At 41.7% G+C, this 71,635-nt stretch overlaps 3 protein-coding genes across 4 annotated transcripts; 2 read left to right on the top strand and 1 right to left on the bottom strand.

The window, feature by feature from the left end:
* Nucleotides 1-6,951: 6,951 nt before the first annotated feature.
* Nucleotides 6,952-23,239, bottom strand: LOC146547948 (uncharacterized). Its single transcript, XM_085265009.1, has 2 exons — nucleotides 20,826-23,239; nucleotides 6,952-9,818 (listed from the first exon to the last, which is right to left on the bottom strand). Exons 1-2 carry the CDS (start codon nucleotides 23,138-23,140, stop codon nucleotides 7,418-7,420), a joined length of 4,716 nt encoding a protein of 1,571 aa, XP_085121135.1. The 5' UTR covers nucleotides 23,141-23,239; the 3' UTR covers nucleotides 6,952-7,417.
* Nucleotides 23,240-48,444: 25,205 nt separating this feature from the next.
* LOC146547947 (uncharacterized) lies at nucleotides 48,445-57,199 on the top strand. Of its 2 annotated transcripts, XM_085264898.1 has the most exons (5): nucleotides 48,445-48,568; nucleotides 51,103-51,492; nucleotides 52,985-53,104; nucleotides 53,613-54,647; nucleotides 56,829-57,199. In XM_085264898.1, the coding sequence occupies exons 1-5, from the start codon at nucleotides 48,491-48,493 to the stop codon at nucleotides 56,874-56,876; spliced, it is 1,671 nt and encodes a 556-aa protein (XP_085121024.1). In that variant the 5' UTR covers nucleotides 48,445-48,490; the 3' UTR covers nucleotides 56,877-57,199. The 2 variants fall into 2 exon arrangements, with proteins under 2 accessions (XP_085121024.1, XP_085121025.1); XM_085264899.1 differs by lacking the exons at nucleotides 48,445-48,568; nucleotides 52,985-53,104 and having other exon boundaries at nucleotides 51,193-51,491; nucleotides 53,609-54,647.
* A 5,275-nt stretch (nucleotides 57,200-62,474) lies between these two features.
* Nucleotides 62,475-66,160, top strand: LOC146547946 (uncharacterized). Its single transcript, XM_085264315.1, has 6 exons — nucleotides 62,475-62,651; nucleotides 63,364-64,643; nucleotides 64,906-65,022; nucleotides 65,100-65,246; nucleotides 65,546-65,656; nucleotides 65,745-66,160. Exons 2-6 carry the CDS (start codon nucleotides 64,598-64,600, stop codon nucleotides 65,984-65,986), a joined length of 663 nt encoding a protein of 220 aa, XP_085120441.1. The 5' UTR covers nucleotides 62,475-62,651; nucleotides 63,364-64,597; the 3' UTR covers nucleotides 65,987-66,160.
* Nucleotides 66,161-71,635: the final 5,475 nt, after the last annotated feature.

The following is a 71,635-nucleotide window of genomic DNA, read 5'->3' as shown; positions in this document are numbered from 1 at the left end:
GAGGCCGAGACTCAAGCAGAAGAAAATTAAAAGTTGTTGTTTTTGTGGCTCGAAAAATTAAAGAAAGTATGTTTAATAATTCAACAAGACCCGCACCTTCAACACATGTACATTCAAATTTTGGAACAGGCTCAACATTGCTGCTGTTCAATAGTTTTTATCCGTTTGAAAAAGTCATTTTACGGCTTTAATGTTTCCAGCTGATAAGGAGAATGAGTGCGTTTCAAATGTGCGTCCAAAGGCTTTAAACATCTGCTTTGTCTGTAACGACAGTATCAAACTACAGAGCATTGTTTTTACTAAAATTCAACATTTTCCGATGAAAATTTGGCTACTTTTTTTTTCTTTACTGTAACACGCACCTCAATGCCATTTTTAGGATATTCTTGGTGATCACATTTTTTTCATATTTAGGCTTTTGGCACTGAGGGTATCTAATACGCATGTTGTCACTGTGTTTGTACTACCAGCTGTGAGGGCTCTGCTTTTGCTTTGAGCAGTCTGTTTTTATTTTGTCTCGTGAGTGTGTGTGTTTTTCAAACGAGATCCTCGTCAGTTTGATTTTGTTACCACAAACTTTGTGTGAAGTTCACAACAGAGGTAAAGAGATTTAAACACCCCAGTTTAAGGAGGCAGGCAGGGGTTGGACCACCTGCACAGGGCTGGTGAAGCAGAGAGTGTCGGGGGGAGATGTGCAACAGAAGCAGAGGGAACATTTTACTAGATGATAAATGGCAGATTTAGATGATTAAGGATTTGTTGACAAGATTAAAAGACACGTCCGTCAGAGTTCAACAACATTACAGTTTGATTAAATAAAAAAGTTTTTAGACTACACAAGGTTCATTTTCTCCTCTGATAGTAATCATATTAAACATGTCAAGAAAGAAAGAGTATAAAGAAAAATAGTAAATGTGTGTGTCTAATTAAACTCTTCCTGTGAGCCTTACATCATCCTTTAATATGTTTGGTGTTACAAACTTGAAGAAGCACGGAAAAGATCATCAGACATTAATCTAATCAGTTTTCAGCCTTCATTCGTATTGAAAAGTTGAAATCTTCCCTGCTAGACCCAAGTGCAGCGTTTAACACCGTCGGCCAGAACATTTTATTATAGCTATTATTAAATGGAGAGTCCTCTTCACACACTGAGGTTAATTATGAAGCTCCACAGGCTTCTGTGCAAAGACCAGTTCTGTTTACATTATACGTGCTTTAGAAGACATAGCATACCACAGGTCAGCTCAGCAACATTTTGACTTTGGCTTGTTTTTTCTGGTTAATGTTAATTATGTAATTTAGAATTAAAGTTTAGTGTTTTTAGCATTTAGGATGGCCGTGGCGAGTAACTCAAGTGCTGTAAACATTTCATGAAACCTCATCAAAAGTTATCTGAGTTGGAAGGGTGGCTGTTAATAAGCCATTCTTAAGGAAGGGGAACAGAGAAAAATAAGGCTGAGGTGTGCCAAATTACACAAGAAATTGGCTGGAAAAAGAAATCAGCTGTAATATGTCTTATGGAGTAATGAATCCAAATTTGAAATATGCATGGAAGAGGTCCGAAGAGAGATACAACAGTGAATGTCTATAGCCGTCTTTAACACAGCATGGATACTCTACCGTGCTTTGAGGCTGGATTTCAGCCAGTGTTGTTGGAGCTCTTATCCAAATTAATCAAATTATGAATGTAGAAAAGTTCCACCAGATTTTGATCGACCATGTAATACCACGTAGTGTCTGATTGGCTTCAACTTCATTTTTCAGTACGACAATGATCGCAAACATACTGCCAATGTAGTCAAAGTATGCCTGGATGAAACAACGCATCAGTCATGGATTGATCTCTCCAGGGTTCGAACCTCAAGATAATCGAAGCAGTGTGGGATCATCTTGACAGAAAACAAAACAAAAGGCAGCCAGCATCCAAAGAAGAGTCTCGGATGTCTTTCAAGAAGCCTGCAGAACTAAGAAATTACAAGAAAGCTTACCTATTAGAGTTTAAGCTGTGTTGAAGAATGAAAGGCAGCTTTAACTGGACAAAAGGGGGAAAAAAATCCCACATTGACAGCTAACTCAAGAGACAAAAAGCATTAGAACTCAAGTCATTACCTTACTTAAGGATAAATAAGTTAATTAATTACATTAATGCATAAGCAGAAAATAACCTACAGTAACTGCTTTGCGATATGGAAGTGCAAAAGACAACTGAAAGGGAGGATAGTTTCTATATATGTGGTTTCTATTAAGGGACAGAGGAACGATAAGAAATCAAGGACAAGGAGTGTGGTGTAGATAAGTGAGGAAATCCGATCATTACTACAAATTTAGTTGAAATTTAAATATTTTAACTATGGTGCCTCCTGTGAGGGCTGTCTGTTTTCCACATTCTGCAACGGTAAAATACGACTTAGAGGCGGATATTTGTTTTACTTTATGGGCAACAGTTGTTGACAAAACTCGCCTCATGGTTGACTCTGAGAAAAAAACTCTTTCCCACAGAGGGGAATAAACTTATTCGAATATGAGCTTTTTTCCACTAAGACTTGTTTTATGGGGAGATGTACGAAATTATTTACCGGGTTACAAGCAATGATAATATCGGATGTTGACTCCTCAGCGTCATTTTCTATCTATTGAGAAATCCCATTGTAAAAGTAATGAAGAAAAAAACTATTCTGCCGTCTCACTCCTCCTTGACCCGCAGTGTGTGTGTGTGTGTGTGTGTGTGTGTGTGATCGGCGGCGTTGTTTGAACGGAATGCTGACATAATATTCACGGATTCTTCCTCGCGATTGGTAGAACTGTCACAGATATCGACTCCCCTCCCGTTTCTTCTCTCATTTTATCCTAGTCTAGCGAAGCATCTGTTTTTCGCATCTTTCTCTTGACAATACCAATAGTTAGAGAGGTTTTTTTTTTTTTTTTTTTTTATTGCCTTCTTGCGAACGCCGTCTGTTTTCCACATTCTGCAACGGTAAAATATGACTTTGAGACGGATATTTGTTTTACCAAATGGACAATTGCTGTTGACAAAACTCGCCTCATGGTTGACTCTTTCCCACAGAGGGGGGGTGCTTTAATAAACTTATTCGAATATGAGCTTTTTTCCCCGCTAAGACTTGTTTTATGGGGAGATGTAAGAAACCGGGTTACAAGCAAAGATAATATCGGATGTTGACTCCTCAGCGTCATCATTTTCTATCTATTGAGAAAACGTATTGTTAAAGTATTGAAGAAAAAAACTCCTCCTTGGCCCGCGGGGTGTGTGTGTGTGTGTGTGTGTGTGTGTGTGTGTGTGTGTGTGTGTGTGTGTGTGTGTGTGTGCGTGTGGGTGTGTGTGTGTGAAACAAGATCGCCTGTCGCTGGTTTGTTTTTCAGTCTCTCAAAAGGAAAAGTAGTTTTTTACACATAGGCAGCCTGTAGGTTACAAGCGGATAGAAAGTTCTTCTTTTCATCACAAGCTATGGTGTATCTTAAAGGTTTTTTTACAGCGTCTGTATTATAGGAAAATAAAATACTATTGAAATCTCTACAGGAAGTCACTCTTTATTCCCATTACAAACGCCGGTGCAGCTTAAGAAAGTAAAATTACATCCGCTCTGTCCCTCTATACATCACAGAATCATCTGCTGCATCACCGCTGTGCTTAGGGAACATGACGCAACAGGTCTGAAAATGACTAGACACTTCCGGAGTATTTCCGGTAGGGTTATAAGGTCCGGATCGAGATTGAATATGTCATATTCAAAGCCTTCTTCTTTGGGAGAGCAGATCTCATCGGACACAGGAACGCTGCAGAAGGAAAGAATCCATCTTGTGTGTGTGACTTAGGAATTGTGACGGACTCCTCCTCTCTGGTTTTTATTCTCCTCCCTCGCTGCAGTCCCTCCCACTAAAAACTTTTTTTCCCAACAACAGATGGCGCTCTTCCGGGGGTTCACCCCTCCTTTTTCAGGATGCGATTCGACACGGTTAGCAACAGATGGCGCGCTTCCGGGGTTCACCCCCCTTTCTCAGGATATAATTCGTCACGCGGGGGGTTTCCCACCCCCCCTTCTCCGGATACGATTCGTCACGCTCATTACACGCTTCCGGGGGGGAGGGGCGGGAGGTCAAAAGGTCGTGATTAGGGCCATCAATCACTTCGGATCAAATTTTGTCATAAGCTGTATGGGATTATCTCTCTTTGAATTTTAGCAGCAGTCATAAAAAATTATTTGCTAAAAGCATTTTTGCAGCTGAATATTTTAAATTACAGTTAACTTTACTTTTTGGCTGTTTTACCTGTAAGACATTAAAATAACATGCTAAGGTTTAATAGTCTATATGGAATACACTCTGAGGCCTGGGCAGTGTTGTGCTAATAAGAGAAGGTTTGTGTGTGCAGTGAAACAGTAATTTTTTGTATTTCACAATTTATTGATATGTTTGATCCTTTCTGACCTGCGTTAATGAAGCAGTCATTAGAGCACCATGTCCGCTACAATAGTTCTGTAGTTTGATGCTTGAGTCGTTGCAGACTTGTTGAAACTCCCTCACCCGTCAAAGCAGCGTCTTTGTTATTCGAGTCCAGCAGATGGCAGTGTTTCACTGTCATATGACGGCTGTCTGAAGCTTCAATATGATTGTTCGTTTAAATTAGATCGTTTTATACAATAGTTTGTGTTTGCTAGGTTTGCTATGCAACAGTGGGGAGGAAAAACTCCGTTTTAACAGGAATATCTAGACATGAGTGATTACTGCAGTGGGGCACTATCTGTGCTATCTATAAGAAATGTTAGCAACAATAAAACTCTGAGGATCAGGGCTCCATTTCACTCCAGTGTTCAGTGGCATTTTAAAAGAGTGAATACCGACGCTGAATGTCTTTGTAAAGCAAAAGCACTTTGTTAGCCTTTACAGAGCAAAGCTATGGATCAATGTGCAGTGAAGAAAAATCCAGGTGGCCAGTCTGTCCTTTCCTAACCAATCACAGAGCTCCTTACATTGTTGCGCTGGAGAATAACTAAATATAATATAAAGATGATATTGAAAATAATCTTTTGTAGAGTCACTACTTAGTGGGCAGAGGACAGTTATCACTTTGCTGGATGCTTTAAAGTCGCATGTTCTGTATTTGCAGATTAACAGGATATTAACAGATTAACAGCTTTCATTAGACTTCATATGATAATCAACAGTGAAGTGTTTCTCTTTCAGTGTTTATTCTTGCTCATTGAATGGTCTCTGTTCAGATAATATGCTGCACTCATCTCATGTTTCTTTAAATACGGCATCACTTGTCCAGCTGTCAAACTCTGAAAGAGTTACAGTTTCACCACTGAGCACTTTGAATGGTTATTCTTTTATTTAAAAGCACTTATTCTAGCTGCATCATCAATACGACAAAAACTGTGACTTTAGCAAAAGTTTATCTAAAAATATTTAGGGGGAAATGTTCCTACACCCCTCATGTAAACGTTACACCTCCAAAAGGGAGAAATAATCAGAATAAGGCGTAATCATTGTCTTGATAATAATGACCATGAAAATGAAACTAGGCCTACCTTTAGTTCAGCACACTCAGTGTTGCATAAAGACATGCGAACATGCCATCATCCATTCTGGAGCCTACTTTTAAAAAGAGCGAGCTGTTTATTCTGGCTGAGTAGCAAACAGAACCAACCATGACAACCTAAACTGGGAAAACACTTGGAAACCTTGAACACTGGGAATATGGAGACACAGGGGGTAGGTGAACAGGCACTCTGACAAAGGACAGAGGAAAACAGAGACAATATATATAAGACAAGAAGTAACACAGACACCCTTTTCGGTGACAAAAAAGAGAAAATATCCAGTGAAAGGCAGTTCTCTTGGAAAAACTGCCTTATTGATGTCAACGGTCAGAGAAAAATGTCTGATAGGAAGGCAACCGTAGCTCATACAACCATTTGTTGCAACCAAAGAATGCAGAAGAGCGTTTTGGTCAGCTAAGAACAGGAAATTGAAGCTACAGTTCTCAAAATTTGACATGAGAAGATTGGATAAATGTTGCCTGGTCTGATGAGTCTTGATTTCTGCTCTGACATGCAGATGGTCGGGTCAGAATTTGGCATAAATAGCATGAAAGGATGGATCCATGCTGCCTTATGTCAGCTGTGCAGACTAGTGGTGGTGGTGTCACTGTGGGGGGGAGGGGCGGTATTTTTTTGCTGAAACGTTACATAGTGAGTGTGTGTGTGTGTGTGTGTGTGTGTGTGTGTGTGTGTGTGTGTGAGTGAGAGAGAGAGAGAGAGAGAGAGAGAGAACAACTTGAAACAAACTGCAGCAATAAGGGCAAACTAGTGCACAGTTATGTTTACGTGAGCGTTATTTTGTATGCATTTGTACAGTTCCATAACTGTGAGAATACATTGATAGCATTTAACTCTAGTAACAGGCATTTGTACCAGTAAGCATGAAAAAGTAGGGAAAAGAACTAGTATGTAAGCACTGACTAGTACTGTAAAGTATATGTGTATATAGGTCAATCGTGGCTCAAGAGTTCGCAGTTCATCCTGTAATTGGAAGGTTGCCAGATTGAGCCCCGCCTCCGACAGTCTCGGTCGTTGTGTCCCGGGGCAAGACACTTCACCCGTTGCCTACTGGTGGTGGTCAGAGGGCCCGGTGGCGCCAGTGTCCGGCAGCCTCGCCTCTGTCAGTGCGCCCCAGGGCAGCTGTGGCTACAATGTAGCTGCCATCACCAGTGTGTGAATGTGTGAATGACTGAATGTAGTGTAAAGCTCTTTGGGGTCCTTGGGCACTAAGTAAAGCGCTGTACAAGTACAGGCCATTTACTGTGCATGTGTTTATGCTCAAGTGTATGAATAAATTAGTCAGTTTTAAACAGTTGCAATTTAAACAGTAGAAGAGTGGCACTATATTTATATATTTATAAAGAATTTCAAACAACAATTAATTGATGCTCAAAGCAGGTTTATTTAATTAATATCCAGATTTCCAATTAGTTCCGAATTGATTCAGCAGCAAATCACATCACCAGTCACTTCAAGGCTGTATGTATTATTGTAAGGTAGACCCTACAATAATACATACAGAGAACCCAACAATCATATGACCCCCTATGAGCAAGCACTTTGGCGACAGTGGGAAGGAAAAACTCCCTTTTTACAGGAAGAAACCTCCGGCAGAACCAGGCTCAGGTCGGGGCGGCCATCTGCTGCGACCGGTTGGGGTGAGAGACTGAAGACGTTTGTTGTAGGTCTGATTGAAGGACTGATGTGATGGTAAGTTGTCTGCTGCTCCGCTTTGAATATTGAGAGATTAGTTGATGGATTTCAAGCCAAATTGTGCCCAAGTTTAAGACCACATTCATTGCTTTTTTTTGTTGATGTTATTGTTTTGGGCTTTTTTTCCACAAGAATTTCTAGCTCCCCTAGAATTCTGGCCACCCAAACGATGATTGCTGCTGAGAGAACACAAGGTTTTGTCCCCCTGTACTATTCATGTCAGTGCAGGGGGTTCTCCTTGAGAGGCCAGGGTGGAAAAAGGGATGCTTCAGAACCTCCGAGGGTGTTATGCGCTGATTTGCATCCAAGGCCAACATTTCTTTGATTAGCCTTACAAATAATGTTTGGCCATTTTCCGGTCCTCGCCTAACTTTCAGCAGTTTTTCGAGGTCATCGAGACACTTAAGTTTTATATATCGAGTTTCCTTTGATCGATAATGTGTCTCGTATTGAAATTGTTCTTGGGTCTTAAATGTCCAGCGCTGTTTGTTGTAGTTATCCTCGATGAAGTAGCAGTCAGTGTACAAGCCAGACTCTAGGAGATGATCTGGTAGCTGACCCTGGGTTTCAATTATGAATTTTAAAACATCATAATCGTCTTCCCCAGGATAGAGAGGCACCCCTGTAGCAAGCTCCACAGCTACCAGCCCCAGAGACCACATGTCGATTGCTTCGTCGTATGGAATGCCAAGCATAACCTCAGGTGCACAATAACCAATTGTCCCCACACGGTCACCAGGAATCACTGCAGAAGCAGGACATGCGAGGCCAAAGTCTATGAGTTTGACTTTGACGGGAGACTCACTGTGGTTCAGCACCATGATGTTTCCAGGTTTGAGGTCAGCATGCACTATTCCCACAGAACCCAGGTGGAACAGAGCATTTGCGAGCTGATGCAAAATTGGCCTGAGTTCTCTCATTGGGAGACCTCGGTTATTCCGGTCCCCAATGTAGTCCCACAGGCTTTGGTCAAGCAATTCGAAATTCAGGCAAATGCGCTGTCCATCGAGGAAATAGTCGTTCCATTCCACAATGTTGCACCTGTCTGGATCCAAGCGTCGTAGCTGCTCCAGGATGAAAATTTCCAGTTTTGCCTGGAGCAGAATTTCAGGGTCGCTCTTGTTGACTTTAATAGCAACGGTTTTGTTGTTTTTTGTATCGCGACATCTGGTTACCAAACCAAAGCCTCCTTCTCCAAGGAAAGCCTCTACCACGTGGTGATCTCCTAAAATGGTCCCTTCCGTTATTTGAAGATCATCTTCAGAGGCAGATGGGTTGGCTGAGGTGTTGATGTCTCCTTTTTGAGGAAATTCAACTGAGTTTTGGAAACTGCAGCTGAATTTTTGCAATCCATGACTTTTCCAGCTTGAAGGCTGCTGAGAGAGCACAAGGAGTTCTCCCCCTGTACTATTCATGTCAGTGCAGGGGGTTCTCCTTGAGAGGCCAGGGTTGAAAAAGGGATGCTTCAGAACCTCCGAGGGTGTTATGCGCTGATTTGCATCCAAGGCCAACATTTCTTTGATTAGCCTTACAAATAATGTTTGGCCATTTTCCGGTCCTCGCCTAACTTTCAGCAGTTGTTCGAGATCATCGAGACACTTAAGTTTTATCGATCGAGTTTCCTTGGATCGATAATGTGTCTCGTATTGAAATTGTTCTGGGGTCTTAAATGTCCAGCGCTGTTCCTTGTGGTTATCCTCGATGAAATAGCTGTCAGTGTACAAGCCAGACTCTAGGAGATGATCTGGTAGCTGACCCTGGGTTTCAATTATGAATTTCAAAACGTCATAATCGTCTTCCCCAGGATAGAGAGGCACCCCTGTAGCAAGCTCCACAGCTACCAGCCCTAGAGACCACATGTCAATTGCTTCATCATATGGAGTGCCAAGCATAATCTCAGGTGCACAATAACCAATTGTCCCCACACAGTCACCAGGAATCACTGCAGAGGTGTTACATGCGATGCCAAAGTCTATAAGTTTGACTCTGACTTGAGACTCACTGCGGTTCACAACCATGATGTTGACAGGTTTGAGGTCAGCATGCACTATTCCCACAGAACCCAGGTGGAATAGAGCATTTGCGAGCTGATTCAAAATTGGCCTGATTTCTCTCATTGGGAGACCTCGGTTATTCCGGTCCCCTATGTAGTCTGACAGGCTTTGGTCGAGGAGTTCAAAATTCAGGCAAATGCGCTCTCCATCGAGGAAATAGCCGTTCCATTCGACGATGTTGCACCTGTCTGGATCCAAGCGTCGTAGCTGCTCCAGGATGAAAATTTCCAGTTTTGCCTGGAGCAGAATTTCAGGGTCGCTCTTGTTGACTTTAACAGCAACAGTTTTGTTGTTTTTTGTATCGCGACATCTGGTTACAACACCAAAGCTTCCTTCTCCAAGAAAAGCCTCCACCATGTGGTGATCTCCCAAAATGGTCCCTTTAGATATTCCAAGCTCATCTGAGCCGAAGGATGGGTTGGCTGACATGGTGTAATGTGTCTGTTTGCGCTGTGAATTGGTGAGAAACAAAACTGAACTTGTTTTGGTTTCTCTCGTAAATTGCTCTCAAAGCTTCTCAAAAGGGTTTTAGTTGCTGCAGGTCAACGTCCGTTAAGCATAAAGTAACAGGTGAGCGCTTCTATTTATAGGTTTTGGATCAAAGCAAAGTTATGACGTCAGAAAGGATCAAAGCAAAGTTATCACGTCACAAGCGATCGAAGCGATTCTAATATGTGCGCATGCGCACATATGAGAAGCGATCGAAGCGATTCTAATATGTGCGCATGCGCACATATGAGAAGCGATCGAAGGGATTCTAATATGTGCGCATGCGCACACACGTGCTTGTTTGTGTAATATTGTTCACACTAAACTTGACCCTAATCAATTTAATATCAGTCAATCAAAGAAAATGTTAGTTTTGGAAAATTTTAAAATGACATAACTGACAGTTAAAACATTTTTTGTTCATGTATTTGTATTTGTATTGTCTTCGGAATTTTTTTTTGCATACCATGTCAAGCTTTTCTGTATATAGTCATGTCGTAGATTTCGGAGCAAACAAGAAATTGAATTGGATTTTAATATTGCAGTGCTTGGATTTCGGATTTGGTGCTTAAAACTTCTTGAAACTGTAACCGTATTTCATTCACCACAAAGAACTATCTGATTGAATAGTTTTCTTATCAGATAGAGAAATAAAACGAGTCGCAAAGTCTAAAAGCAACATTTGTCTGCCTGGGCTGTACCTCTGCACGTTAGTCTGTTTCAATGTGTGACCCCCCACCCCCTCCCTGATCAGTCGGGGGTGAGTGCGCTAATGTGCCTGGAGGCCGTTTTAATGAGTGTTTGCTGGAAAACGAAAAATACAAGAAGGATTTGTACGTTTTCACAACGGGGGAGTTTGCGTAAGTACTAGTAAATAATTTTCTCGAGTGTGTACGTTACACATGTTATTTGTTTAAAATTGGTATTATTATTTTGCTAGCTAGCAAACTCGCGGGATAAAGGATTGAAGTGCACTCAGTGCGATACAATACGGTGGCGCTATTCTAACAGTTAGTTATTGCAGGGTAACTTGTAGAATATGCTGTGAATTGAACCAAGATTACACAGCAGTAGCAGTAATACGAGTTACTTCCCTCAAGTGAAAGCGTTAAACGTTAGCCCGATGCTTAACTAGCCAACGTCAGGCTTTCTGATTGAAGGCTAAAAGCGACGTTGTCACCAAGTAAACAGAATATTGATGATATTTTTGTGTATCGCTGCAGCCTTTTCAAGTATTAACCTGGTGTCTTTGGGAACAGCTTAGGGGGAAATGACGGTAATATGACTGAACCATATGGGAAGAAAGAATAGGCACTTTTTTGTGCTAGCGAAGTTTCCTCGCTTTCATTCAAAATCTGTTTATCATTAAACAATTGAAACATAATGGCTTCGAGCTGACATTGAGGCCTGTGGGGCACTATCAGCCACTGAGACAGTAGACAAGTGACTATTTCACACTTTAAGGCTGCCTGTTTATTTAAGGGAGATGAACAGTACATTCTAACTGTACATAATAATATCAATGATGATAGATTAAATAAATGGGTTTTTGAAAGACGCTTGTGCATTTTTAAAGTCTAAAGTGTTGAATTGATCTGAGTATGTCATGTGTTCAAAGCCTCTCCCAGTCAGTGCTGTTCTCTATGCCTGTCTTACTCTACATGATGTTATTAGCACAAACACTTTAAAGGTGATAATTAGGTCTACAACAATAACACAGACTGCAATGTAGTTAAGCGTCTTACAGTTAGTTTTGAATGAATGAACTTAAAAAACAACACAAGCAAAGATCTGTCTCCTCCTGTTTTTTGTGTCACATAAGAAAGAAGCATCAATATCTGATGAGAAGACTTATTCATTTGGCCTTTCACGTGGTCTTACTCAGGTGATGCGAAGTGAAATATGCATCCTTTTTATGGTAATGTGCTGGAAAATGTTGAAAATGGACATTAAACGTGCTTACAAAGTGCTTGAATTTGACCCTGAAAGGTGTATGAAGCCAGAAAAAGTCACACTTGGAGTAAAAACCTCTCATAGCAAGTTAATCATATTCAATTGATTTGATGCTTTCAGCACAAAATTTAGCCACACAGTCAGGACAGCGTCTGCTTTACCTTCATCGGTAAACGTGTTTATGCAGTACATAGTAACAGTGTGGCTGAGTCCTCTGGTTCAAATCAGTTCCAGTACATTTGGAGATGTAAGTCTTAACCTTTCACATGCATCGGGAAGGAAAAAACATTTAATCTTCACAGTACTGCCGAAGTGCAGCGATACATTGTGAAGTGCACATTTGCATTTGTCATACAGTACCGAGCAAAAGTCTTGAACCACCCCCTTATTTTTTCGTGTTTTGCCAGGTCAGTCTGTGTTAACGGTGTTATTAACTGCATTCTTCAACTAAAGAAGTGAGAACAAATGATGTGGGCTTTTGTTTTTTTGCAATAGGCTGCAAGTAAATGTGTACAGATACAATTTAAAATTGGTTCTTTGTTAAGTTTTCTGGTCCTTTCCGTGACTTAGGTGTCTGACAAAAAGTGGTCAAATACAAGCCCTGGATTAAAAATCAGAAACACTTTAAAAAGCCTGGAGAGCTATTCCTTAATACCACTTTAAAGATTACAGGGAAGTCCGGATCCCTGGAAGCAAATGAGGGATGGCTCAAGACTTTTGCACAGTGCTGTACATGTCATGTTCCCTGTTTTATAGCTCAGCTCAAACTGACACGTTCTCACTAACTGCTTCTCATTTTCTCCACAGTAAACTTTGACCACTTCCAGATACTGCGGGCCATCGGGAAAGGAAGCTTTGGAAAGGTAATGCAGCCTCCATTTTTCACGCCACTTGTATATTGTTTGCCCTTAATTACCCACCACGGTCGTCATCTCTAAAGAATCAGTGCAAGCGAAGCGAAATGTGCTGGGATTACACTTTAGTTCTCGTGTGCTGCTGTTATTTAATAACAGTTATAAATGCAGCTGATGTAATTATTTCTATAAAGTCAGTTAGAGGAGAGCCGATTTCTATTTCATCTCACTCAATCTAGGTGGGAATTTTGACCCCACGTCTCAATTTAATTACACAGCAGCAAAATTCTGCGGCTCTATTTGTCATCGTGCTCAACGGTTGGGCTGAAGGCAGGAGGAGAACTTAGTGTGTGTGTGATACACAATTGGGGCTGCAGAGATTGGAATAGTTTACCTTCATTTTAAATATCACTGCCCTGTGCACATTGTTGGCTTTAAAATTCAAACTTAAAGAGTTTGTAAGTAAACTGGCTGAGATGAGACAGACGATGCACCGGGTCCTCGTCTGAGTGCTGGCTTTCAGTTGTGCTGTTTCTCTTGCCCAGCCATGCACACAGACACTGTGCTACACTTACACAGTGAGACAGATGCTCACAGAGACGTCCAGATACATTTTGTCCTTGCTGGAGGTCATCTTGTGTTTTTTGGCCCACTGTGGCGTCACACCGAGCACCTGCTGTTTTTTGAACACTTTAACAGCACCAGTCTTTAGCTTCCTGTTGAACACACTTAAGTGGGGGAGGTGTTATTATTAGTGGTAAATGATTTGTGTATTTGTTGGACGCACCTCAGAGCAACAGGAAACATGACACGACACACTCCAGTAACCTGCAGTCTTTACAGTGAGGACACACAAACATTAACCCTCTGCTCCTTACAGAAACTCTCTAAATCCTGTAAGTTTCTTGACTGCCACTTGGAAAGTTGAAACTTCAGCTCCCTCCACAGATTTTCTACAGTACTGATGTCTGGAGACTGACTAGACCACTCCGTGATCTTATAGCACTTCTCCATTAGTACATACTCAGATCAGCTTGCTGTGACTCATTTTCCATTACAATCAAGTACCACCTAATGTGCGTGGGGTCATTACAGCAAAGCGGCCCGATGTCCATGTTGTCATTTATGAGCAACACGAATGCCACAACAAAGGAAGACGTCGCAGCGATGATGTATCTGTGGCTTTTTGTCACACTTGGAAACCACGGTGTTGTGCAGCTATTTGCCTTGTTGCAGGGTTTTAAAAAAACTGCAGTTTTGATTTTAGTGAAAGACACCGTCTCATGACTCATTGAGTGCCGCGACTGACAAGCCAATCCGTGGCCTGCAGTCTGACGATGTCACATTTCCTGACTGCTTGGAACCCCGACTAAGTCGTCCTGTAGCCCACATCATAATGTTTCCATCTCTCTGCTTGACTGCAGGGATGCTATGTTTTGCATCACACTCCTATTTCAAAAGGTCAGTTAAAGCCACATAATTTCGTTTCATCTCCCCACAGCACTTTCTCCAAAGTCTTCCCTGAATCATTTAGATGTTCACTGGCACTTGAGATGGGCCTATACATGTTTCTCCTTGAACAGGTAGCTACCCTATGTTAGCCTAGCTTTCTATCACTGATGCTCTGTGTGTATGCTGCTGCCTCTCGTCTCGTGTTACTTAAAAAATTAATCCCACAGCTTCAATAACCGTATCTAAAAATCTCTCATTGAAAGTTACGGTTGAAGGTTTGGAAACATTTTGGGGTAGCCAGTGTTAAATAGAGACAGTGCCACATTCTTTATCTAGTCATTGTAATGAAAGAAGCACATTAAAAACTATATGAGAGTTTGCTTTTAACAAGCATGTAATGACTCTACTTAAAAACTGAAAGTAGCATTTTGTGGATGTTTTCCCTGCTGCCCGATCCCATCAGTCTCTTAAAGCATCATTTTTTATGCGCCCTGGTGTGACAGAGGTTTCATGGCGCTACAGGTTACCTGAGCACATCAGGTATATTACGGTTGAAAACAAGTGCCCGGCCTTCCAGTGGGTGGTCGACCCCTCGTGCACAGCTCAGGAGTCTAAACGACCCAGCAGTTATGGACATGTGTGTTTTTGGTGTGCTGTCCCTCGTTCTCCCTGCTTGCAGGTATATCTGTGTGTGTGTGTGTGTGTGTGTGTGTGTGTGTGTGTGTGTGTGTGTGTGTGTGTGTGTGTGTGTGTGTGTGTGTGTGTGTGTGTGTGTGTGGATGCCGGCGTTTCTGAGAGCACCTGTTTACAGGCACCTTCAGGCCTGGTGGGTGTGGCCCTGCCAGGTGGTTGGCCACACCTGAAGACCATCACACAGCTGATCAAGCCTTGTCGGAGGAGCTACTTAAGAATGCGGTGGCGCTCTCTCTGACGCTGGATCATTGCGTGACTTCACGTTAGTCTCTCGGCCAGTCAGTACGGATAGTCTGCCGCATTGTATGTGTCTTACGGCTGCCTGTTTGTTATCTCCCCAGGAGAAGCGTGGAGACGAGAGGGCAGCGAGCACGGGGTGCTCAGACACTGAGGAGCGGAAACAAGGAACACTAGCACTGGGAAGAGGACATTTCACGGGAGTCGGGAACGCACTGCGGATTTATTGTTATTTTCCATTCACTGTAAATAAACGCACTGCTTGCATTCAGAGCTCCGTGCCTGGCTCCTCCTTCCTCACATCCCCACGGTTGACGCTGGACAACCGTGACAAATAGCTGTTCTTAGATTCATTATTAGTTCAACATTGACAAATAGTAGTTGACTAATATCAGGAGCCAAAAAGAAAACAAAAAACAAACTAAATAAATATTTCAGACGCTGAAAATAAATTATTACGGTCGTTTAAATTTGCTGTCAGCAAGTTAGGTCTAATACATGTAGTCAATCTAATGAATCAATATTACATGTAAAAAGTACAGAACTGAAAATGAAACTAAAATATAACGGTAAATGAACTGGTTCTTGTATAAAACCTTTCTACTCTCTACAACTTGCCTCATTCATGCACTCACTTTTTTCTATGCTTTTTCTCTGTAAGTGCTTTCTATCTAACATTAATACGCATTCATCCTCCCGATGGATGCATCGGAGAGCAACTTGGGGTTAGCATCTTGCCCAAGGATATTTGGCATGCAGGCTGGAGCAGAGGGGCATTGAACCAGCAACTTTCTGATTAGTAGGTTTCCTGCTCTACCTGAGCTACAGACACCCCAATTTGTGGTGCTCTGGAAACAACACGTTCTCATCCCAACAGGTAACGATGCTATGTGACAAATCATCGGTATGTGTAAATGTGTTTTTTATTCTGATCATGAATCGCTTTGTAAAACAAGACCTGATAGGGTTAAGGTTAAAGTTATGGTTAGAGTTAATGTTAGGGATAGGGCTGGAATGGACGGCTGGAGCCTCTCCTCCAAGTGTGTGTTACTGCCGCCATCAGCATTCTGTTGTATGCTTTTCTCTGTAAGCGCTTCGAGCCTGTACTTTTTTGCTTTAGCTGAGTAATGAAGTTGAATCAGTACTTTAACTTTCACTGGAACAATAGTATTTTTACTTCTACTTAAGAATGTCTGATCTTTTGCCAACTCTGGCTGTCTCTCAGTCTTGGAATACCCACTTGTTGTCCAGCGGTGTCCTGGGAATATGGGAACTAGACAGACTGGGGAAACAATGGGAGGAGACACAAAGATGGAATCACTTTTACCATCTTTGATGTATTTGCTGGTCGTCTTATTTCTTCTATTTTGCAAGCACAGTGTTGCAATCATTGTCTTTGTGGTACAATGACACAGGTAGAATGCAGGTGTTTTCATGTAACACGATGCCAGAAAGATGAGTAATGTGTTTTGAAGAGAAGATAAAACATCATGTTTGAACAAAGATAAGCAGCAGACACGTCTGTGTGTGAGTTATTCAGGTTCAGTAAGAAGGTAATATGTCTGCAGAATTTGTAATTCTTATGAAGATATTGCTTGTACAATGAATAAAATCCCTTTAACTTCTTCTGGAGAGTGTCTTTATATATTTAGTCATTTTGGGGCGATCCTTTATTTAGTACTAACTCTAGTCGGGGATATATATCAGAGTTTACTTTCAGATATGAGCATTGTGTTTCCTGTGGATGAATGAATGAATTATTTATTTATGTATTTTTTGAAAGACTGGCTCATGTAAAATCTCTGAAAGTATGACACAGCTCTCCTGTTACACTTTATGGACTCCTGAGCTTCACCATGAGGGCCTGTCTTTATTCACTGAAATCCACTTTTATAATGAATTCACAGTAATCGCTGACACCTTCAGAGCATTACATTCATTAAAGACGTCTTCTACACCTACTCTTCCAGACGACCGACACATACTTCAACCACTGCAGGTTAACCAGCCACTCATCAGTAAAGCAAAAACTAAATGTAAATGTCCTCATGTGGAAAAGACTGAAACACAACTCCCACATATCACTAATGTAACAGATCCATTTAGGGAGAGTGAGAACACTAGGCTGGATGTGTTTTAATGCAGGAACATTCATCATGTCTTGAGTTCAACAAATCATTTACATTGAATATGTGAGCTGGATGGTTACACGATACAATGTGATTGTCAACAATAACTGCAATGAACGCTGGTTTGAGGGCGGAGTCAAGGAGGCCATTTACGTGAAAAGGGAAAGACCCTCTCTGAATCAAGGAGGGGGCCTAAGGGTACATCTGTCACCATCTTACAATGCTGTGATTGCAGCCGTTCTCCAACTCTCTGTGAATGGTACTCAAGACCATTGATCAGTGGTTGTTGATCAATGGTCATGAGAATTTGCATAATCATGATTAAGGAACTGACCTCCCAGCCCATTGTTCCTTCAGTCGGCTGGTTTCTCTGACTGAAAACGCTACGTCCAGAAGAACAGGATCAACTTTTGGAGATTTACTTCCCTGGATGATTGAGCACGCATCAAGACCTTTAATCAGGCCAACAAATATCTTGTACTCAATTTTAGCAGCAGCCATTGTGACACTGATGATAAAACTTGTGTAAAAGTGCGAAGCTGTAAAAAAGTAATTATAAAAAAGCATTTTTGTAGCTGAATGTTACTGGATAGCTGTTTCATCTGTAACACATCAAAATAACCTGCTAAGGTTTAATAGGCTATAAGGAACACACTCACTTCCTGAGCCCTGGGCAATAAGAGACGTTTTGTGTTTTATAATTTATTGATATGTTTGATCCTTTCTGACCTGCGTTAATGAAGCAGTCATTAGAGCACCATGTCCGCTATAATAGTTCTGTAGTTTGATGCTTGAGTCGTTGCAGACTTGTTGAAACTCCCTCACCCGTCAAAGCAGCGTCTTTGTTATTGGAGTCCAGCAGATGGCAGTGTTTCACTGTCTGACGGCTGTCTGAAGCTTCAGCTGGTTTATCCGTTTGCTATGTTTGCCATGTTACAGTGGGGAGGAAAAACTCCGTTTTAACAGGAATATCTAGACATGAGTGATTACTGCAGTGGGGCACTATCTGTGCTATCTATAAGAAATGTTAGCAACAATAAAACTCTGAGGATCAGGGCTCCATTTCACTCCAGTGTTCAGTGGCATTTTAAAAGAGTGAATACCGACGCTGAATGTCTTTGTAAAGCAAAAGCACTTTGTTAGCCTTTACAGAGCAAAGCTATGGATCAATGTGCAGTGAAGAAAAATCCAGGTGGCCAGTCTGTCCTTTCCTAACCAATCACAGAGCTCCTTACATTGTTGCGCTGGAGAATAACTAAATATAATATAAAGATGATATTGAAAATAATCTTTTGTAGAGTCACTACTTAGTGGGCAGAGGACAGTTATCACTTTGCTGGATGCTTTAAAGTCGCATGTTCTGTATTTGCAGATTAACAGGATATTAACAGATTAACAGCTTTCATTAGACTTCATATGATAATCAACAGTGAAGTGTTTCTCTTTCAGTGTTTATTCTTGCTCATTGAATGATCTCTGTTCAGATAATATGCTGCACTCATCTCATGTTTCTTTAAATACGGCATCACTTGTCCAGCTGTCAAACTCTGAAAGAGTTACAGTTTCACCACTGAGCACTTTGAATGGTTATTCTTTTATTTAAAAGCACTTATTCTAGCTGCATCATCAATACGACAAAAACTGTGACTTTAGCAAAAGTTTATCTAAAAATATTTAGGGGGAAATGTTCCTACACCCCTCATGTAAACGTTACACCTCCAAAAGGGAGAAATAATCAGAATAAGGCGTAATCATTGTCTTGATAATAATGACCATGAAAATGAAACTAGGCCTACCTTTAGTTCAGCACACTCAGTGTTGCATAAAGACATGCGAACATGCCATCATCCATTCTGGAGCCTACTTTTAAAAAGAGCGAGCTGTTTATTCTGGCTGAGTAGCAAACAGAACCAACCATGACAACCTAAACTGGGAAAACACTTGGAAACCTTGAACACTGGGAATATGGAGACACAGGGGGTAGGTGAACAGGCACTCTGACAAAGGACAGAGGAAAACAGAGACAATATATATAAGACAAGAAGTAACACAGACACCCTTTTCGGTGACAAAAAAGAGAAAATATCCAGTGAAAGGCAGTTCTCTTGGAAAAACTGCCTTATTGATGTCAACGGTCAGAGAAAAATGTCTGATAGGAAGGCAACCGTAGCTCATACAACCATTTGTTGCAACCAAAGAATGCAGAAGAGCGTTTTGGTCAGCTAAGAACAGGAAATTGAAGCTACAGTTCTCAAAATTTGACATGAGAAGATTGGATAAATGTTGCCTGGTCTGATGAGTCTTGATTTCTGCTCTGACATGCAGATGGTCGGGTCAGAATTTGGCATAAATAGCATGAAAGGATGGATCCATGCTGCCTTATGTCAGCTGTGCAGACTAGTGGTGGTGGTGTCACTGTGGGGGGAAGGGGCGGTATTTTCTTGCTGAAACGTTACATAGTGAGTGTGTGTGTGTGTGTGTGTGTGTGTGAGTGTGTGTGTGTGTGTGTGTGAGTGAGAGAGAGAGAGAGAGAGAGAGAGAGAACAACTTGAAACAAACTGCAGCAATAAGGGCAAACTAGTGCACAGTTATGTTTACGTGAGCGTTATTTTGTATGCATTTGTACAGTTCCATAACTGTGAGAATACATTGATAGCATTTAACTCTAGTAACAGGCATTTGTACCAGTAAGCATGAAAAAGTAGGGAAAAGAACTAGTATGTAAGCACTGACTAGTACTGTAAAGTATATGTGTATATAGGTCAATCGTGGCTCAAGAGTTCGCAGTTCATCCTGTAATTGGAAGGTTGCCAGATTGAGCCCCGCCTCCGACAGTCTCGGTCGTTGTGTCCCGGGGCAAGACACTTCACCCGTTGCCTACTGGTGGTGGTCAGAGGGCCCGGTGGCGCCAGTGTCCGGCAGCCTCGCCTCTGTCAGTGCGCCCCAGGGCAGCTGTGGCTACAATGTAGCTGCCATCACCAGTGTGTGAATGTGTGAATGACTGAATGTAGTGTAAAGCTCTTTGGGGTCCTTGGGGACTAAGTAAAGCGCTGTACAAGTACAGGCCATTTACTGTGCATGTGTTTATGCTCAAGTGTATGAATAAATTAGTCAGTTTGAAACAGTTGCAATTTAAACAGTAGAAGAGTGGCACTATATTTATATATTTATAAAGAATTTCAAACAACAATTAATTGATGCTCAAAGCAGGTTTATTTAATTAATATCCAGATTTCCAATTAGTTCCGAATTCATTCAGCAGCAAATTACATCACCAGTCACTTCAAGGCTGTATGTATTATTGTAAGGTAGACCCTACAATAATACATACAGAGAACCCAACAATTATATGACCCCCTATGAGCAAGCACTTTGGCGACAGTGGGAAGGAAAAACTCCCTTTTTACAGGAAGAAACCTCCGGCAGAACCAGGCTCAGGTCGGGGCGGCCATCTGCTGCGACCGGTTGGGGTGAGAGACTGAAGACGTTTGTTGTAGGTCTGATTGAAGGACTGATGTGATGGTAAGTTGTCTGCTGCTCCGCTTTGAATATTGAGAGATTAGTTGATGGATTTCAAGCCAAATTGTGCCCAAGTTTAAGACCACATTCATTGCTTTTTTTTGTTGATGTTATTGTTTTGGGCTTTTTTTCCACAAGAATTTCTAGCTCCCCTAGAATTCTGGCCACCCAAACGATGATTGCTGCTGAGAGAACACAAGGTTTTGTCCCCCTGTACTATTCATGTCAGTGCAGGGGGTTCTCCTTGAGAGGCCAGGGTGGAAAAAGGGATACTTCAGAACCTCCGAGGGTGTTATGCGCAGATTTGCATCCAAGGCCAACATTTCTTTGATTAGCCTTACAAATAATGTTTGGCCATTTTCCGGTCCTCGCCTAACTTTCAGCAGTTTTTCGAGGTCATCGAGACACTTAAGTTTTATATATCGAGTTTCCTTTGATCGATAATGTGTCTCATATTGAAATTGTTCTTGGGTCTTAAATGTCCAGCGCTGTTTGTTGTAGTTATCCTCGATGAAGTAGCAGTCAGTGTACAAGCCAGACTCTAGGAGATGATCTGGTAGCTGACCCTGGGTTTCAATTATGAATTTTAAAACATCATAATCGTCTTCCCCAGGATAGAGAGGCACCCCTGTAGCAAGCTCCACAGCTACCAGCCCCAGAGACCACATGTCGATTGCTTCGTCGTATGGAATGCCAAGCATAACCTCAGGTGCACAATAACCAATTGTCCCCACACGGTCACCAGGAATCACTGCAGAAGCAGGACATGAGAGGCCAAAGTCTATGAGTTTGACTTTGACGGGAGACTCACTGTGGTTCAGCACCATGATGTTTCCAGGTTTGAGGTCAGCATGCACTATTCCCACAGAACCCAGGTGGAACAGAGCATTTGCGAGCTGATGCAAAATTGGCCTGAGTTCTCTCATTGGGAGACCTCGGTTATTCCGGTCCCCAATGTAGTCCCACAGGCTTTGGTCGAGCAATTCGAAATTCAAGCAAATGCGCTGTCCATCGAGGAAATAGTCGTTCCATTCCACAATGTTGCACCTGTCTGGATCCAAGCGTCGTAGCTGCTCCAGGATGAAAATTTCCAGTTTTGCCTGGAGCAGAATTTCAGGGTCGCTCTTGTTGACTTTAATAGCAACGGTTTTGTTGTTTTTTGTATCGCGACATCTGGTTACTAAACCAAAGCCTCCTTCTCCAAGGAAGGCCTCTACCACGTGGTGATCTCCTAAAATGGTCCCTTCCGTTATTTGAAGATCATCTTCAGAGGCAGATGGGTTGGCTGAGGTGTTGATGTCTCCTTTTTGAGGAAATTCAACTGAGTTTTGGAAACTGCAGCTGAATTTTTGCAATCCATGACTTTTCCAGCTTGAAGGCTGCTGAGAGAGCACAAGGAGTTCTCCCCCTGTACTATTCATGTCAGTGCAGGGGGTTCTCCTTGAGAGGCCAGGGTGGAAAAAGGGATGCTTCAGAACCTCTGAGGGTGTTATGCGCTGATTTGCATCCAAGGCCAACATTTCTTTGATTAGCCTTACAAATAATGTTTGGCCATTTTCCGGTCCTCGCCTAACTTTCAGCAGTTTTTCGAGGTCATCGAGACACTTAAGTTTTATCGATCGAGTTTCCTTGGATCGATAATCTGTCTCGTATTGAAATTGTTCTGGGGTCTTAAATGTCCAGCGCTGTTCCTTGTGGTTATCCTCGATGAAATAGCTGTCAGTGTACAAGCCAGACTCTAGGAGATGATCTGGTAGCTGACCCTGGGTTTCAATTATGAATTTCAAAACATCATAATCGTCTTCCCCAGGATAGAGAGGCACCCCTGTAGCAAGCTCCACAGCTACCAGCCCCAGAGACCACATGTCAATTGCTTCATCATATGGAGTGCCAAGCATAATCTCAGGTGCACAATAACCAATTGTCCCCACACAGTCACCAGGAATCACTGCAGAGGTGTTACATGCGATGCCAAAGTCTATAAGTTTGACTCTGACTTGAGACTCACTGCGGTTCACAACCATGATGTTGACAGGTTTGAGGTCAGCATGCACTATTCCCACAGAACCCAGGTGGAATAGAGCATTTGCGAGCTGATGCAAAATTGGCCTGATTTCTCTCATTGGGAGACCTTGGTTATTCCGGTCCCCTATGTAGTCTGACAGGCTTTGGTCGAGGAGTTCAAAATTCAAGCAAATGCGCTCTCCATCGAGGAAATAGCCGTTCCATTCCACAATGTTGCACCTGTCTGGATCCAAGCGTCGTAGCTGCTCCAGGATGAAAATTTCCAGTTTTGCCTGGAGCAGAATTTCAGGGTCGCTTTTGTTGACTTTAACAGCAACAGTTTTGTTGTTTTTTGTATCGCGACATTTCGTTACGACACCAAAGCTTCCTTCTCCAAGGAAAGCCTCCACCATGTGGTGATCTCCCAAAATGGTCCCTTTAGATATTCCAAGCTCATCTGAGCCGAAGGATGGGTTGGCTGACATGGTGTAATGTGTCTGTTTGCGCTGTGAATTGGTGAGAAACAAAACTGAACTTGTTTTGGTTTCTCTTGTAAATTGCTCTCAAATCTTCTCAAAAGGGTTTTAGTTGCTGCAGGTCAACGTCCGTTAAGCATAAAGTAACAGGTGAGCGCTCCTATTTATAGGTTTTGGAATCAAAGCAAAGTTATGACATCAGAAAGGATCACAGCAAAGTTATCACGTCACAAGCGATCGAAGCGATTCTAATATGTGCGCATGCGCACATATGAGAAGCGATGGAAGGGTTCTAATATGTGCGCATGCGCACATATTAGAAGCGATGGAATGGATTCTAATATGTGCGCATGCGCATACACGTGCTTGTTTGTGTAATATTGTTCACACTAAACTTGACCCTAATCAATTTAATATCAGTCAATCAAAGAAAATGTTAGTTTTGGAAAATTTTAAAATTACATAACTGACAGTTAAAACATTTTTTGTTCATGTATTTGTATTGTCTTCGGGGTTTTTTTTTGCATACCACGTCAAGCTTTTCTGTATATAGTCATGTCGTAGATTTCGGAGCAAACAAGAAATTGAATTGGATTTTAATATTGCAGTGCTTGGATTTCGGATTTGGTGCTTAAAACTTCTTGAAACTGTAACCGTATTTCATTCACCACAAAGAACTATCTGATTGAATAGTTTTCTTATCAGATAGAGAAATAAAACGAGTCGCAAAGTCTAAAAGCAACATTTGTCTGCCTGGGCTGTACCTCTGCACGTTAGTCTGTTTCAGTGTGTGACCCCCCACCCCCTCCCTGATCAGTCGGGGGTGAGTGCGCTAATGTGCCTGGAGGCCGTTTTAATGAGTGTTTGCTGGAAAACGAAAAATACAAGAAGGATTTGTACGTTTTCACAACGGGGGAGTTGCGTAAGTACTAGTAAATAATTTTCTCGAGTGTGTACGTTACACATGTTATTTGTTTAAAATTGGTATTATTATTTTGCTAGCTAGCAAACTCGCGGGATAAAGGATTGAAGTGCACTCAGTGCGATACAATACGGTGGCGCTATTCTAACAGTTAGTTATTGCAGGGTAACTTGTAGAATATGCTGTGAATTGAACCAAGATTACACAGCAGTAGCAGTAATACGAGTTACTTCCCTCAAGTGAAAGCGTTAAACGTTAGCCCGATGCTTAACTAGCCAACGTCAGGCTTTCTGATTGAAGGCTAAAAGCGACGTTGTCACCAAGTAAACAGAATATTGATGATATTTTTGTGTATTGCTGCAGCCTTTTCAAGTATTAACCTGGTGTCTTTGGGAACAGCTTAGGGGGAAATGACGGTAATATGACTGAACCATATGGGAAGAAAGAATAGGCACTTTTTGTGCTAGCGAAGTTTCCTGGCTTTCATTCAAAATCTGTTTATCATTAAACAATTGAAACATAATGGCTTCGAGCTGACATTGAGGCCTGTGGGGCACTATCAGCCACTGAGACAGTAGACAAGTGACTATTTCACACTTTAAGGCTGCCTGTTTATTTAAGGGAGATGAACAGTACATTCTAACTGTACATAATAATATCAATGATGATAGATTAAATAAATGGGTTTTTGAAAGACGCTTGTGCATTTTTAAAGTCTAAAGTGTTGAATTGATCTGAGTATGTCATGTGTTCAAAGCCTCTCCCAGTCAGTGCTGTTCTCTATGCCTGTCTTACTCTACATGATGTTATTAGCACAAACACTTTAAAGGTGATAATTAGGTCTACAACAATAACACAGACTGCAATGTAGTTAAGCGTCTTACAGTTAGTTTTGAATGAATGAACTTAAAAAACAACACGAGCAAAGATCTGTCTTCTCCTGTTTTTTGTGTCACATAAGAAAGAAGCATCAATATCTGATGAGAAGACTTATTCATTTGGCCTTTCACGTGGTCTTACTCAGGTGATGCGAAGTGAAATATGCATCCTTTTTATGGTAATGTGCTGGAAAATGTTGAAAATGGACATTAAACGTGCTTACAAAGTGCTTGAATTTGACCCTGAAAGGTGTATGAAGCCAGAAAAAGTCACACTTGGAGTAAAAACCTCTCATAGCAAGTTAATCATATTCAATTGATTTGATGCTTTCAGCACAAAATTTAGCCACACAGTCAGGACAGCGTCTGCTTTACCTTCATCGGTAAACGTGTTTATGCAGTACATAGTAACAGTGTGGCTGAGTCCTCTGGTTCAAATCAGTTCCAGTACATTTGGAGATGTAAGTCTTAACCTTTCACATGCATCGGGAAGGAAAAAACATTTAATCTGCACAGTACTGCCGAAGTGCAGCTATACATTGTGAAGTGAACATTTGCATTTCTCATACAGTACCGATCAAAAGTCTTGAACCACCCCCTTATTTTTTCGTGTTTTGCCAGGTCAGTCTGTGTTAACGGTGTTATTAACTGCATTCTTCAACTAAAGAAGTGAGAACAAATGATGTGGGCTTTTGTTTTTTTGCAATAGGCTGCAAGTAAATGTGTACAGATACAATTTAAAATTGGTTCTTTGTTAAGTTTTGTGGTCCTTTCCGTGACTTAGGTGTCTGTTTATGTTTGAATGTTTCAGAGATTAGTGTGAAGGGTCTTAACAGACAAAAAGTGGTCAAATACAAGCCCTGGATTAAAAATCAGAAACACTTTAAAAAGCCTGGAGAGCTATTCCTTAATACCACGTTAAAGATTACAGGGAAGTCCGGATCCCTGGAAGCAAATGAGGGATGGCTCAAGACTTTTGCACAGTGCTGTACATGTCATGTTCCCTGTTTTATAGCTCAGCTCAAACTGACACGTTCTCACTAACTGCTTCTCATTTTCTCCACAGTAAACTTTGACCACTTCCAGATACTGCGGGCCATCGGGAAAGGAAGCTTTGGAAAGGTAATGCAGCCTCCATTTTTCACGCGACTTGTATATTGTTTGCCCTTAATTACCCACCACGGTCGTCATCTCTAAAGAATCAGTGCAAGCGAAGCGAAATGTGCTGGGATTACACTTTAGTTCTCGTGTGCTGCTGTTATTTAATAACAGTTATAAATGCAGCTTCTGTAATTATTTCTATAAACTGTGTACACACCTGTGTGGATCAGCACGCTTGTATTCAAAAGGTTTCTCCATGTAACGATCTGCTAGGGAGTGTGGGGAGCCATAGCCCCGTCCCCCAGGGCATGAAGCAGGTATGGAGGAGATCCAGGCCCCAGACATCCAGAGGCCCCAGAGTACGAGGACCCGAGGAGGACCACCAGGGGGCCAACGTGCCACCCTCCTGGGAAGAGCTGAGGAGAGCCCCAAACGAGAGGTCACCCAGCAGCCACGGAGCAGAGGCCAGAGGGGGTTGCAGTGATGTGCCCGCGGGCTCTGCCAGCAGCCAGCTGTGCCAGAGAAGACCGGGTATCAGGCCGAGAGGCCTGAGGGCACCCGACCCCCCGTAAGGGGCCTAGCTGGGCCACAGGTGCCAGGCCCCGCCAATCGGCCACCAGGAGTGAGTCGGTACATACATGAGCGCCCCGCCCCAGACACCAAAACGAATAACAATAATGGATTGCATTTATATAGAGTTTTTCTAGGCACCCAAAGCGCTTTACAATTCCACTATTCATTCACTCTCACATTCATAAGACTGGTGGAGGCAAGCTACAGTTGTAGCCACAGCTGCCCTGGGGCAGACTGACAGAAGCGAGGCTTCCCAAATCCCTGAGCCACAGTCGCCCCCAGAACCACCAACACACCAACACCAGCCACCGGCAGGGAGCGTGCCGAGGGGGGAGAGGTCTCCACACCTCGGAGAGCCCGAGATGTCCCCAGAGAGGTGGAGTCTTACACCCAAGCTCCCCCGCTGACCCCAGTAGGCACCCCCACACTCTGGAACCCACCGGGGCAAGAGGGCCCAGGCCCATCCGGACCGGGACCCACAGCAGCAGCACCACCCGGCCCCACAGAGTCCGGGACAGCCCACCCGACCCCACTGCAGAGAAAAATGCACCCACCCCGTCATCCAATCTTCTCCCAGACTACACAAGACAATAGACACCCAGGTTGAGTCATTCTCCACCTCTCCAATATCTTTCCCCCACCTGCAGAGTCTGCTCCTGTAGAGAGGAGACCTCCTGCAAAGATGTAACAGCCTCCCCACCAGTTAGAGAGCCCTCCATTCAGGCCGATGCACCAGAGGTCCCCCGCTCCGGGGCTGAGCCCCCATGCACCACCCCGGCGACACAACAACCAGGACCCAAGGCCCCAAGGCCCAGCCAGAGCCCCAGCCTGGGGGCGGAGCACCCCCAGACCCCCAAGCCTCCACGCCCATCCCGGACCCACCCAGGGGCAGCCAGGCTACCAGGCCAGTAACCAACGTCCACCAGCACAGACCCTCCCCCATCTCCGCTGTAAGCAGCCACAAGGAAAACACCATCTAAGAGCCACCAGAGCCCCTTACCAGGTCATGGCCACAGGGAAAACGTCCCTAGGGAATCCCTAGATGCCCTAAGGCCGTCCCGACCCCCATATCAACCACAATAGCGAAGGCAGAACTAAACCATGACCCCCCACCCCCACTAGGTGATGAAGCCAATCAAAGTAGTCCAGAGGGATTGATCAAATGTGATGGCAGAGGCTGTATCAAGACTAATGTGATCTATTAGATGGTTTTTATATTGGTTAGAATTAAGATTATTTTTATTTTTCCAGTTAATGAGGACCATTTTCTTGGCAATGCATAGGGCCGTAAAAACAACGTGGGCTGTGTTTATTTCTGTAGTGACCTCATCCAAGTTGCCCAGCAAGCATACTAAAGGGGAGGCTGGAATGTTACATTTCAGACACTTTGATAAGTCGTCACATATCTTGCGCCAAAACTTCTGAACTGGTGGACAGAACCAAAGAGCGTGGATATAATTGTCCGGTGTATTTGCTGTGCAGTGTGAGCAGTTGTTGGAAGACGTATAGCCGATCTTGAACATCCTATGACCAGTATAGTGCACTCTGTGTAATATTTTGTATTGTATTAATGGCAAACTGGGATTTCTGATCCATTGAAAGGTTTTTAAGCATATCTGAGACCAAAGGATTTGGTCTAAGCTGATTGATAAATCTGCTTCCCATTTTGCAATCGGAAGGGATATTGATTCATCTACTTTAGAAAGTGTGCTGTATATTTTAGACAATAATTTTGGGGGGGGGGGGTTAGATTAAAAAATTGTACCACACTTGGTGGTGTTTGTAATTCAGCTTCACTGGAATTAAATTTCTTTTTTTTACTATGGATTTAATTTGTTGATATTCCAAAAGTATTTTCTTGTTGATCCCATATTGTGTAACTAGTCTGTCAAATAAAATAAAGTCTGTTCCTTCCAATATATGTTCCAAGTTTTTAATTCCTTTATAACTCCAAACTGGAAAGTTTATCATGTTATTGTTTTGTAATATGTCCGGATAGTTCCAGATAGGTGTACGTTTGCATGGGATTAATGAAGACGCCGTCAATTTTAGAAACTCCCACCATGCTGTCAGAGAAGAGCTGATATTGATGCTTTTAAAGCATTCATGTCGTTTGATGTTTGAGCTGATAAATGGTAGGTCTGAAATCTCTAGGTTATTACATAGTGCCTGTTCTACATCTATCCAGGTTTCATCTAAGAAGATGTGTTTAAACCATCTAGAGATGAACTGAAGCCTGTTGGCTAAAAAGTAGTGATTAAAGTTAGGCAGATCTAATCCTCCTTTATCCTTGGTCCTTTGTAGTGTTTTTAAGCTGATACGTGGGGATTTATCTTTCCAAAGGAATTTAGAAATATACGAGTCTAGAGATCTGAACCAATCTTGTGATGGCTTATTTAGGATCATTGAAAATAAATAGTTTATTTTTGGCAAGACCATCATTTTTATAGCGGCGACCCTTCCCATGAGTGATATGGGTAGAGAAATCCATCTAGCCAGGTCGCCTTCTACTGTCTTTAAAAGTGGGATGTGGTTTAATTTAGTTAATTCTGCAAGCTCGGGAGAGATATTACTAACTCATCTACACAAGTCGTGTTGTAGAAGGTACAGTATTTATTGTTGTATTTATTATGTACCAGCTCAGGTAGTATAAAGAAAAATGACGTGTAACCAGATGGTTTTTTTAGTAACTTTTTTTATTGCTCAAACACAAGAAACATGCTTTGAAAAACAAAATTGCTGGGCAGCACACAGCCCTGGAATGCTGCTAAAAACAAAGAAAGAAATTAAAAAGTGGCTAACGCATGTTCAGGTTGTTTACTAAGCTCCAAAAGAAATGACAGAGTCAAAGGTAAAAAGACAAAAAAGCGACAGTCTTCCTCCTGCTGTGACTGACAGAGAAACTGTCACGGTCCTGGGTCTCCTGACCCAGCGTTTTTAGTTCTTTGTGATTTTTGTATTATTGTACTTGTGTGTGATTTATTCTATGGCTTCTAGTTTTGATCCCTTGCCCTTCATGTCTCTCTGTGTCCCCTCTGTTCTGTGTAATTGTGTGTCTTTGCATGTTTGAGTTTCTTGTTTTCTGTCACTCTGCATTGTGCATTATGTTCTCATGGTTGGTTTTTTGTTACTCTCTCTAGTCTAGTCTCTTGTGTTCCCAGCTGAGTATTTCCCTGTGTATTTTGGTTCTTAGACCTCTGCCTTATGGTTTATGTCTCTGTATTTCTTAGTTGCTGTCTCCACTGTGTCAAGTTCGCGTCTCTGTGTGATACTTCCTGTTTTACTTTGATGGTCCGTGTCTCATGTGAATGCGTCCTGCTTTGCTTGTCTCGTCAGTCCTGATTTCTCCCAGCTGTGCCCTCCTTCTGTGTCTCATTCCCCTCGTTACTTCCCAGTGTATTTAAACCCTGTGTTTCTCTGAGTCAGTGTCGCGTCGTCCCTCATGCTGTGTGTCTCTCTGTGAGTTTTCCAAGTTCCCAGTTTAGATTAGTTTGTATGTTTTTTCCCTGCCAGCAAATAAAGCTGAGTTTTGAGTTCACCTCCCTGAGTCTGTGAGTCCTGCACTTTGGGTCCAACTCCTGCCTGCCGCACAGCGATTCATGACAGAACGACGCGACCACAAAAAGGATCCAGCGGACTCAATGAGGAGGCGCCGCTTGGCTTTTGATGGGACCCGGTTGGTTCTTGGGGGTCCTCCGTGTAGCCGGTCGTCTTCGTTTGCCACTAACCCGTCTACTCACTTTTCTGTTTCCTCTCCACTGTTGACGCCTGCGACCCGGACCCGAGGAAAGCACCCGAGGCGGCACCGCGAGGAATACTATGAGCCTGCGAGCAACCAGCTCACGCCAGCACAGGCATTTTATAAAATGCTGGGGATTATCATTGTTCCCCCCAGTGCACCCAACATTTCCACACCGCAGCAGGAGCAACTGCAGCCGAGTTTTCCCACATCACCTTCAGCCAGCCCTTCTCCCTCTTCAACAGGGAAGCGGCAGACACCCCGCCAGCATTCACAGCCCCAGCGAGGGCCTGGATTTCTTCCTGTACAGTCGGCTAGGATGAGTGGTGGAGCTACTCTTTTGGCTCCTGCAGAAATAAAAACTGTTAATTCCGGGCCGGCTTGTTGTGTAAGCGGCACCGGAAATGAAAGAACTGCTTATTTTAAGGACAATTATTCTGGCCCATTGAGCCATTCAAACTGTGTCACTCCTGTTCCTTTCGAGCCTATCCATGAAACTAGGAAGATTGGTGTCTCTGTGCTCAATAACTCCAAGGATCCAAAGACTGTTTTAGACTCAGATGGTTGTGAGCTACAAACTGAAATGAAGGGTCCTGAGGGTTCGGTTAAAAATGAACTGTGTGTTCCCCAGCCCTCAGCTCAGTTAGCCGCCCGGCCTAAAGCCCAGTCGCCGCCTCCACCACCACCATCACTACACCCAGCCATTCAGGCTGCTACTCAGTCAGACATTCAACCCATAGCCCTGCCGTTAATACACTCTGTAGCTGAGCCACTAGCTGCCCGACCCGCAGCCACTTCAGCCACTCCTCCACCCGTTACACCTCCACTACAACCGTCACTGCAGTCTCTAGTGCAGTCTCCAGTGTCCCCAGTGCAGCATCCCTTAGCACAGTCATCCACTCAATCACCAGCTCCACTTTCCCCTCAACTATCACTACCACCTCTAGCTCAGTCTCCTGTGCACTCACCTCTGGTTCATTCTCCTGTGAAGTCATCAACTCCACTGCCTACTCCACTCTCACCACCTCCGTTACAACAGACATCAGTTCAGTCCCCTGTGCCAGTGCAGACGCCCTCAGTTCAGTCTCCCGTGCAGTTATCTACTTCACCACCATCAGTAGCTCAGCTCCCACTCTCATCCGCATCTCCAGTAGCTCAGCTCGCACCTGAACCATTGGCCCAGTCCCCGATAGCAATACGGTCTTCTGTTCGGCTTAACATTCAGCCAGGGGTCCCAAACCTCTCTGGCTCTACATCAGCTCCTGCTGGAAGCTCGGATGAGCTCATCCAGGACACCGCGGCTCCCACGCCGCCATCTACCTCGTCCGCTGGGGGTTCCAGTGAGCCCGGCCAGCACCTCCTCGTCTCCGCTGAAGGGCCCGAGGGGCCCGTTCAGCCTCCTGTCTCCGCTGGAGGGTCCGAGGGGCCCGTTCAGCCTCCTGTCTCCGCTGGAGGGTCCGAGGGGCCCGTTCAGCCTCACGCCGCATCAGCTGGAGGGCCCGAGGAGCCTGTCCAGCCGCCACCTGCGACCGCCTCGTCGTCGCCTGGTCCGGCTGCATCTGCCTGTGCTTCTGCTACGCCTGGGCCAGCCTCTGCCTCTGCTTCTGCTACGCCTGGTCCGGTCTCAGCCTCTGCTTCTGGTCCAGCTTTGGCTTCTGCTTCTGCTCCGCCTGGCCCAGCTTCGGCTTCAGCCTGTGCTCCCCCTGGTCCAGCCTCAGCCTCTGCAGCTCCGCCTGGTCCAGCCTCAGCCTCTGCAACCTCGTCTGGTCCGGCCTCCGAGTCTTCGTCCTCGTCTGGTCCGGCCTCCGAGTCTTCGTCCTCGTCTGGTCCGGCCTCAGCCTGTGCTTCGCCTGGTCCTGCCTCGTCTGGTCCTGCCTCGTCTGGTCCTGTGCCCACCAGGCCATGGCCAGCACGCCTGAGACTGGAGGGCCGCCGCTGCCTTCCGCGCGGTCGGCCCCCTGAACTGCTCCGTTGTCTCCTTCGCCGCCGCCGCTGCCTTCCGCGCGGTCGGCCTCCTGAACTGCTCCGTTGTCTCCTTCGCCGCCGCCGTTGCCTTGCGCGCGGCCGGCCTCCTGAACTGTTTCCGCGTCGCCGCCGTTGCCTTGCGCACGGCCGGCCTCCTGAACTGTTTCCGCGTCGCCGCCGTTGCCTTGCGCACGGCCGGCCTCCTGAACTGTTTCCGCGTCGCCGCCGTTGCCTTGCGCACGGCCGGCCTCCTGCACTGTTTCCGCGTCTCCGCCGTTGCCTTCCGCATGGTCGGCCCCCTGAACTGCTGTGTTTGGGTTGTTTTCTTGGGCTCCGGTGTTTGCTGTGCTCTTCTTTTGTTTTCTGTTCCGAGCCCTCCGTCCTGGGCCCCCGCCGCCCGCCCTGGGTTGTTTTCTGTTTGGTTTTGTTTTTCTGTGTTTGGGCTGTCTGGAGCCAGCCCTTGGGGGGGGGGGTACTGTCACGGTCCTGGGTCTCCTGACCCAGCGTTTTTAGTTCTTTGTGATTTTTGTATTATTGTACTTGTGTGTGATTTATTCTATGGCTTCTAGTTTTGATCCCTTGCCCTTCATGTCTCTCTGTGTCCCCTCTGTTCTGTGTAATTGTGTGTCTTTGCATGTTTGAGTTTCTTGTTTTCTGTCACTCTGCATTGTGCATTATGTTCTCATGGTTTTTTTGTTACTCTCTCTAGTCTAGTCTCTTGTGTTCCCAGCTGAGTATTTCCCTGTGTATTTTGGTTCTTAGACCTCTGCCTTATGGTTTATGTCTCTGTATTTCTTAGTTGCTGTCTCCACTGTGTCAAGTTCGCGTCTCTGTGTGATACTTCCTGTTTTACTTTGATGGTCCGTGTCTCATGTGAATGCGTCCTGCTTTGCTTGTCTCGTCAGTCCTGATTTCTCCCAGCTGTGCCCTCCTTCTGTGTCTCATTCCCCTCGTTACTTCCCAGTGTATTTAAACCCTGTGTTTCTCTGAGTCAGTGTCGCGTCGTCCCTCATGCTGTGTGGATCTCCCTGTGTGTCTCTCTGTGAGTTTTCCAAGTTCCCAGTTTAGATTAGTTTGTATGTTTTTTCCCTGCCAGCAAATAAAGCTGAGTTTTGAGTTCACCTCCCTGAGTCTGTGAGTCCTGCACTTTGGGTCCAACTCCTGCCTGCCGCACAGCGATTCATGACAGAAACAGCTCATGTGTGTTCAGTGAAATGTGTGTGATCATGAGAATAGTCATTGACATCGTCCAGACTGTAAAAGTATCACAGAAACACAGTCACCTTTGGCACTGCGTCACAAGCCAGCCATGGCTGATGACAGAATCACTGAACAAGTGGCAGCATGTTACTGTTACGACATGTTAATGCTTTGGACCACAAACTCAAAGCAACACGAGCTTCAGGAATCGTTCGATGTTCTGTGATTACTTTGCAGTTTTAGAGAGATTCAAATTCATTGTGTGTTTAGCTACAGGTTAACAGTCTTCACAGCTAAGTTTTGCTTCCACCAAAGAGAAAAGAAAAAATAATATTAGGGGCTTTCCTGAACATACTTAACACTAGTTGTTAGCCGTCTAAGACCAGAATGTCTCTTGCAAAGTGTACAGGTAAATTATTTTCACAATCAACTGCAACATATCTGTTAGTGAGGAGATTACCAGTATACTGGCATCTGGGTTTTCTGGCTCCCTCCTTCCTTAGTTCACACTTAACAACTTTGAACATCTTGTGACTTTTTGTCATTTGAAGTGTTTCATCAAATATTCCCTCAACACAAATGTTTTTGATCTCACTTGGATTATCAAGGATGAACGTGTTGGTATCTTTACAGCTGTTGTCAACATTGTAGATCTGTTTCCTTCTTATAACCGTATCACAATCCATTGCAGTCATCTTGGCGTTTATGTGCTGTCTTCTAAACTGGCCATAGCGGGTTTCTTCAAGCGTTGAACTCTCAGTGGCAATGAGCAGCAAACAGAGGAACAGGATCCTCATTATTACCTGGTGAAGAAAAAACAGAAACAATATTCTGATTGAGAATTTTATCCAGAAAAAGCACAAATTATTGCAACAAATATGTAATAAATTTGAGTCTACATGCTAACTTGTGGTTCCTAAAGTAGAATGGGAAGTGATAGGTTTGTAGCATAAACCACAGTTTACTACACAGCAAAAATCCAGACACAAGTAGGCAAAGTTCTTTGTGTTACTCATGCATGAGGGAGACCTGCCTGGAGCCAAGTGTCTCTCTGAAGAGGAGTGAACGCACCCCCCTCTTCATGCTACACAGAGTTGTTACAGACCTCCTAGGATGAGACATTCTTTCAATCTACAAATGAATATATACTTCTAAGCATATATAAATATATATTTCTAAGCATAAATGACAATCCAACAATACAAATCTAACAGGAAGCAGAGGCTTCAACTATCACCCAGCCCTCTCCTGTTGAGCCTGCTCCTATTCTGGCTTCAAGCCCAGCAAGAAGCGTCGGATCAGCTGCTGAATGATTGCTTAGTTACTTTGCTTTTGTCTTTGGGTGCTCAGGGACTTCTCATACACTCCTTCCCCTTCATTCATATTCTACTGTTACATACACTATGTTGCCAAAAGATTCTGTTCCTCTGCTTTCACACACACATATAAACTTGAATTACATCCTATTTTTAATCCATATGATGTCGACCTCCCTGTAAATGCTTTCCACAGCGTTTAGGAGTGTATGGGGAATTTATGAGGTCAGCCACTGATCTCACACATTAACTTGCAGTCTCTGCTCTATTTATGAGCAGTTCTTTCAGGTTGAGATCAGGACTCTGTGCAGGCCAAACTCGCTCATCCATGTCTTTATGGATCTTGTTTTGTGCACTGGTGTGCAGTGACGTTGGAACAGGAAGGGGCCATCCCCAAACTGTTCCCACAGACTATGGAGCATGAACGTATCATAAGTGTTTTGGTGTGTAGAAGCATTAAGAGTATCTTTTACTGGAACTAAGGGGCCGAGTCTTAAATTGCTGTTGAATCTAAATGTCTTATAGTGAGACACATTAGAATTTTGATTTTGTCTTTTCACAAACTGATCACCAGCCAGAAATCTTTACATCACACAATGAAACAATTTGCAAGAACTTAAACGTCGACTCGGACATGAAATCATCATAAATGTAAACGCTGGAAGCTTTCCTCACATCTCCTCGTGTATTGTGGCTTGGTCTGTAATAACAAATCTGTACTGCACATCTGAAAACGAATAAAACTCAACTCAAGAACCTCACGACCTTTGCTGCACTAAAAGGCATCCAGCATGAGATTACCTTATTTTTGCTTCACTGATGAGTGAATGAGTGGTTGTTGGTTGGTTGGTTGGTTGGTTGGTTGGTTGGTTAACCTGCAGCGGTTCAGGCACAAGTGGGTCGTGTGGAGCAGCAGGTGAAAGGCTCTGAAGCTGGCGAAAGATTACAATAAATCAAATACATGACTGAATAGGCAACATCTGATAGTCAGTGTGAATGAAAATGAAAGATTATCTAACATAAAGACTGGTCTCAAACTGTACATGCATGTAGCTTATGCAGGATTTGTGTGCTCACAGAACCCAGATAATGTCAGCATGTTTTTAAGCCCGTGTCTGGATTGTAAAAGTAGGTAAAGTGTGGCAGGAGCGAGGGTTGTTATACTTCCTTGGAGGTGTAGAACATGAGCCTGTTGAGAATTAAATATTTTTATTGCACAAACAAAACATTCTTACCAAATGAGGAGCGAAGACTCGAGATGAGCAGAGTGTAGCTGAGACACGCTGTTACGTTCAAGTCAGTCAAACTGGAACAAAGAACACTTGGTTCTTGTCACTTTGATTTTTATACATTTCAGCAGCACCGCCTTATGTAATCATTTAAATTATCACCTACATCACCAGTGCACCAGTTCTAAGAAAATGTACCACTTCTCTGTTTGTGTTTCAGAAACTTAATGCAACATGACCACAGCATCACGCAAATGTAGTTTGTCACTCATAGCTGGCTTTTCTACTGTTTTACGAAAAAAAAAGTTTTCTTGCATATTTGCAGGCCAAACAATCAGGTTGAACGATCAGGCTTGACGCCTCCATTTCTACCTGTTCGTGTTTCCAAAGTAGAATCACTGTGGCGATCGCTTTAAAGGCTGGCTTTCATTGTTACATTGTGTTCATACCTAAATACTAAGAGAAAGTTCATATGTGTGTCCTCATTAGGACCGGGATTTGTGTTGGTGTGTGGGACTGTTTCCTAAGGTTTATACTGTTACTGGTTATAATGTGACAATGTGTTTCAGCTATTTTACAGAGTAACACAAAAGTAGAATAAAATAGAATAATCCTTTAATTGTCCCACAAGGGGAAATTTGGTTGTAACAGCAGCCAAAAAGACAAATATACAAACAAACAGTACACAGGACACAGAACAGAAACATACACAATTTTTCTTACATATTTACATTAAGGACAATGGTTACTATAAACAGAGAGTACTGTACAGTTATTAAATTAAATAAAAATAATTACAGGTAAGAGGCAAACCAGGTTGTAGTGCGAATTGGTTAATTAACTAACTTATTGCAGTTACAGCATTGATGTAAACATCTATGTTTGTTGGGAGCAGTTCTGATTGTACAGTCTGACAGCTGCAGGGAGGAAGGACCTGCGGAAACGCTCCTTCATGCATCTAGGATGCAGCAGTCTCTCACTGAAGGAGCTCTGCAGTTCAGCAACATCTACATGCATGGGGTGGGAGACTCTGTCCATCAGAGATGTTATTTTGGCCAGAGTCCTTCTGTCTCCCACCACCTGCACTGGGTCCAGGGTGCATCCCAGAACAGAGCTGGCCTTCCTGATGAGTTTATCCAACCTCTTCCTCTCAGCTGCCGATAAACTGCTGCTCCAACATACCACACTGTAAAAAATGACAGATGTAATGTGTAAATAATGCATTGCAATACTTTTAAGAACACTGTTCTGTGTAATGCATTACTTTTTTGACTAGGTTCATGTTTCCCCAGTATTGAACTCTATAAGAACGGGCGATGCCTCCAACATGCACAAACATTTGACCCACAGCATGCAATTCATCTGCATGAATGTAATGCCTTTAATATGCTGCTTAGAGATGGTTGTAGATCTCAACGTGGAGCCAGTTACAACCCAATAAGAATCAATAAGAGAATCATATTGATAAGTGATATTGAGAATGCCATCCCTACCTGCTTGTGTGTCACCCTACTTGCTCATAGGGGTTCATATAATTGTTGGGTCTTCTGTTGTCCTTGTATTACTGTAGGGTTTTATCGTACAATATAAAGCACCTTTGTGATTTGGTTCTATAAAAATAAAGTTTAATTAAAAATAATATTTTTTCCGCTGTGCCTTGGCTCAGCCGGTTTCTCTTTTTGGTAATAACCTCTCCATCTCTGGAGAAAAACCCTTTCACGTGGTACTAAGTAGGCAGGGGTTTAAGGGTATCCCACAGAAAGCCTGTAAAGATTTGGATAGATGCACCTCTGCTTAGATTATATAGATTAGGTGTTGTTGTACCCCAGTTGCTTGGCACACACACAAAAAGAGGTGAAAAAGGTGAATCTCCAACATGAGCAGAAGAATTTTGCAGGGATCCAATAGCACATACAGTGGTCCCTCACTGTTTCGCTGATTTTTTCTTTTTTGTTGCATTTTTTATTTATTTTTTTAAGTGCATTGTATTCTGCGTCCTGACTGGCTGTAGACAATTAGACCATTGTCAATCAATCTCGTGTTGTGTCTCCTGTACAGTACAGAATGCGTTCAGCTGGTCAAATTTACATAAAGCTTCGATCGCTAGCAGTGTGACTCTGACGTGCTGTACTGTATGTTTGTAAGTTTTCTCCCCAACAAACACAACAATGTCGACAAAACATCGTCACCGGCGGGTGCCTTTGGTTTCCTTCTATAACACTGGACTTATTTTTCTACAAGACTTTGAGAGTGTTCAAACAAGAGAGAAAAGTGTGAAAATGTTCATGCCTGCCTGGGAAAAGTGTATAAAGTGTGTAGTGAGGGGTTTTACAGCCTTAAAACATCTATAATAATTGTAAAAAATAAAGTTGGCTACTTCATGGATTTCATCTATCAGTGACTCCTGCGATAAACGAGGGACCACTGTATATGGTCATTAATCACACCAGCACTCAAACCACTTTCTGAAACAGCAAGACTCTAATAATTTTCTTATCAGAGACATTACTCACTCTTAAATAAGCAAGCCTTGATACGTGCTTCATAAAAAACGTACTGGATTTCTCCACAAATGTTCAGTATGTCCCATCATTATTTATTTTCCTGTGTGCAGATCCCGTGGAGAAAACAATGTTGTGGTGAGCTGTTCAGGATTAATTCTAAAGTGTGTGAAGTGTGAAGTGGTTTGGATCTGTCAATGCCCTGTGGAATATCGCTCGCTATCATAATGAACAATAAGCTCATTTTTAACTTTGTTTCTTGAAAGGATATATTTTGCAAACTCTTGAGTCATGAGTTCTGTAGCTGCGTCTTTGGCTCAGTGAATTTGAATATCTTACTTTCACAGCTGTCTGTTGCTTATCTCTGCTCAGATATAGCGTTCTCATTTCTGGTTTTTTAATCAGTATAAAATGGTTTGTAAGGAACTTACAAAGCAGTTTCACCACTGAGCACCATATATGGTTAGTCTTTCTTTTACAGGCATTTATCAGAAATGCATCATCACTACCAGTATGAAGACAATGACTGCAGCGCTATTTGATCAGAATATGTTGTCTTTATATTGCTTGTTTTATGCTAGCATCGTCTTGCAATTGGGGCCTTCATTTGTTTCTCTATTTGGCTCCAGGAAGGAAACTATAAAATACTACAAGGTCAAATATCAACCATGGCTTTCGCTCTAGCATCCACATCACATAGACTATCTAGTCTTTTTATGCGGTACATGATCCCAGTTGTAGCAGAGTAACAAGCACATTACACATTTTAAGATTACTTTGATGCTTTTTTTTCTGATTTTGAAGTTTTCTCAGGTGTATGTTCAGGACAATTACTGGAAGCCACATTTCCTTACCCTTACCTCTAATGAATCTCTGTAGCCAATAAAGGCCCAAATACAGCTGCCCTCAGTTCTTATAACATACCAAAAGTTTGTCATGGCCTGAGGCAACTCATAGTAACGTGAAAGGTATCTTTCCGCATCCTTATGAGATGCTCCAGATTCCCATTTGAAAACAACCGAACGCTGCTCGCAGCAGTAACACACACTTGGAGCAGAGGCTCCTAACATTAACTCTATCCATAACTTTAACCTTAACCCTATCAGGTCTTGTTTTACAAAGCGATTCATGATCAGAACAAAAAACACATTTACATGTATAGATTCATTCCAAACGGCTCTCATGCCTCCAAACGCATACTGATGACTTGTCACAGCATCGTTACCTGTTGGGATGAGAACGTGTTGTTTCCAAAGCACCATAAATTGGGGTGTCTGTAGCTCAGGTAGAGCAGGAAACCTACTAATCAGAAAGTTGCTGGTTCAATCCCCCTCTGCTCCAGCCTGCATGCCAAATATCCTTGGGCAAGATACTAACCCCAAGTTGCTCTCCGATGCATCCATCGGGAGGATGAATGTGTATTAATGTTAGATAGAAAGCACTTACAGAGAGAAAAAAGAAGTGATTGGGTGAATGAGGCAAGTTGTAGAGAGTAGAAAGGTTTTATATAAGAACCAGTTCATTTTTATATTTCAGATTTATTTTCAGTTTTCTACTTTTTACATGTAAGATTGATGTACATGTATCACACCTAACTCGGTGACAGCAAATTTGAACAACTGTAATCATTTCTTTCCGGCATCTGAAATATTAGTTTAGTTTGGGGTTGTTGTTTTTTTTGTTTCCTTTTGGCTCCTGGTATTAGTCAACTACTATTTGTCAATGTTGAATAACCTCTTTTTAGGTTTGATAGCATTTTTAGTAGATAATGGCAGATGGCTTGAGCATGAATTTAAGCTGCAGTTTAGGGAAGGTCACAGAGGGGACAGCCAGCGACTCCTGAGCTGTGCAGATCCCTGAGTGCTAATGAGAAGTAAACAAATTGGAAAAAGGAGGGAGTGCGGGGCTCAAAAGCAAGAACATACAGCCTGTAGTGCTGAGTGAAAACAAATATGTTCAAATTATACATTTTCACAATTTATTATCAAATGGTCAGAATTTCAAAGTAGTTTTACATGACGCCATGGACCTCCATCTCTCTGGCTCAAAGACAAAGGCCAAGAGCAAGAAAAAAACAAGAGGATGCAATGACAGAAGAAGCTGTGTCAACACACAGCTTCGATGGAAATGATGATGCAGCTTCAATAAGTGGTGCAAAAGTGAACATGAACGGTGCTCTGAGCTGAAACTGCTTTGCAGCTCCCAAAATGTTGATTCTGAAAACGTTACATCCAGATGAAGAGAATCAAAGTTTTCGTTATATGGATGATTGAGCAGCGTTTGATTAAATGAACAATAACTGCTGTTATTTGAATAAAGGAAAAAATGAGTACAACATAATATCTGAACAGAGATATAACATGTGCTAAATTAACATTCACTGAGCCAGCCACTTGCTTGCATGAGATCTGAGACACTGGAAGCAGTAAAACAGCTTGTAACATGTTGTTATGTTTGATTCAGGTGGACTGAAAGAGTCTAATACGGGTAAACTATTAATGATATCAATAAATGAAAGACTGCAGTCCACTTTAGCTAACTAAATAAGATCCAGAGGAGGCAGAGCATTAACAAGAACACTGTCAGTGTCTGTGTGTCATGGTTCTGGGTCTTTGTCCCAGTGTTTTGTGTTGGTGGACTTTTGAATGTTGCTTCATCATTATTGTTGTGTTCTTATACTGACTGAAGTTTCCTAGTTTACTTTTCCTGCATTCGTGAATTTTCTGATTATTGTTTTTTCTCAGTGTCTCCTGTGGATGTCAGTCTTGTTGTCACGTAATGTCTGTCATAGAGTTCGTCTCTGTGTTCTGTCCTCAGCGTCCCCTTAGTGTCCCCAGCCCGTCTTGTGTCTCCCTCTCTTTGTGTCTTAGTGCTGTCTCTGGGTTTGGTCTCCTTTACCTGTTTCCAGTGTCCCTCTCTTTGTGTGTTGTCCTTGTCTCCTCAGTCCGTCGTGTGTTCCCATGTTTGTTTATTTCCATCCTAGTGTCAAGCTCATGTGTCCTTATCTCAGTCTCTGTGTTCGTGCTACTTCTTGTCTTATTTTGATAATCCTAGTCTGTGTTCCCATGTTTGTCCACTCCCGGATCACCCCTCAGTGTATATACTGTATCTGTTTTCCTCTGTCCTTTGTCAGAGTGTCTGTTCACCTACCCCCTGTGTCTCCATATTCCCAGTGTTCAAGGTTTCCGAGTGTTTTCCCAGTTTAGGTTTTCATGGTTGGTTCTGTTTGCTACTCAGCCAGAATAAACAGCTCGCTCTTTTTAAAAGTAGGCTCCAGAATGGATGATTGCATGTTCGCATGTCTTTATGCAACACTGAGTGTGCTGAACTAAAGGTAGGCCTAGTTTCATTTTCATGGTCATTATTATCAAGACAATGATTACGCCTTATTCTGATTATTTCTCCCTTTTGGAGGTGTAACGTTTACATGAGGGGTGTAGGAACATTTCCCCCTAAATATGTTTAGATACATTTTTGTTGAAGTCACAGTTTTTGTCGTATTGATGATGCAGCTAGAATAAGTGCTTTTAAATAAAAGAATAACCATTCAAAGTGCTCAGTGGTGAAACTGTAACTCTTTCAGAGTTTGACAGCTGGACAAGTGATGCCGTATTTAAAGAAACATGAGATGAGTGCAGCATATTATCTGAACAGAGATCATTCAATGAGCAAGAATAAACACTGAAAGAGAAACACTTCACTGTTGATTATCATATGAAGTCTAATGAAAGCTGTTAATCTGTTAATATCCTGTTAATCTGCAAATACAGAACATGCGACTTTAAAGCATCCAGCAAAGTGATAACTGTCCTCTGCCCACTAAGTAGTGACTCTACAAAAGATTATTTTCAATATCATCTTTATATTATATTTATATTATATTTAGTTATTCTCCAGCGCAACAATGTAAGGAGCTCTGTGATTGGTTAGGAAAGGACAGACTGGCCACCTGGATTTTTCTTCACTGCACATTGATCCATAGCTTTGCTCTGTAAAGGCTAACAAAGTGCTTTTGGTATGTAAACACTGGTGTGTTTGTTTTTAAACCCTCTGGTTAAGGTTAATATGGGCATGTGCAGTGAATATCAGCGCTATGTGGCCAGAAGTGTGATAATATAATTTATTTTGTGTAATAAACAACTGCAAGGATAGATGATTACAACAAATAGATGACTAATACATAAAAGTAATACATAGATGAATAATGATGATGAGTTAAGATGCGTAATCATGGGAACAAGCGGGTTTACAAACAGGAGCAGCTGATTAGCATTAGAAAAGCTGAAATAATACCTCAACAGAAGCCAATTGTACTAAATGCACTATATGTGCACTGTTACAAGAATATTTTTCGTTCTATTGTTTTCTATTAATTTATATAATTTTAAGTTAAGCAGGACAGAGTTCTTTTAAAGAAAGACTTACTTATATTCTCAAAAGCTAAGCATGACAGGCTTCTGTTTAAGAAAGAGACCTGTTTTACTGTGTTAATGTTGTCATTTTGAGTTAAAAATAAATGGCTAAATGATCATTTGTTTCCCATATGGTCATATCACAAAGAATATGCATCTGCTTAAATCAAATTCAAGTCAAATGGTTAAAAAATAATTTCACACACAAAAAAAAGAGCTACCACACTGGGAAGGGTGAAGACAACTGGGTTGCCCGGCCCTGGCCACGAGGTGTCCCTTATTTATTTTTCAGGGAGTTGGCAACCCTAGATGAACTTACACACTTGCTTTACTTCTCTCTGGGATGACTTCCTCGGAGATGAAATGCTGGTTTGGTAGTGAGGCTACAAATGCACACAGCCGCTCTATCACGTGACACGTACTGCTGCCACGTGCTACGGTTATGGTCTGAGTTACGCCATGTCGCAAGTTCTGTGAGGTGCTTTTTTGATATTTAAGGGAGCGGAAGCGCTTCCCAGACCTCAACAGTGAGAAGAGTCCATTGTTGGGATGGGAGAGGCCCATCATAATCTTCCTAGCTTTGGACTTGCACCGCTTGGTGTAGATGGACAGCAGGTCAGGGAGCTCTGATTGAATGATGCGTTCTGCCGAGCGCACCACCCTTTGCAGATCTCGTCTATCCTGCTTGGTGCTGTTCCCAAACCAGGTGCAGATGTTTGACGTCAGGACGCTCTCGATGGTGCAGGAGTAGAAGTTCTTGAGCACCTTCAGTGGCAGATGAAAGTCTCTAAGTCTTCTGAGGAAGAAGAGACGCTGACGGGCTTTCTTAACCAGGGTGTTGATGTGACAGGACCATGACAGGTCCTGAGTGATGTGGACACCCAGGTATCGGAAACTGTCCACTCTCTCCACTGGCGTGCCACTGATGATGAGGGGTTTGTAATTCCTCGCCTGCTTTGTAGTGAAGTCCACGATCAGCTCCTTAGTCTTGCTGATGTTTAGGAGGAGGTTATTCTCCTGGCACCAGGTCTCCAGGTTCCTAATCTCCTCCAGGTAGGCCGTCTCGATGTTGTCGGAGATCAGGCCCACAACAGCAGTGTCGTCAGCAAACTTGACAATGGAGGTGGTGTCGGATGTGGCTACACAGTCATAAGTGTACAGTGAGTACAGCAGGGGGCTTAAAACACAGCCCTGAGGCACTCCAGTGCTGAGTGAGATGGAGGGGGAGACTTGTTTTCCCACCCTCACTGATTGGGGTCTGTCTGTGAGGAAGTTGAGGATCCACTGACACAGTGATGAGCTGAGTCCTAGATCCGTCAACTTGGTGAAAAGCTTAGAGGGAATTATTGTGTTGAATGCTGAACTGTAGTCCACGAACAGCATCCTAACATAATTCCCTCTGCCAGTGTCCAGGTGACTCAGGGATGTGTGGAGCAGGTGAGATATGGCATCGTCTGTGGAACGATTAGTCCGGTAAGCAAACTGAAGTGAGTCGATGGTGGGAGGAAGTGAAGAAGTGATGTGATCTCTCATCAGTCTTTCAAAACACTTCATCACAATTGAAGTCAGTGCTACTGGACGGTAGTCATTGTGGCAAGCGGGCTGTTGTTTCTTTGGAACAGGGACAATAATGGACCGTTTGAAGCACGTGGGAACCACAGCTTGGGCCAGGGAGAGGTTGAAGATCTCTGTGAACACCGGTGCTAGTTGATCAGCGCAGGCTCTAAGGACCCGGCCAGGGATTGCATCTGGTCCTGCTGCCTTCCTGGTGTTCACCCTCCTGAAGGTGTTCCTCACGGCATGCTCTGTGATGACGAATGCATTTTCTTCACTGGTGCACTCCGAGCGCGCACAGCCGTTTGTTGTTTTAATTGCTGCGGCGTCGAAGCGAGCATAAAACGTGTTCAGCTCATCAGCCAGTGAAGCATCGGCATTCATCATTGAAGAAGCTGGTCGTTTATAGTCCGTTATAGTCCGCAGTCCTTTCCACAGGCTCCTAGAGTCGCACTGTCGTAGCTGTGACTCTAGTTTTTCCCCGTAGCTCCGCTTTGCCTTTCGGACCGCGCTGCGCACGTTGTAGGACGCAGCCTTGTATAGGTCCATATTACCGGAGACAAGCCCTTCATTGTAGGCAGCGGTGCGTGATCTCAGAGCGTCGCGGATGTTTTTATCCACCCACGGCTTCTGGTTGGGAAACGTTCGGATGATAGTTCTTTCTGCTGTGTCGTCCGCTAGTTTCCCGATAAATCCCACAACCGCTTCCGTAAACATGTTGATGTCATCAGAGCTGCGCCGAAACATGTCCCAGTCTGCGTCATCCAGTGCGTCCTGCAGCGCGGCCACCGATTGGGTCCGTCCAGCGAGCGACCTCCCTCCTGATTGGTGGTTGCTGCTTTAGCCTTTGTTTGTAAGCAGGTATGAGGAAGATGGCGGAATGGTCCGATTTTCCAAATGCTGGCAGGGGTTGAGCCTTGTAACAGTTCTTGAACGGGGTGTAGCAGTGGTCTAATGTCCTCGTGCCCCGGGTGGGGCAGTTGATGTGCTGGTGAAGGTTGTGAAATGTCCGTTTGAGATTCACTCTGTTAAAATCTCCCATAACAATGAGTGCGGCATCTCGGTGAAGTGTTTGTTGATGTGTGAGAGCCTCATGTAGCTCACATAAGGCAGTGTCCGAGTCCGCGTGAGGCGGAATGTAAACAGTGCAGGCAATGACCGCAGTGAATTCCCGAGGGAGATAGAAAGGGCGACACTTAACGATCAAAAGCTCCAGATTGGGCGAGCAAGAGCGTGTGAGTGGGGAGATGTTTGTGCTGTCGCACCATCTGTTGTTCACCATCAAACACACTCCACCACCTCTTTTCTTCCCCGACTCCATTGTCCTGTCCATGCGGTAAACCGAAAAGAACCCCGTCGGCTGCACGGCGTGGTCTGGTATCGCTGGGTTCAGCCAAGTCTCGGTGAAGCAGAGGAGGTTGCAGTCCCGAATGTCTCTCTGGAACTTGATTCTGGCTCTGAGGTCATCAAGCTTGTTCTCGATGGATTGAACATTGGCTAGCAGGATACTGGGCATGGGTGCGCGGTGTGCGCGAGCCCGTAGCCTGTTCCTGATGCCTGTTCCTGAATTATGTGTAAACAGAATAGCACAGAGTTAGTGAAGGAGTGCTTACAGTGCAAAGTGTACTCATTATTCTTGAACTGTCACCTACTAACTGCCTTTCAAGTTTGTGTGACTAACACACAACCAGATGATGATGTAGAGTCAAAAGTGTAAATACACTGATCATGGGCATTATTGGTCCAGCTAGGTTTGGGTGATTTGCATTTTTTTTTTTGCAGATTGTATTTACTCTAATATAATCTATTTAGAGTATTTATATTATAATATATTATATTATAATCTAATTTATTATATTAGATTATATAATAATTATATAATAATCTAATACAAACTCATATAAGATTTGTTTGATGTTCTGGCATAAACACACATATGAATACATTCTTAAAATGTATGTGTACGCAGTGTTGGGAAGGTTACTTTTAAAATGTATTCCATTACAGAATACAGAATACATGCCCCAAAATGTATTCTGTAACGTATTCCGTTACATTACTCAATGACAGTAACGTATTCTGAATACTTTGGATTACTTAATATATTATCATGCTTTTTACAACAACGTGAATGTACTATTGCTGTGTGATTTATTACTATTACTGAAGGTCCGCGTCTCCGAACTGTAGTAAAGGGACCTCTGACTAATACGGCGGGGTCTCTGTCAGCTCGTAGCCGAAAAATAGCTTTACTTTGTTGTGTGGGTCAACTTTTCTTGCGAGAGACAGAGAGAGGCGTTGAAAGACTGCTCCAATTGTTTTCGGAGGAAAACACGAACACGGTGTACAGTCGAGTCTTAATAGTTTACTTACAACTGGGCTCGTCAGGCACTCTTCTTGGCTGAAGTGGTTGTTATTATATTTACATGCTTCCAGCTCCCGTTTTTCCTCGATGACAACTCGTACCTTTCCACTCCCCTTTTTCTCCCTCCTCGCTCACAGACCCATAACGTGTATGGCAGTCCATTCTCCCTGCAGCACGGACTACACTGCCCATGATGCTACATTCTTTAGAGCTATGCTTGTAGCATTCTGCCTATTAGCTTAGCACAACAACAACAACAACAACGAAAAGGCGCTCTCTCACCCAGGAAACACACAGTCGCAGAGAGAGAGAGAGAGAGCGTCGCCCTGTAACCATGGCAACCGTAACGCTGCCGCCTGGAACAACAGAACGCAGCTGTCAAACAAAACCCAAACAGTCCTGACCCGCGACAATATGAAACAGGAAAGTACCGCAGTGTAATCCATTTATTTCAACAAAGTAACTGTATTCTGAATACCACCTTTTTAAACGGTAACTGTAACGGAATACAGTTACTCATATTTTATATTTTAAATACGTAACGGCGGTACATGTATTCCGTTACTCCCCAACACTGTGTGTACGCGATAGTCAATATTATGGGTTATCAAATTAATAAGACATAAAGAAAATATGGCTGAACTAATCTACCGATCCGCAGTAACTCGTTAACAGATTTGCCGCATTATGGCGTTAATGTCATTTTAAGGAGATTAACGCTGACAGCACTAGTGGGAATCCAATGAATATGACTGCACATTTACACCGACATCATCCTAGTGCAAAGGCAAATGGAAGCAGACAAAAACTACGGAGCCCCGCAGGGGACATGGGAGAAAAAAAATTAAGACGGACTTTTGCGAGATCTCGCAAAACTACGGCGCCCCGCAGGGGACATGGGAGAAAAAAAATTAGGGAGAAAAAAAAAATTAGGGAGAAAAAAAAAAATTAAGACGGACTTTTGCGAGATCTCGCAAAAGTATTGTGAGAGCTCGCAAAAGTATTGCGAGATCCCGAGTTTGTTTTGCGAGATCTCGCAAAACTCCAACAATGGCGGCAGCTACTTAGTTGTAATATTACTCTTTCTGGGTCACAAAATACACTTTTAAGATATTTTGAGGCGTGAATGTAGTTGTGTAAACGTCAGATACCTGCTCGGTTTACAAGACATCACATACTTGCAAAAGTGCTCCAACATTTTTGGAGATCTGACACCCACTAGCTCGAAGCTAACGGGAGGTCGAGACCTACTACAGCCCGGAGGAACACCGCTTTCCCGGCACATCGTGCCTCGACCTCCCGGTCGGCTTCGAGCTGGCGGCCTCCGAAGAATGCGGCTAAAACTTTTGCGATACTTTTGCGAGCTCTCGCAATACTTTTGCGAGCTCTCGCAAAAGTCCATCTTAATTTTTTTTTTCTCCCTAATTTTTTTTTTCTCCCATGTCCCCTGCGGGGCTCCGTACAAAACAAACTCGGGATCTCGCAAAACTTTTGCGAGATCTCGCAAAACAAACTCGGGATCACGCAAAAGATCCTGCTCCTTTTTGATAGCGTTTCAGTTGAAGGGTGCGGTGCTACGGTACGGGGCTCCATACGGTGCGGACATGGAGGAGGATTTAGAACATTTCTTGCGGTCAAGAGAGGTCCCACACGACGACATCATGCACATGCAACAAGACAAAGTACGTATAAACAACAAAGCATTAAACACCGCGGTTCAAAAGGCGAGTAACTTGTTGAAAAACCGAGGTCATATATGCAGGCCTTTAATGTTAATTCTTGTAAATATGTTCAGGTTCATTAAACATAACTCGTTAAGTGCACATATGTTTTGAAATTTCAAATCGTGTCCAAATTCATGGGCTGCATCCTCCCGAGGACTCGGGCTTCGTGGTCTACGTGGGCTGGGTCCTCAGAAGGTCGGGTAGGCCGGAAGTAAATGGCTGGGGAAATTGGACGGTCTAGCCTTCTGATTAGCGTCACCGCTGTCTCGGTGGAGTGTAATAAGCTCGTCCGTCTGCTCCTTTCTATCTAAAATATAAGACGACACTGGAGTAAATTCTCGACCATCTCACACTTCTGTTTAATCAGTTTTCTGTTTGACGTTGATTAAGCGGTGTAAAACCAAGGTGGAACCCACCTGGGGGATTAATAAAGTTTTATTTTATCGAATTTAATCTAATAACTTTAATCTCAGCCAAACCGATTTACTCACGAACAAATGAAACACTGAAAAAAGCCAAACATTAACATTTTTAGGTTGTCTAAGTGTTTTATATATTACGTTTAGCCTGAGTAGCAAAAGTCCGTGGTGATCTGAAAATAATATGCCGGGAGTTGTGCCGTTCTCGGCGGCTTTAGTGACCCTTGAGCTCTTGGCTACCTATCGAGCTGGTGGGTAACAGACATCAAGGAAAACGTCGAAGCACTTTTGTAAATATGCGATATCTTGATAAACCGAGCAGATATTTCAAGTTTATACACTCACGTTCTCCCCTGAAATATGTTAAAAGTTTATTTTGTGACCCAGAAAGATTAATAACGGTCATTTTAAAACTTATTAATGGCTGCCATTACCGGAAACTGGAGTTTGGCTGGGCCGCACTTTGAATTCTGGGATATGGTGTTCTTTGTATTACACCCCCTGGCATATGTTAATTTTGTTCTGGTTGTATACATGTTCTGTATACTGTTTCTTAATAAAGTTCAATAATTTAAAAAAAAAAAAATCGGTGAAAAGGAGGACGCATTTGTCCGCTGCATTCGGAGGAGTTTACGAATTTAAAATAGAATCTTTGTAGAGATTGCCATAATTGTTGTACATTTCTGTGCAAATTTAAAAAAAAAGGAGTCTATGAATTTGGATCGCATCGCTGTGACATAATCGGTCTACAAAAGCGTCCTCAGGAGGATGCAGCCCATGAATTTGGACAATGTGATAAATAAAGTTAAAAAAAAAAGAGGTTGCAGCCCATGAATTTGGATGTTGTTATCTGGCTGTGCCATTACCATGGTAACATGGACACCATGGCACCAAATACTTGGTGGAACTTACCTTACTTATACCTTACTAGCAAAATATTTTTTAGTAACGTAGTATATAAATATCTACTACTATTACTATACTAATACTAACACAGCAACAGTAAAGTAATAAGACAGAAGTTGACAGAGTAACTTTTGATAATGATCATGAACAGTGATTAAGAACTCTATTCTAATACAGTTAGTATTCCATGTGTGCCAGTGTGGCTTCCTAGAGTAAAAGTATATTAATAGCATTTCTCTAATGTTTTATGTCTGCAAGTGGATAAGGCAGTGCTGTTCGTCATGACTGATGGACAAATGGCAAAATACATAAGGACATATGGTGACAGAGTAGCTGTCCAGTCCTTCTGTCAACAAACTAAGTACAGCACAGATAAAGAGACTCTTCTGCAGAACCTAAGAGATAAAATTGCGACACGGAAAGTAAGATCAAAAACCAAAGGAATGCTGTGTGGTTCATCAGGTGTGTTCCACAAGCAAAGTGAAGGGATGGCAAGACAGAGAAATAAAATACTGCAGGAGAGAAGACCTGCAGAAAAATTGAAATCGGATGGCTTCATTTAAGCAGTAATGAATACCGTCAAGTGAGAACCAGAAATGGTGGAGGAACAAGACATGCAAGAAAGATGAAACACTGTTAACAGTTCAGTCCTCATCTGAAGAGGATTTTTCTGTCAGCATAACTGAAGAAGATTCACCGGTGACATTACTTGGATTTGACAGTGAGACAGATGATTTTGTCCCAGATCTACTTGAACATGGGGATTCATCTGACAGTGACACTGGCAAACAGGTTTGTTAAAATAAGAAAGTTATTATTACAAATAATGATCACTTTAAAGTTACTGTATTTTGTCGTGTTTAGTAGTGCTCGGTGGTAACATGCGACATTTTCTAATTTTGTTGTACTATTGTACTAGGTATGACTGTGCAACTGCAATAAAGAGTTGTCTTATTCAAGTGCTTTATGTACATCTACGAATATTTGCACTTCTGTAGGATGAAATTATTCCAGGAATTTGTTGTTGACTTGTGTGGTAAGGTACATTTAATACATCTGTGAAAGACTTACAGCTTTGTATTCATTGACATGTACAAAATGACTGGCTGCTGAAAAAATAATTGAATTATTTTCGTTTGTGTCTTGTGTTTGTTTTCTGGTTCACAGATTCACAATTTCCAGATGGAACACAATCCAAAAAAACTGAAATCACTCTGTGAGGCAGTGACAACACAAAGTCCAGAAAAATCCCATCATATGCATTCAACCCCAACAGACATTAAAAACACTGTCGTGGGACAGCGGCAGCAGACTGACTCAAGTGATCATGATTTCCCTGACCACTGCTCTGAAATTATTGATCTGACCAGTATAGTTCCTAACAAATCCTTCAAACTAGAGTCCCGGGACAAACTTCCAGAAGATTTGGAATTTTGTTTTCCACACATAGACGAAGCGGATACGGTTGTATGGAATCCTGAAGAGGATCTTGTCAGAGCAGATGGTGATGACACAGTCGTGATAACCCTGAATTATGTCAACAGTGAGGATCTCAGATCTCAGACCTGCAACTCAACACCTCAAAGACTAAGGAACTGGTTGTGGACTTCGGGAGGTCTAGAGCAGGTCCACTGCCGGTTCAGATAGAGGGGGAGGAGGTGGAGGTGGTCAACAAGTACAAGTACCTCGGGCTGTGGGTGGACAATAAACTGGACTGGTCATGCAACACAGAGTACCTGTATAAAAAAGCCCAAAGCCGACTGTACTTCCTCAGGAGGCTGAGGTCTTTTAACATCTGCAGGAAGCTCCTGAGGATGTTTTACCAGTCGGTGGTTGCTGGAGTACTTTTCTATGCTGTGGTGTGCTGGGGGAGCAGCACAGCAAAGAAGGACTCATCCAGGCTGGAGAAACTGATCAGGAGGGCTAGCTCTGTGGTCGGCATGAAGCTGGACACTCTGGTGACAGTGGCAGAGAAAAGGACATTAAAGAAACTGATGGACATTATGGACAATGCCAGGCATCCTCTGCACACGGCCATTAACCACCAGAAGAGTCTGTTCAGTGACAGGTTGCTTCTCCCAAAGACAAGAACTAACAGACTTAAAAACTCCTTTGTCCCACACGCCATCAGACTGTTTAACTCCTCTCTGGAGGGGAGAGGGAGGGGAGACAGGAGGACAAAGGAGGGGGGAACAACTAAGCTGTAGTGCCTCTTCACCTCACTGTGCAATACCTTTTGTGCAATACTTTTGTAAATAGTCAACGGTGCAATAGACTCAATACTTGAAATGTGCAATTCACTTGTATTTTTATTTTTATTCCTATTTATTCTATTTATCCCCTTCGTATATTTTATTTATATTGTCTCTGTATTTATATATATGTGTGTGTGTATAACTCTGTAACTTCTGTCGGTGCTGTGCTTTTTTGGAAATCGAATTTCCCAGAGGAACCCACCCGAGGGATTAATAAAGTTCTATCTTATCTTATCTTATCTTATCTTGGGTAAGACCATGGACAGTTGTGGTTGATATGGTTTAAGTGTGACAAAATATGGAAATTTATTAATAATCAAATTCAGTAACTTGCATAGTTCTGATTTTAAAAAAAGCTGATCATGCATTCCTGCTTGGACAAAATTTAAGTATGTGTGTTATTTTCTGTAATATTCTTTTAAAAGAAATAACTTACAGTACTGTGAAACAATTGCTCGATTTCTATTAATCAGAATTCATCTCTTGTTTGTTTAAAACTTGATTTTTTTTTGCAGCAATAATACAACATTTTAAGTAGTAAGAAGTACATCAAGATCTGATAAAAACCTGTGGAATTCCACTGTAATATGTCTTTTTACTCTTGTAAGTGAGACATGTAGGCTGAAAATAAAGAGGTGTATTTTTGTTCTATTTCTTAAGACCTATTGACATATTTTGCAGACTTTTTAAGAACATTCATGATTTAGAATAAGCCAAGGTAGAAGATTGAAGAAGAGTCTTCTAATCTTGAAGGGTTAAGGTGTCTGTTGTCAATTAATGCAATACATCCTTCTCAGAATGCTGACACAAATGGATTACCTATGGATGGTTTCCTGCTACCATTGTCTTCAGCTAATGGCTTGCCCACACCCCATATGCAGTCAATACAGGAGGAAGCACCCCAGATTGCACAGGTAAGATGGATCAATTCAGGCAACCATAAACACCTACCTTTACATACTGTAGAGATGCCAAAATTTCATGCTATTTTCTGAGGATATGGCAGTTTGTGGGTCCATTTGAATTAAAAGGATATTGTCAGTTGAGAGACAATTCCAGTGTTTTACATTAAGATAAGATTAAACAGGAAATTTAGTCTTGAAATCAAATTATTTACATAACACAGCAGTGAGACATTGTTTTGGTGTCACTATTGTGTTCTCTACCTATTTTGCACAGAAGTGAGTCTTCTCATACATGTAAAGAACACTTGTATAATTTTCTGTGAGGCATACAAGGACATCCATCAGGCCACAATATTAATGTTATAGATAAATCGTCAGTGCAACCATGGTTTGGGAATATACAGCCCACTAAAATTAGACAAATAAATTTCAAACTTTTTCAGAACATTGATATTGTGTAATCTGTACAATTCATTTGCATTTCTTATGGAATGTGCATGTTTTGTCTTTTACTCAGGACCATGGACTGAATTTCATCGCACAAGGTTTGCCTTTAGATTCAAGCAACCAACTTTCCCCATCAAATTCAGGAGACCCACAGAGCCCCCTACATGTATCAATTCACAGGATAAAAGTTGTTGATGATCTTTTGGCTGTATTTATGGACAGTCGCATTCTGAATGAGACTTTAAAGATGAACTTTGTAAATGAAAATGCTGTTGATGATGCTGGGGTGTCAAGGGAGGTTTACACTGCATTTTGGGAGCAATTTTTGGAACAGTGTGAAGGTGAAAATGAACGAGTTCCAAGGCTGAGGCCAGACTTTAGTGAGGCTGAATGGCAAGCTGTTGGGCAGATATGGGTGAAAGGCTTACTAGACCATGGTGTCTTTCCAGTGAGGCTGTCAAGGGCTTTCATTTTAGCTTGCATCCACGGAATGGACTCAGTTGATGTAGACATTCTGATTGCATTGTTTCTCAACTATCTCCCTCCTGTTGAGAGATCAGCTGTTGAGAAGGCGCTCCAAGGCACAATGGATGAAAATGATGAAGAGGACCTGCTTGACCTCTTTACAAGGATGGGTTCCCACTTCCTACCACCTAAGAACAACATGCAGCCTGCCATTGAAACAATGGCTCATAAGGCCATTCTCCAAGAGCCAAAGTATATAATGGATTGCTTCTCCACACCCATGGCACATCTGCAGCTAAAACTGGCAGACAAGGAAAGTGTGTTGTCTCTGTATGAGACAAAGAAGGCCACAGGCAAAAGACTAGTGCAGCTATTTCAAACAACAAAATTGATGCTGCCTCACGGAGAACAAATAACATTTAACCATCTTCAGCGTTATGTTAAAAACGCTGATGAAACCAAAGCTGAAAAAATCCTGCACTTCTGCACAGGATCTTCTGTGATATGTGTTGACAAAATTTTGGTGTGCTTTAATGCTGAAACTGGGCTCAACAGAAGGCCTGTTGCTCACACCTGTGGAGCTACCCTTGAAGTGCCATGCACTTACAGTTCTTATCCTGAATTTCGCACAGAGTTCAAGGTTCAAGGTTCTTTATTTGTCACATGCATAGTTATACAAGTATAACACACAGTGAAATGTAGCCTGACACGCTCCTCGACATGTGCAAAAAAATTGGGGGGGGGTGTAGAGGAAGAACATTATATATATATATATATATATATATATACAGTGGGGCAAAAAAGTATTTAGTCAGCCACCGATTGTGCAAGTTCCCCCACTTAAAATGATGACAGAGGTCAGTAATTTGCACCAGAGGTACACTTCAACTGTGAGAGACAGAATGTGAAAAAAAAATCCATGAATCCACATGGTAGGATTTGTAAAGAATTTATTCGTGAATCAGGGTGGAAAATAAGTATTTGGTCAATAACAAAAATACAACTCAATACTTTGTAACATAACCTTTGTTGGCAATAACAGAGGTCAAACGTTTACTATAGGTCTTTACCAGGTTTGCACACACAGTAGCTGGTATTTTGGCCCATTCCTCCATGCAGATCTTCTCGAGAGCAGTGATGTTTTGGGGCTGTCGCCGAGCAACACGGACTTTCAACTCCCGCCACAGATTTTCTATGGGGTTGAGGTCTGGAGACTGGCTAGGCCACTCCAGGACTTTCAAATGCTTCTTACGGAGCCACTCCTTTGTTGCCCGGGCGGTGTGTTTTGGATCATTGTCATGTTGGAAGACCCAGCCTCGTTTCATCTTCAAAGTTCTCACTGAGGGAAGGAGGTTTTGGCTCAAAATCTCACGATACATGGCCCCATTCATTCTGTCCTTAACACGGATCAGTCGTCCTGTCCCCTTGGCAGAAAAACAGCCCCATAGCATGATGTTTCCACCCCCATGCTTCACAGTAGGTATGGTGTTCTTGGGATGTAACTCAGTATTCTTCTTCCTCCAAACACGACGAGTTGAGTTTATACCAAAAAGTTCTACTTTGGTTTCATCTGACCACATGACATTCTCCCAATCCTCTGCTGTATCATCCATGTGCTCTCTGGCAAACTTCAGACGGGCCTGGACATGCACTGGCTTCAGCAGCGGAACACGTCTGGCACTGCGGGATTTGATTCCCTGCCGTTGTAGTGTGTTACTGATGGTGACCTTTGTTACTTTGGTCCCAGCTCTCTGCAGGTCATTCACCAGGTCCCCCCGTGTGGTTCTGGGATCTTTGCTCACCGTTCTCATGATCATTTTGACCCCACGGGATGAGATCTTGCGTGGAGCCCCAGATTGAGGGAGATTATCAGTGGTCTTGTATGTCTTCCATTTTCTGATGATTGCTCCCACAGTTGATTTTTCACACCAAGCTGCTTGCCTATTGTAGATTCACTCTTCCCAGTCTGGTGCAGGTCTACAATACTTTTCCTGGTGTCCTTCGAAAGCTCTTTGGTCTTGGCCATGGCGGAGTTTGGAGTCTGACTGTTTGAGGCTGTGGACAGGTGTCTTTTATACAGATGATGAGTTCAAACAGGTGCCATTCATACAGGTAACGAGTGGGGGACAGAAAAGCTTCTTACAGAAGACGTTACAGGTCTGTGAGAGCCAGAGATTTTCCTTGTTTGAGGTGACCAAATACTTATTTTCCACCCTAATTTATGAATAAATTCTTTACAAATCCTACCATGTGAATTCATGGATTTTTTTTTTCACATTCTGTCTCTTACAGTTGAAGTGTATCTCTGGTGCAAATTACTGACCTCTGTCATCATTTTAAGTGGGGGAACTTGCACAATCGGTGGCTGACTAAATACTTTTTTGCCCCACTGTATATGTAGTATATACATTGGGTGAATGTGCAGTAGTAGCAGCAAGCAGGTGAATTCTGCACATTAATATGAATAGACATCTGACTATTTTACAGGATAGACAATATGAACATATTTAAAATTAAAGGAATTGAAATGTACATTGTGCCTTGGTTTAGTGTCTGGAAGAGTCCTGTCTCAGTCAATTATAGATGATGTGAGCGGGCGGGTGTGTGTGTTTAGGGCACGGATGGCTTGGGGATAGAAGCTCCTCTTGAGTCTCTCTGTCCTTGCCCGGAAGATGCGGAACCTTCTACCAGATTGCAGAAGTTGGAACAGTTTGTTGCCAGGATGGGACGGGTCCTTCAGTATCTGCGCTGCTCTAGTCCGGCATCTCCTGGTGTAGGTGTCCTGAAGCGGGGGGAGAGCAATCCTGCAGCAGCAGCAGAGTTCGACAATGTCCTTTCCAGCAATTACTTTGAAATGGACATCATTTGAACTTGATGAGTGTACTAATGGTTACAGCTGTAATTGTTATTTGTATGATTATCCTTGAGTTCATAAATTCTGTCTTGTTTCATTTTGTCATTGAAGCATTTGATATATTCAGCCGTATAACAAGCAGTCACAAATTTAATTTTCTGATGGTTTAGTTGTATGTTAGGTCAGATTTCACAAGGACTCTTTATTGTTTAAAATTCTTTGAAAATGACCGCATCTTTAACTTCTGTTGAAAACAAGGTTTGTGTTTAGCGTTAGAGAGACATATCACATCAAAATTTGCTGTACACATTGTCATTGTTTTCTTTTACTCCTGCCATCAGCCAGAATAAAGGCTCTCTTTTGTTTTAAGTTCATTATCCTCTCTCTCTCCTTGTCTGCTTTTGGGTACGTTCTGTCAACACACCTGCATACCCCACAGTGACACACATTGGCTTGCTGTTTATCCATCTAGAATGTTTTGTTGTGAGTTGCCTAGTTTTGGGAGATATTAGCTGTAGAGATCTCTTCCTTGTTGAAAAACAACATGAAGCTACATAAGGTCTACATAAAGACATTGCTACTAAGCATTAAGTACCATGTGAAACAAGAGAAGGGTAGGCTTGTACAGTCAATATCTCTAAAATTGGGCAACTCACACTAAAACAATGTGGATTAAGGAATACTACAGCTAGCGAACAGAAAAATGTGTAAATTTGATTTTAGGGTGAAAAGTCCATTAATATTAGTAAAGAATGTCACTATGGTTGCGAAAGAAGTTATTGAAAGTTAATGATAAGATCCTGTTTACAAATTCTTAAAGCTGATGTGGCCTATAAACATCTTGTAACAATAAGTCCTATTTTCCCTTGATTAGCTTCCAAAATGTTTACTAGTTGTTTTGTTAAAAATCATATTGCCATCACAAGTTATTTTTTTTGAAAGGACTTTGCCATAATGTGACATACAGATGATTCACAATTCTTTATACCGTCTTATATAATTACAAATTAACAAGCAATGATAATCAGATTTAACAGTTTCTAGGATAAACAAGATTGTAGGCCAGGATTTCTAATTAGATTAAATAGTATATATTGTTAATTATAAAATATTGCTACATTTTTGACAGATTATGCACTTCTGACTACCCTTCTCTGAAATTAAAGTGCCTGGGAACACAGGCAGGCAGATGTTGTCGATATGCTTTTGTCATTTGCAATTTTTTAGTTGTCTGTACTACATAGTCCAAAAAAAAATTAGAAATTGATTAGATTTCAGTTTATTTGTCCGGTAGTTCAACAACACATATCATCCTTTCAGAAGTGGTGAGTTTTGCAAAAATAGCATTCGAATGTAACAGAACAGGTGGGTGCAAAGAATTTGTTATTCAGCTGATAAAATAAGCTTCAGATAAATTCAGTGACCAAAAAAGAATGTTTATATCTATTAGAAATTCTAAGAGTTCAAAAGGTCTCAATTTAGTTCTTTATTTTTTCAGTTTTGTTTAACCAACATTAAAAAAACTAAAGCTCTTCTGGAATCAGAATAAATAGTTAAAAAAAAGAAGCAAAAATGACATAAAATAATTATATTTTTAGTCAGAGAAACTTGAGTTCAGAAAAATGCCAAGGTGTCCCCTCTCAGATTATGATGCCCCTTAATACCATTTCATGTAGCCTGCCAATGTGACAGTTGGCGTTATGATATATATAAAGCAACAAGGCATAATAGCATATCTCTTCGATTTTAAACAGTATTCTAGCCAACATCAACAACTAAACATTCCCATCATTAACAAATAGAGATGGTGTAAATAAAAACTCAACTCAATTATTACAAAATACTCAACATAAACCACCATTATCTGAGTAAACACTGTACATTAAAACTCCTAACACATTAAATTAAGATGTGTCTTATGTTTTGATCCATGTATCAAGCCAAATACACAGTTAAAGTAATTCGAAGTAATACACATAGACATGGAACTTGATAACATTTGACAGAACATTACAATGTTTTTGTGCTAAAGAACACTCAGAATATCATTAACAGGCAGAGACTCCTCTTTATACTTTACTTCACTGACCCTCCTGGAACACAACAATAAATATTTCTATATAAGATATTCTCATAAATGACTGTGTACTAGAAAGCTTACAGTTTACAGTCTGTTTAACATCCAGAAGTTAGCTTTCGCACATATCACAGGTCAATTTTGAGTAATGTTCTCTGCTGCAGTGTATGCAATTTACACTAATGCCATGATGTTCTCTCTTAAATGCATGTACAAGTTCACAGCCTGATATGGGTCTGTTGGTGGAGTCAGATGGGACTCAGTCATGATGATATTGCACAGTTCATATACATCGGGGTCACATGGTTTGGTCAGTCGAAAAACACACTCAGTTTTACACATTTCAACATGTTCTTCTTCAGTGGGGCAAAGGAAGTCTCTTGTCCCGTAGAGCTCAGGTAATGTATACATTACATTAGGTCGACCACTGGGGATATTGATGTTTGTTGATGGCCTGATGGAGTGTGTATTCCAAACCTGTGCAGTGTCATCCAGCTCATCTGTTAAAAAGAATACAGAAATTTAAGAAATGCGATCGCATGTACGTATATACATATACGCGAATCACGATGAGACAACTCACTCACTGAGAGGAAGGTTTCTTATATTTATGCAATTTATTATTTTTAAACAATCGTGTGCATTTTTGTAATCATGTACTTTACCTAATGCCATCTGTACAAGTGTTTCACACACTAACTACGGTTACTGTTATGCTGTGATATCTTACATTAGTACTATTAGTCTTATTACTACCTGCTTGGCTCATCTACTCACCTCATAATAATCAATTTGTTTTATGTCACTGATCATTGTATTTTGTATTTGTAAGTTATTTTGATATCCCAATCAAAATAATTCCAAATTGTAAATAGTTAATATTATAGATAAGAAATTTTCATATGCCATGTCAACATAAACAACATAGATGTTAGGTCTGTGAAGGTTCTCAGTCATCCAGGTCATCGTAGTCAAAGGAGCTTGCAAAGAAAAGCGTCTGGACTTCTTTAAGTTGCTTGAAGACGTTTCACCTCTCAAGCTTCTTCAGTTCTAAGGTCAAATGGTGGAGAGTCCCAGATATAAACCTAGTGGGAGTAACCCCCCACAGAGGGACAAAAGGACCCCCTGATGATCCTCTAATCGCCTGAGCCAAGGTGTGAAACTGGGCCTGGGTCCCAATCAGCCAGTTTCGGGTGTCTTCATTGTGAAACCTGGCCCCACCTTATCATGCGAATTCCTGAGGTCAGATGGCCCAGGATGTGAGTGGGCGTTAAGGCGTCTGGGAAGGGATCTCAAAACTGGATTATAGATGGCAGAGAGTTGGTGTCGTAAAGCCCCGCCTCTGTTCAAAGATGGTCGCTCACAGTGGACATAGATGGCTTCTTTCACTCCTCTTTCAAACCATCTGTCCTCTCTGTCCAAAATGTGAACATTGGCATCCTTGAAAGAGTGTCCTTTATCCTTAAGATGCAGATGGACTGCTGAGTCTTGTCCTGTGGAGGTGGCTCTTCTGTGTTGTGCCATGCGCTTGTGAAGTGGCTGTTTGGTCTCTGCAATGTAGAGGTCTGAGGTTTTTAGTGAATGTGTTTGGTTTTGTAGTCCTGTAAACAAAGCATCACTTCTGAAGTGGATTAACAGGCTGGCCACAACTATAACATGTGTTTTATTCTCAGGAACATTATCCATGCTTGACTGCAATGTCTTCCCAGGCCTGGGGCAGGACTATCTGACAACCGAGGTCAATATGTTTTTGCTTCCTGTGCAGGAAAATGACGGGGAGGATAATTTGACCAAAGCAGGTTACCAGAGGTGGGACCAAGTCATTGTTTTGCAAGTCTCAAGTAAGTCTCAAGTCTTTATCCTCAAGTCTCAAGTCAAGTCTCAAGTAATGTCAGGCAAGTCAGAGTCGAGTCTCAAGTCACTGGTGTAAAAGTCCGAGTCAAGTCACAAGTCTGAAACTTTGAATTTCAAGTCCTTTCGAGTCTTTAAAAAAAAAAAAGAAAAAATAATGTTGCAGTTATGCTAAATGTAAATATTAGACCATGTAATTTTAAAATCTGTGTTTTTCTCAACACATGACAAAATAGTGAACTTAGAAAATATACACAAATTGTGAAATTGCACCTCTATAAAATGCAGCTCAATTAAACCTAGCTCCAAGAATAATTTTCACCGACAGTTCTGAGATAAGCTGCATGTTATTCTTGGATGCGGTTGTAGGACCAGCTTTAAAATCGCATGACAAAAATATCATACACATTAAAAAAACTGTATCACCAACGTAGCCTGGACAACATTTGCTAGTTAGATGAAGTCAGCTATCTCATCGTAGCATATTTATATGCATATTTATAATCATACGGTTCTTGGAGTGAGTGCACACACTCATGAAGTTTAGTAACTTCAGGTCACTGCAACAAGCCCAGGTACAGTTTACCGACGGATGGGTGCAGGACCTTGAAATGCACCGTGTAGAACGAAAGACCATCGTACGTATCATAAGTTTACCAGTCTCACAAATTGTCGTCATAAATACACATTCCTTAACCGTTTATTAATAGGACCTTTGAGCTCAACGGTAATTAATTAGTAGTGGAAATAATTTCTGGTAGCATCACAGAAATGTAGCAGTGACAATAATATTGTATGCTGTAATCGTACTGGGCAATTAGTGATACAAAAAACCTGTTTTATCCTGTGAATAAAAGTATATGTTTTTGTCAATGTACCATAATAACAGAAGCGAAACGCAATATTGTGTCAGGACAATTCACTATTTATGCACAATAAACACAGGAGCATAGCACGACAATTTCTGTTCAGCGCCAGACTTGCTTGTAACCTATATCACTAATTATGTTAAGAAAATGACGCATTAACTACAACAGCAGACTGACCTTTGTGGGAATGCTTGGAGCAGACTAACCTGTGAGCTGGAGTGTTCTGGGACGTTATATTTGATCTTTGAATGGCTGCGATCCAGGCCATCCGTCACCTCTTTGTTACTTCGGAAACATGGCTTGAACAATTTCTCTTCAACGACGTAATCCGATAACAACCGATCTCTTTACCCGTCAGCTTCTCGTGGCTGTCATGCGACCGGCTATTGCAGTTAATAATACAACAGCTTCTTGTGTTTCTTTTTATCGCTGTATAACTGATTTTAATTGAAAGCCTGCGTGCGCTAGTACCGCTTGCCACGAGTTCCCAGAATCCTTTGCGGTTCTACCCGTGAATGACGTCACATTTTCAATCTCTATATAATATGCATGTTAAATTTTATATTTGGGGTAAAATATCAAGTCTTTTCAAGTAAACCGGTTCAAGTCCAATTCAAGTCCCAAGTCATTGGTGTAAAAGTCCAAGTCAAGTCACAAGTCTTAGAACATTTTTTCAAGTCAAGTCTAAAGTCATAAAATTAATGACTCGAGTCTGACTCGAGTCCAAGTCATGTGACTCGAGTCCACACCTCTGCAGGTTACAAACATTTATTCTTCTCATAAGGTAAAACTCAAGTGACATCTCGTGTGTTGTGTGAAAAATAAATGAATCTTTGTACGTTGTTTAGGGTCAGGAACGTACCCACTGTTCTCTCTGCTCCCCGGCTATAGAGGACACCCGGCCTTTTCCACCATGGTTTCAAAACTCCGCAGCCAAATACTGGCCATGCCCCGCTGTCAGCTGTCACACACTATTCTCACTGAGAAAAACTGGTAAACATCATATCAGTACTATTTATTTATAAATGAATAATTATTTTATTCATATTCCACTATTCAAAAAGTGTAGGTGACTAATCCATGGTAAAAAAAAGTGAGACAACCAAGTAAATACATCCTGCACCCAGGGTGAGAATCAGTTTTATGTTTTAAACTGGTTTGCTCAACAAAGCCATCATAAATGTCATTGTTTTTGAACTCTCATAGAAACAGTTTTTAATCCCTGTGGAAGAAATGCAAAATATCTATTAGAGATGAGGGGTCTCTCTGCTTCCCTTTACTTTCAGTGACTACAACCTGCTGTCTTTTTGTTTTGTTTTTTGTAAACAACAGAAAATGAGCGCTGGTGGTTTGTTGTGAAATAGTTTTCTGAGGTGCAACTTGCTGCATGTACCTACAAGCACAAAACTTTCAGAGTAGTGAAAAATATTTCTTGCTGTGGGATATCAGGTTAATTTTTTTCTGAACATGCTTAAAACAATATCAATTGAAAATGAAATACTACAGTGAAAAGAAACATATTTCCATGCCATATAAAGAAAGTAAAAGTGTTAATAATTAAGGTTGGTGCAGAAATGCATAAAATCTTTGATTTTTTTCTTCTTTGTACTATGTCACTGTAATTTTGTGAAATCTTGAGACATTATTGGGATTTCGTTTAAGTTTATCCCTCTGTTTCCTGTCTTAACTTTCTTTGTTTTCACAGGTTTCACTATGCAGCTCGTATCTGGGATGGTGTGAAAAAGTCCTCGGCCCTCTCTGAATACAGTCGTCTGCTCTGCTGACACGTGTTTAACTGCTCTTATGTACAGTTTTATTTCACTGATCAGATCACACAAAGACAAAAGAAGTGCAGCTGAATGGGATGTTGAAAAAAAAAAAACATCACTGGGACATAAAATAAATATAATTATTCAGACTTTGAGTCCTGCTTGTTCTATAGTGTCCTGGGACTGTCCTCAGGAATTCTGATAGTTACAGATAAAGTTACAGCCTGTGCAGAGGTGGTGAGCGGGAAAAGAAAGTGTCTTCTCTCAGCACATGTCTAATAAAAATGCGAGAATAGTTTTTAAATTCAAGTCATTCTTGACTGTGTTTCAGTTTTGATGCACTGATACTTAACATGTTTTATAAGGTGAAAATACAGATTTCTGTCTTGTTATTACCTTTGTAAAAAGTATGGTAAAAATGAAAGAGAGAACTGGTGGGCCTGGTTTTTTAAAGATATATGTTGTATTGTAGAATGCATGTAGCATGCATCACAGTCAGTTTTTTTTTCATTCAGTGCCACTAGAGTGGTTGCATGGTTAAAACATACTCTGCTGACAACTGAAACAGTCACTGGTTATCAAAGAAAAAAAAAACAATTCACGTCCGTTCTAAAAGAAAATGATTTGCAGCCTAAATGCAGCCTAAACATATTTTAGCAATAGAATGAAACGACTTTAAAGAATATTCCATCAAATATATGATACAAAAATCAGCAATTTAATAACACTAAAACTTCAGCTATGAATAGAAGCATATATATAGCCACCTGTCATCAATACACTGATACAAAAATCAATAAGGCATTTTATTATCACTAAAACTTCAAACAAATAAACAAACTGGAACTAAACAGGTTTTTAAACTAGTTTTAATAGATATTATTCTTCCTCATACATATGTTGAGATTCAGGTATTCTATGTTATTCTATTTTAACTTTGGAGAATTCTAACTAATACCAATTTAATTATCTAGATATAGGTTCTATGAAGTCTATTCATATATACATATATGCTGTTTCAAAGGCTTGTTTTTGATAGTCAGGTTCTTTCATTGTCAAAGGAGGAGTTAAGGAGTGGTCACAGCAAGAAGACCACTTCCCCCCAATAAGAATTACTTATAAACTGAACAGAAACTAAACAGAAATTCACTTCTATCTGACCATCACACAATGCAGATCTTTGTGCTGATCCTTGGGATTGTGCTGCTCCCTAAAGGCAAGTTTTTGTTCAGTTATCTGTTCTTTAACATTTTTAAACCAGCAAGTTCTGTAATATTCAATGAAATGTTTTCTTTTTTAATGCTTTTACAACAAGTGTCATTACATCTTAGTAAAGGTTTGTCAATTCTACAAATGATTGCACTATTTATTGTACTGTTAGCCATCTATTTTTCAAACTGTTTTAGTGAATGTTTTAGAATATGTCCATGCATTGGAAGCAAGAGAAAGTTTACTTGTCTTTATCTTTGTTTTATCAGCCTGTGCTTTGAAATGTTACGAATGCATACCGGACCTCTCTGGAAGCTGCGCTCAGACAACAAAAGAATGTCCTTCCAACACTCAGTGTGCATCAGTCAGAATAGCTTCATACGCAGGTTTGATTTTGTATAGTTCTTATTTTATTCTTCTTTTAAACTGGTTCAGTTTTCAATGGTTCGTCTTTTTGTTGCAGGTGGTTCAAAACTGGTTGATATTAAAGGTAAAAGTTGTGCTGCGGCTGAGGAGTGTGTTCAGGCCTCAATCAACTTTGGAGGCGCCCGAACTCTAATTACCAGCAAGTGTTGCACCTCTGATCTTTGCAACTCTCAAGCTGCCCCTGGTAATTTCTATCATGCTTCTTGGTATTTTGAAATCTAATTTCCTGTTCTTGAAACTTAAAAAATAAAAAATCTTTTTATCAAATATGTTGAGAAATTTTAAAGTGGGTCAATCGTCGTATTTGCTTGAATAGATCAGGGCAAAATAATCAATCTGTGAAAATTTCCTGATTGAAAATTCTCAAACAAACATATTAGTAACATATTGTTTTCTGTTGGTTTTTTTTCCAAGCTGATGTTTTTGGCACACAGTTAAAATAAGCAGGGAAACAAATATTACAAATATTTCTGTATTCAACAGAGGGCAGCATCTCATCTCCAAATGGGAAAAAGTGCTTCCAATGTGTTGGAAACGATTGCACACAAACTCTAAACTGCAACGGAAATGAGGACCACTGCATCTCATCAGCAAGTAATATACCGACAGGATTCAGTGTCTGCATGTTTGTTCTTTTCTGCTCAGACAAATGTTCAGTTATTCCTTCCTTTCATTTCCTCAGTGACTGCAGAAGGACAAAAGGTGACTGTAAAGGGCTGCGCCTCCAAGCTGATTTGCTCAAGCACACAATCTCCACAGATCACAGGAATCACTCCAGCAGAAACCAGCTGCTGCCAGGGTGACCTCTGCAACAGTGCTGGGATGACAACTACATCACAGCCCAGTAGTACAACTGCTGGCACTACAGCTGTTGGCCGTCTGCTCTTTGTCACAACGCTGATCTCTCTGGTCTTGTTCTCTTAGCTGATGAAACAACAGCATCACATCCCAGCTTTTCATATGACTGTCACAATGTTTCCTCCCATTTCACCAGACCTTAAAAAATTATTGAAAATTTTGTAACTAAATATAATTTTCGGTTTGTGGAAAAAAATTAACGAATTAATTTCTTAAAATCCTATATGCATCTCTGTTTCCTTTAAGTCTCAAAATCATTTTGCACGCACATTTAAAGGTTATCGTAAGGAGTCAGTGAGACATTTTCCTGAATTAATAGAAAAGTAAAATACAAATATGGTGGATTTTGACAATTAAATTCAAATTTCAAATTCAAATTTTATTTGTCACACACACACAACCATACACAGTATGACATGGGGGTGAAATGCTTGTAGCTGTACAATGCCCGACCATTAAATGACAGAAGAAAAGTTCTACAATATTTACAATTTACTACAAAAATTTACAAATTAACTTAGGAATTTACAGTAAAGAATGTGCAAATAGCAGAAGAGATTATAAAGATAAGGATTATAAATTATAGGAATTATAGGATTATAGGAAATGTGTGGTGGTGCGTGTGGTGACGTGTGTGAGAGTCCAGTCTTATAGTGACGTGTTTGGGAGAGTCCAGTCCTACACCTGGTTCAGGCCCCGAATAGCCTGGGGGAAGAAGCTCCTCTTCATTCTCTCTGTTTTGGCCTTAATGGATCGGATTACATTTTTTATTTCTCTCCGATATCCGATCCAGTAATTTACGTCAGTATTGGACCGATACCGATACGCAATATCAGATCGGTCCATCTCTAGTAATAACCTCTCCATCTCTGGAGAAAACCCTTTCACGTGGTACTAAGAAGGCAGGGGTTTAAGGGTATCCCACAGAAAGCCTGTAAAGATTTGGATAGATGCACCTCTGCTTAGATTATATAGATTAGGTGTTGTTGTACCCCAGTTGTTTGGCACAACACACAAAAAGAGGTGAAAAAGGTGAATCTCCAACATGAGCAGAAGAATTTTGCAGGGATCCAATAGCACATACAGTGGTCCCTCACTGTTTCGCTGATTTTTTCTTTTTTGTTGCATTTTTTATTTATTTTTTTAAGTGCATTGTATTCTGCGTCCTGACTGGCTGTAGACAATTAGACCATTGTCAATCAATCTCGTGTTGTGTCTCCTGTACAGTACAGAATGCGTTCAGCTGGTCAAATTTACATAAAGCTTCGATCGCTAGCAGTGTGACTCTGACGTGCTGTACTGTATGTTTGTAAGTTTTCTCCCCAACAAACACAACAATGTCGGCAAAACATCGTCACCGGCGGGTGCCTTTGGTTTCCTTCTATAACACTGGACTTATTTTTCTACAAGACTTTGAGAGTGTTCAAACAAGAGAGAAAAGTGTGAAAATGTTCATGCCTGCCTGGGAAAAGTGTATAAAGTGTGTAGTGAGGGGTTTTACAGCCTTAAAACATCTATAATAATTGTAAAAAATAAAGTTGGCTACTTCATGGATTTCATCTATCAGTGACTCCTGCGATAAACCAGGGACCACTGTATATGGTCATTAATCACACCAGCACTCAAACCACTTTCTGAAACAGCAAGACTAATAATTTTCTTATCAGAGACATTACTCACTCTTAAATAAGCAAGCCTTGATACGTGCTTCATAAAAAACGTACTGGATTTCTCCACAAATGTTCAGTATGTCCCATCATTATTTATTTTCCTGTGTGCAGATCCCGTGGAGAAAACAATGTTGTGGTGAGCTGTTCAGGATTAATTCTAAAGTGTGTGAAGTGTGAAGTGGTTTGGATCTGTCAATGCCCTGTGGAATATCGCTCGCTATCATAATGAACAATAAGCTCATTTTTAACTTTGTTTCTTGAAAGGATATATTTTGCAAACTCTTGAGTCATGAGTTCTGTAGCTGCGTCTTTGGCTCAGTGAATTTGAATATCTTACTTTCACAGCTGTCTGTTGCTTATCTCTGCTCAGATATAGCGTTCTCATTTCTGGTTTTTTAATCAGTATAAAATGGTTTGTAAGGAACTTACAAAGCAGTTTCACCACTGAGCACCATATATGGTTAGTCTTTCTTTTACAGGCATTTATCAGAAATGCATCATCACTACCAGTATGAAGACAATGACTGCAGCGCTATTTGATCAGAATATGTTGTCTTTATATTGCTTGTTTTATGCTAGCATCTTCTTGCAATTGGGGCCTTCATTTGTTTCTCTATTTGGCTCCAGGAAGGAAACTATAAAATACTACAAGGTCAAATATCAACCATGGCTTTCGCTCTAGCATCCACATCACATAGACTATCTAGTCTTTTTATGCGGTACATGATCCCAGTTGTAGCAGAGTAACAAGCACATTACACATTTTAAGATTACTTTGATGCTTTTTTTTCTGATTTTGAAGTTTTCTCAGGTGTATGTTCAGGACAATTACTGGAAGCCACATTTCCTTACCCTTACCTCTAATGAATCTCTGTAGCCAATAAAGGCCCAAATACAGCTGCCCTCAGTTCTTATAACATACCAAAAGTTTGTCATGGCCTGAGGCATCTCATAGTAACGTGAAAGGTATCTTTCCGCATCCTTATGAGATGCTCCAGATTCCCATTTGAAAACAACCGAACGCTGCTCGCAGCAGTAACACACACTTGGAGCAGAGGCTCCTAACATTAACTCTATCCATAACTTTAACCTTAACCCTATCAGGTAGTGTTTTTCAAAGCGATTCATGATTAGAACAAAAAACACATTTACATGTATAGATTCATTCCAAACGGCTCTCATGCCTCCAAACGCATACTGATGACTTGTCACAGCATCGTTACCTGTTGGGATGAGAACGTGTTGTTTCCAAAGCACCACAAATTGGGGTGTCTGTAGCTCAGGTAGGAAACCTACTAATCAGAAAGTTGCTGGTTCAATCCCCCTCTGCTCCAGCCTGCATGCCAAATATCCTTGGGCAAGATACTAACCCCAAGTTGCTCTCCGATGCATCCATCGGGAGGATGAATGTGTATTAATGTTAGATAGAAAGCACTTACAGAGAGAAAAAAGAAGTGATTGGGTGAATGAGGCAAGTTGTAGAGAGTAGAAAGGTTTTATATAAGAACCAGTTCATTTTTATATTTCAGATTTATTTTCAGTTTTCTACTTTTTACATGTAAGATTGATGTACATGTATCACACCTAACTCGGTGACAGCAAATTTGAACAACTGTAATCATTTCTTTCCGGCATCTGAAATATTAGTTTAGTTTGGGGTTGTTGTTTTTTTTGTTTCCTTTTGGCTCCTGATATTAGTCAACTACTATTTGTCAATGTTGAATAACCTCTTTTTAGGTTTGATAGCATTTTTAGTAGATAATGGCAGATGGCTTGAGCATGAATTTAAGCTGCAGTTTGGGGAAGGTCACAGAGGGGACAGCCAGCGACTCCTAAGCTGTGCAGATCCCTGAGTGCTAATGAGAAATAAACAAATTGGAAAAAGGAGGGAGTGCGGGGCTCAAAAGCAAGAACATACAGCTTGTAGTGCTGAGTGAAAACAAATATGTTCAAATTATACATTTTCACAATTTATTATCAAATGGTCAGAATTTCAAAGTAGTTTTACATGACGCCATGGACCTCCATCTCTCTGGCTCAAAGACAAAGGCCAAGAGCAAGAAAAAAACAAGAGGATGCAATGACAGAAGAAGCTGTGTCAACACACAGCTTCGATGGAAATGATGATGCAGCTTCAATAAGTGGTGCAAAAGTTAAAATGAACGGTGCTCTGAGCTGAAACTGCTTTGCAGATCCCAAAATGTTGATTCTGAAAACGTTACATCCAGATGAAGAGAATCAAAGTTTTCGTTACATGGATGATTGAGCAGCGTTTGATTAAATGAACAATAACTGCTCTTATTTGAATAAAGGAAAAAAATGAGTACAACATAATATCTGAACAGAGATATAACATGTGCTAAATTAACATTCACTGAGCCAGCCACTTGTTTGCATGAGATCTGAGACACTGGAAGCAGCAAAACAGCTTGTAACATGTTGTTATGTTTGATTCAGGTGGACTAAAGAGTCTAATACGGGTAAACTATTAATGATATCAATAAATGAAAGACTGCAGTCCACTTTAGCTAACTAAAGATCCAGAGGAGGCAGAGCATTAACAAGAACACTGTCAGTGTCTGTGTGTCATGGTTCTGGGTCTTTGTCCCAGTTTTGTGTTGGTGGACTTTTGAATGTTGCTTCATCATTATTGTTGTGTTCTTATACTGACTGAAGTTTCCTAGTTTACTTTTCCTGCATTCGTGAATTTTCTGATTATTGTTTTTTTCTGTGTCTCCTGTGGATGTCAGTCTTGTTGTCACGTAACGTCTGTCATAGAGTTCGTCTCTGTGTTCTGTCCTCGGCGTCCCCTTAGTGTCCCCAGCCCGTCTTGTGTCTCCCTCTCTTTGTGTCTTAGTGCTGTCTCTGGGTTTTGTCTCCTTTACCTGTTTCCAGTGTCCCTCTCTTTGTGTGTTGTCCTTGTCTCCTCAGTCCGTCGTGTGTTCCCATGTTTGTTTATTTCCATCCTAGTGTCAAGCTCATGTGTCCTTATCTCAGTCTCTGTGTTCGTGCTACTTCTTGTCTTATTTTGATAATCCTAGTCTGTGTTCCCATGTTTGTCCACTCCCTGATCACCCCTCAGTGTATATACTGTATCTGTTTTCCTCTGTCCTTTGTCAGAGTGCCTGTTCACCTACCCCCTGTGTCTCCATATTCCCAGTGTTCAAGGTTTCCGAGTGTTTTCCCAGTTTAGGTTGTCGTGGTTGGTTCTGTTTGCTACTCAGCCAGAATAAACAGCTCGCTCTTTTTAAAAGTAGGCTCCAGGATGGATGATTGCATGTTCGCATGTCTTTATGCAACACTGAGTGTGCTGAACTAAAGGTAGGCCTAGTTTCATTTTCATGGTCATTATTATCAAGACAATGATTACGCCTTATTCTGATTATTTCTCCCTTTTGGAGGTGTAACGTTTACATGAGGGGTGTAGGAACATTTCCCCCTAAATATTTTTAGATACATTTTTGTTGAAGTCACAGTTTTTGTCGTATTGATGATGCAGCTAGAATAAGTGCTTTTAAATAAAAGAATAACCATTCAAAGTGCTCAGTGGTGAAACTGTAACTCTTTCAGAGTTTGACAGCTGGACAAGTGATGCCGTATTTAAAGAAACATGAGATGAGTGCAGCATATTATCTGAACAGAGATCATTCAATGAGCAAGAATAAACACTGAAAGAGAAACACTTCACTGTTGATTATCATATGAAGTCTAATGAAAGCTGTTAATCTGTTAATATCCTGTTAATCTGCAAATACAGAACATGCGACTTTAAAGCATCCAGCAAAGTGATAACTGTCCTCTGCCCACTAAGTAGTGACTCTACAAAAGATTATTTTCAATATCATCTTTATATTATATTTATATTATATTTAGTTATTCTCCAGCGCAACAATGTAAGGAGCTCTGTGATTGGTTAGGAAAGGACAGACTGGCCACCTGGATTTTTCTTCACTGCACATTGATCCATAGCTTTGCTCTGTAAAGGCTAACAAAGTGCTTTTGCTTTACAAAGACATTCAGCGTCGGTATTCACTCTTTTAAAATG

The sequence above is a fragment of the Mchenga conophoros genome, linkage group LG23, assembly GCF_057382185.1.
Source record: "Mchenga conophoros isolate Kocher_MC1m ecotype Shallow Benthic linkage group LG23, M_conophoros_male_GT1.1, whole genome shotgun sequence".
Taxonomy (NCBI): Eukaryota; Metazoa; Chordata; class Actinopteri; order Cichliformes; family Cichlidae; genus Mchenga; species Mchenga conophoros.
This window is presented reverse-complemented; position numbering and strand designations above follow the sequence as displayed.

Excerpts from the sequence above, each read along its gene's own strand:
- LOC146547948 (XM_085265009.1), bottom strand. The coding sequence starts at position 23,140 with ATGTCAGCCAACCCATCCTTCGGCTCAGATGAGCTTGGAATATCTAAA. Across the intron at positions 9,819-20,825 it reads TTCTCTCAGCAGCAATCATC|AGAAACCAAAACAAGTTCAG; the intron begins GTTTGGGTGGCC and ends GCAATTTACGAG.
- LOC146547947 (XM_085264898.1), top strand. The coding sequence starts at position 48,491 with ATGGAGGAGGATTTAGAACATTTCTTGCGGTCAAGAGAGGTCCCACAC. Across the intron at positions 53,105-53,612 it reads AAGCACCCCAGATTGCACAG|GACCATGGACTGAATTTCAT; the intron begins GTAAGATGGATC and ends TCTTTTACTCAG. Across the intron at positions 54,648-56,828 it reads AATTTCGCACAGAGTTCAAG|TTCGACAATGTCCTTTCCAG; the intron begins GTTCAAGGTTCT and ends GCAGCAGCAGAG.
- LOC146547946 (XM_085264315.1), top strand. The coding sequence starts at position 64,598 with ATGCAGATCTTTGTGCTGATCCTTGGGATTGTGCTGCTCCCTAAAG. Across the intron at positions 65,247-65,545 it reads CAACTCTCAAGCTGCCCCTG|AGGGCAGCATCTCATCTCCA; the intron begins GTAATTTCTATC and ends TGTATTCAACAG. Across the intron at positions 65,657-65,744 it reads CCACTGCATCTCATCAGCAA|TGACTGCAGAAGGACAAAAG; the intron begins GTAATATACCGA and ends TCATTTCCTCAG.